General features: G+C 35.5%; 3 protein-coding genes and 1 pseudogene across 3 annotated transcripts; 2 read left to right on the top strand and 2 right to left on the bottom strand.

Moving 5' to 3' along the window:
• Window positions 1-8,692: 8,692 nt before the first annotated feature.
• LOC145557737 (putative indole-3-pyruvate monooxygenase YUCCA10 pseudogene) lies at window positions 8,693-9,861 on the bottom strand (annotated as a pseudogene).
• Window positions 9,862-17,225: 7,364 nt separating this feature from the next.
• LOC145557736 (uncharacterized protein At1g08160-like) lies at window positions 17,226-17,819 on the bottom strand. The gene has a single exon (XM_081618908.1). The coding sequence runs from the start codon at window positions 17,817-17,819 to the stop codon at window positions 17,226-17,228; it is 594 nt and encodes a 197-aa protein (XP_081475034.1).
• Window positions 17,820-20,778: 2,959 nt separating this feature from the next.
• Window positions 20,779-21,434, top strand: LOC145559888 (uncharacterized protein At1g08160-like). Its single transcript, XM_081621163.1, has one exon. The coding sequence runs from the start codon at window positions 20,844-20,846 to the stop codon at window positions 21,414-21,416; it is 573 nt and encodes a 190-aa protein (XP_081477289.1). The 5' UTR covers window positions 20,779-20,843; the 3' UTR covers window positions 21,417-21,434.
• Window positions 21,435-55,014: 33,580 nt separating this feature from the next.
• On the top strand, window positions 55,015-55,689 carry LOC145557735 (uncharacterized protein At1g08160-like). The gene has a single exon (XM_081618907.1). The coding sequence runs from the start codon at window positions 55,015-55,017 to the stop codon at window positions 55,576-55,578; it is 564 nt and encodes a 187-aa protein (XP_081475033.1). The 3' UTR covers window positions 55,579-55,689.
• Window positions 55,690-72,089: the final 16,400 nt, after the last annotated feature.

Raw genomic sequence — 72,089 nt, 5'->3', positions numbered from 1 at the left:
CATTTGGTTTCTTAACAAGGACCACATTGGCCACCCAGTCAGGAAAATTACAGGGCCGGATGAACCTGGCGTCTAGCAGCTTTTTGACTTCGGCAGCTGCCGCCTGACTTCTTTCCTCGCCGTGGTTTCTTTTCTTTTGCCGGATGGGCTTCTTTTTGGGGTCCACGGCAAGTTTGTGGACAGCGAGATCCGGGCTGACGCCTGACATCTCTTCCATTTCAAAGGCAAAAATTTCTTTGAATTCCTTCAGCAGAAGGTGCAAGCTTGCACCCAAAGTAGCATGAGCAACCGTCCCAACCTTCACAGTACGTTCTGGACGGCTTTCATCTAGAACGAGATCAATACTTTCACCAGCCGGTTGAGGGCGGAGCTCTTCTGACCGTTCACCGGTCGGTGATTGCTATTTTTTCTCTTTCTTCACCTCCACCAGCAGAGGTGCCTTTCTTTTCTTCCCAGCCGCTGGTGGGACAGGCGCAGGGTCGGCATCCTTGACATTGTCAAGGCCACAGTGTCTCTGACGGCTGAGAGATAACACTCTCGGGCCGTCTTCTGATCCCCATTCAGGGAACCCACAGTGCCGTCATCCCTCTCATACTTGATGAGCATGAGAGATGGGATGATTACTACCTTGGCTACGTTGAGGGTCGGCCGGCCAAGGATAATGTTGTAGGCGGTCAACTCCTCAATGACCAAGAATCTGACGACAATATGTCGTCCTTGGCCCTTCTCTCCCAGCCGGATGGGTAAGTCAATTCTTCCGGCTGGGTAGACCATCCCACCCCCGAAACCAACCAAGGGGTGGGTGACCGGATGCATGCTGTTGACGTTATATTTCAGCTTTTGCAAGCACCGGAGGCTGATGATGTCTGATGAGCTGCCGATGTCAATAAGGATTCTTCCAACCAGTTGGTTGGCAACCTTACATTCAATGACCACCGGGTCATCATGCGGACGGCGGACGCTTCCCCTATCCTTCTCAGTAATCAAAACGTATGGGAAGGAGGTGCTTGCAGACGTCTGCTCGTCATCATCCTTGTCCATCTTTCGAAGATGGCTCTTGGTGCCCCGGATGGTAGGGCCACCACAAGAGAACCCGCCTGCTATTGTGTAGACCGGCTCCTTATCGGTATCCGAGCTACTAGCAGGCTGGGGGGTAGTCTTGGAGGACATACCCTTGTTTTTCTTTTTTGTCCCGGCTGGGGACTTAGAAATGTAGGACTTCAACAGCCCTTTGTCAGCCAGACGGTCCAACGCCCGCTGAACACTGAAGCAGTCGTTGGTGTCATGGCCGACCTCCTCATGGAACTGACATAATTTATTTTTGTTCCGTGACTGGACAGAACTCTTCATAGGATTCGGCTTCTCAATGGACAGCCGGTCCTTTACCTCCATAAGGATGGAGTTGTAGTCTTTGTTAAACTCGTACTTGGGGACGTACGGTTTAAACTCTTTCTTTTTCTTCTGGGACGGCTGGTCAGAGTCAGTAACCGCCCAGAATTCTTTTCTTTTCTTGCTCTCTTCTTTGTTTTTGGCCGGCTAAGCAGACCGACTGTCTTTCTGCTTGTCGGACTTTTTAGAATCCGACTGGTTACCAGTCGAGCAGAGGTCGGTAGCTTGAATGTAGCTTTCCGCCTCCCTTAGGGCCGCCTGTAAGGTGAAAGTCCCTTTTCTGACTAGGTCGAATTTAAAAGTCGACCCGTCTCTCAGACCCTTGAAGAAGTCTGTGAAAGCTACCTTGTCAGACAGTCCTTGAATCTGAATTCTGATCAGATTGAACCGCCTGACATAGGAGTGCAGCCCTTCTCTCTCTCCCTGCTTAACAGTGCTCAAATCAAGGCTTGTTTTCTTAGCAGGTATGTTCATTGAGAAGTTGGAAGCAAACAGGAAGGCGAGCTTCCTGAAGCTATCGATGGACCCGGCTGGCAAATTGCCAAACCATTGTGGGGCAATGCCCTTCAATGTAGCCGGGAAGCACCGATACCAAGTGGCATCATCCAACCCCTGCAGATACATGAGGTTGGTGTAAGCCATAAGGTGGTATTCCGGGTTGGTGGTACCATCATAGGTACCAACCAACACATTCTTAACCTTGGCCGGCTGGGCCGCCTCGGTTATCTCCCGGGTGAACGCAGAAGGCTGTTCACCCAGGCGCAGCAGACGGAGCTGCCAGTCCAATGGCTGGACATTTGGATATGCCGCCTGACCTCCAAAAAAGGCCGGCTGCATGAAGTGAGGAGGATACTGTCCGTAAGCCTGAGTAGGCACATACGGTACAGCTCCAATCATGTGAGGGCCAGAATGGACGGTATTACCGCCTGTCTGGCTCTCATGCAAGGAGGGTGCACTCCCTGCAGAAATATTGTTGAAGCTGTCTAGAAAGTTCGAAGTTGAAGCCGACTCAGACAGCGATTGGTTTCTCTTCCGGTTAATGATCTCCCGGGCATCAAGAGTCGATTTTTTACTTCTAACCGGCTGCTGAGTCCGGCGAGGGTTATAGGTGTTCTTCCCAGGAAGGAGAATTTTTTACCAATCAATGGTCCCGGTTTCCTTCTCCTTTGGATGAGGAGTGGGCTGCCGGTCTCTGACTGATTTCCCCTTCTCTGGAGGAGTCTTCTTCGCCGACTGACCTTTACTTGGGCCAGCCCGACTTGAAACTTGTCATGAATCATATAAGTTCGTCTCGGGTGACAGGGGCTGATCCAGCTGTCGTTTGGGTTTCCCCTTCCGGCTGCCCAGTGGGTCTGCTCGGACCCGCCAGGGAGGCACCCCGCTCCAGAGTCACTCTGGGCCGGATGCGCTTGATTCTAAGAGAGCCGTCTTCGGCTGTAAAGGTTTCGACCTGAGGATCTTCATCCTCCTGGTCTGTAAAAACTTCTGGGTCATCGCCCAGACGGTTAGGGGGTGGTACAGACTCTTGAACCATCTTCGAGGTACTCTCCCCACAGACGGCGCCAAATGTTTTGGGTGTTTTTGTCCCTCGGGAGAGTTACGTCACGAAGTCTGATCCGGCCGAAATGTACCTGCAAAATAACGGAGACTCCGGGTGGTTGGAGCTCCGCCTCTAACGGTCAAGTTAGTAACTTGAAAAGGACTAAAGAGGACGAAAATTAAGGTGGTTATCTGCTCGGATTCCAAGCTCAGGTGTTTCTCTGATGTAAGAGAATGCAAGTGTAATGAATGGTAAAACGTGCCCTCAAAATGAGGGACATCTCCCTATTTATAGGGTCTTTGGAAATTGTGCCCCTGATTAGGTCACTGAACCCTAATCATTGGTGGGCTGCGCGCTTCGCGGCGTTCTCGGGATTTGGGCCTGAAGGCCGCCATTTTTCCCTTTATTTCTGGAATGACACGTGTCAAGCAGGGATTGGTCCACTCTGGACCATTCTGAGGTTGACACGTGTCATCCTCTGATTGGGCCACGTGGCAGGGTAAAATTACCCTAAACAGCTTCCTTCCTTTCTCTTTCTCTTCTCTTGGGAAGTAAGAAAAAGAGGTTGTTGCATTGCTGAAGTGGATCTAGAGGTTCTCGAAGACTTAAGACATTAGAGCTCGTGTTGCAGATCATATCTTCAGTAGGATAGGATTTGCTATAGCTAGAGAAGCGGGGGCCCAGATTGTATATCAGCTTCCCACTAATATTTTGTAGGTTGTATGACTTGATATATTTTAGAGATATAATAATTGTAATAATACTAATACTAATAAAAATAAAAATAATAATAATAATAATAATAATAATAATAATAATAATAATAATAATAATAATAATAATAATAATAATAATAACAATAACAACAACAACAACAACAACAACAACAACAATAATAATAATAATAATAATAATAATAATAATAATAATAATAATAATAATAATAATAATAATAATAATAATAATAATAATAATAATAATAATAATAATAATAATATTAATAATAATAATAATAATAAGTGTTGTCATAGTCCGACTGATTTTGTGCCATCCCTGGATGAAGGAGATGGTATTGTTCATTTTGTGCTTCACGGTTTCTCCAAGCCACAAGCTCTCTCTTCTTCGGCTCAGCTTGGACGCTTAGGTGGTTCGGTGCAAGATCAAAATTATGGTTTTGATGTGGCTCTTCTTGATTGTTTGTTCTCCAAGGGGTTTCGTACTATGAAGTCTATACCTCCCAAGTGTCGTTTGGGATTTTCTCGGGTTCTGAAAGGTGCCCTAGCCTTAATAAGGTGATCTCTAAGCCCGATGACATTTCTAGTTGGGTCTCTTTGTTGGTGTTACCTCTTCGCACCCTTAAAACCATTCGCCCGTGGAGAAACTCCGAGTCTAGGTCATTAGTAAAACATCAGCATCAAGAAGAGAGTAATTCCCACGCTATTAGGTCTTGGAGTGCATGCACCAGGTGGTATTTTGCAGCTTGTGAGGGATACTTTGGCAGAGGATTCTCCTACTTTATCAGTGGTTGGTGATGAGGACCTTGATTTGGAGGAGCGTAATATCAAGTAGTGTCGTAGGAAGATTTGTGATGGTCATTACACTTATGCAGTTCGAGTTCTTTCTTCTTCAGGCGTTGCTCCTTATAATGACGCCACTCTCGCGGATTTATAGTCTAAACACCCTACTTGTTCAGCTCCATCATTGCCTGATATACCTGTTGACGACCTTCATCTCATTTCTATCACTACAAGAAAACAGCTAAATTCCGATGGAAAAATTCCGTCGGAAACACCCTGTTTTCCGTCGGAAAGTGTCGTCGTGTTCGTAGGAAAATCGACCTTTTCCGACGGAAATTCCGACGGATTTCATGCTTCGGAAGAGGTTTTCGGGGTGTGAAAAAGTCCGTCGGAAATTTTCGACGGAAAATGAGTCTGTCGGAAATTCCGTCGGAAAATCCATTAAAAAAAAAAAAAAACCTCCCACCACCCCACACCACCAGCCCCCCCATCCTGACCCCACTGCACACCGACCCAACCAGAACCACACACCACCACCAACCCTATCCCATAAACACACACCACCACCGACACCACCAACGACCCTATCCCACCACCATACACCACCATCGACACCGCCACAACCAATAATAAGCCCAAAAAAATGAAAAGCCCCCCAAAAAATTGTAAATTAACCCAAAAAAAAAATAGCCCCAAAAACAAAAATTTACACAACAAAATAATAAAAATACCACACACACACTCAAAACCAGTAGATCTACATATTTAATCATAATTTCATGAAGCAAAACGATAATTAACCAACAAAAATTAAATCAAATATATAAATATACAATTATCCAATAAAATTTACAATCTATCATTACAATTACAACAAGATCTACAAAACAAGACCTTGAGGGTGGAAGGTGGGAAGCTTGTGATGGCGGTTGTTGGGTTAGTTGTTGATGCGCGATTGTTGTTGGTGTTGCGCCGCTGTTGTGGTTGTTGTTGGTGGTGGTTGATGAAGCTTGATGTTGCGGTTGTTGTAGCTGTTAGCTGTTGCGGTTGTTGGTGGTGGTTGTTGGTGTTGCACTGCTGTTGGTTGGAGGAGAGAGAAAGGGCGGTGAAGAGAGGAATAAAGGAGAAGGAGAAGAGGGAAGGAAAAGAGGGAGAACGAAGGAGGAAGGAGATGAGGGAAGTTAGGGAATGAAAGAGGAAGGAGAGAGAGAGCTGAAACAGATAAGAGAGAGAAAAAAGAGGCGGAAATATGAGAGAAATGGGGAAGGGGTTGATTTTAGGGTTTGGGATCATGAATTTAATTTTTTAAAATTTTTTTAAATTACGTTCCGACGGAAAATTCCGACGGACTGTAAATCCGTCGGAAACTGTAAATTCCGACGGAAAATTCCGTCGGAAAGCACATATATTCTGACGGAATGTTTTAATTCGTTGGAAATATCCGACGGAAAATAAATCCGTCGAAAATATCGATTTTTCCGACAGATTTTCAAGCTGTCGGAACTGATCCGTTGCTATTTGACCTGATTCTTGTAATGTAATTCAGCTGTTGTTTTGGATTAGATTAAGATTTTTCCATGTGGCACATCATGTGGTAGCTCGGTTTAAGTGCTTAGCACCTAATGGATTGCTTGAGTGGTGTTGCGTGGCAGTATCAGATGAGTTAGTTGACTCTATTTCCAGGGTGGTTAATCTTTTTCTAGCTAGAAAGTGTCTTGTGAAACTAGGAGAGTATATTTCTAGTGCTCCTCTTACACCACTTGTAAAGCCCGGTGGTAGTATTCGTCCTATAGCTGTGGGTACTATTTGTCGGCGTCTAGTTTCGAAGGTGGGTGTTGTTATGGTTGGCCAGTCTTTAGGAAGTTACTTTGATGGTCTTCAATTTGGCGTTGGGGTCTCTTCAGGTGGTGAGGCAAATCTTCATGCTTTGAATCGGTTGATTGAGGACCGTGGTTCTGATGTTGGTCTTTCAATGTTGTTGGTGGATTTTCAAAATGCCTTCAATCTTATTGATCGTACAGTCATGTTGCTTAAAGTTCGTCGTCGTTGTCCGGGCATTGCACGATGGGTTGAATTATGCTATTCTAATCCAGCCAGATTGTATGATGGGGACCAATCCTTATGGTCGTGTCAAGGGGTGCAGCAAGGTGATCCCCTTGGTCCTCTACTTTTTGCTTTGATTTTACTTCCCCTGGTTTGTAAAATCAGAGATGCTTTTGACTTATGTCTTCAAGCGTGGTATTTGGATGACGACACTATTATTGGTGATACTTTGGTTGTGGGGAAGGTTCTAGAGTTGATCATAGAGGAAGGGCCTCATTTTGGTTGCATCTCAATATGCGTGGAAAAAACTGAAGTTTTCTGGCCTTCAGAGGACCCTCGAAGCAGGCTTGTGGGTGTCTTTCCGCCTAATATTGCTCGACCTTCACATGATGTTAAGTTTCTTGGTGGTCCAGCTAGTTTTGATCCCAGTTTTTGAGGTGACCTTGTGATGCAGAGGGTCACTAAGACCATTGCTCTAATGGATAGGGTAGCTAAGCTCGATGATCCTCAGTATTAATTGTTGTTGCTTAGGGCATGTACCGGATTTTCTGAACTCTACTTTGCTTTGCGTACTTGTCCTTCTAATACTTTTGAGGAGGCTCGCCGCACTTTTGACGAGAATCTTCAATCTTCTTTGGAGTGTATTGTTACCGCTTCGGGGCATGGGTTTGGTGATTGGAAGTGGTGGCTTTCCACCTTACCATTTGCGTTTGGCGGATTGGGTGTTTATTCCGCAGGTGATGTTCTTCATTATGCCTTTCTTGCCTCTCGGTTATAGTCTGCTGGGTTGCAGACAAAGCTTCTACGGCATGCTAGCGTTGTTGGCCTTGGTCGAGCCTTAGCGGATGCGTTGCTTCTGTATAATGGAGTGGTTGAGTCAGACATTTTAAGTAAATCTTGTCAGGTCACTGCCCCTAAACTGATGAAGAAATTGGCAGATATATATTTCACAAAGGTTACCACATCTGCAGAATCCACCTTCTCTTTATCTCCTCGTCAAACAGCATTGTGGAAATCGCAACAAGGAGTTCACACCTCTACTTGGCTACGGTTTGTCCTTATTTCTGGGTTAGGTCAGACGATGAACGCGAAGACATATCGATGTGTGTTGTGCTACCGGATGGGTGTTCCATTGTTCTTTGTCTCGACGCCGTGCTTTACTTGTTCTGGGGTTTTTACTAAGGATATTTTTGGCGACCACGCGGTGTCATGTGCTGGTATTGTGGGTATTAAACATCGTCATATTGTTGTTTGGTATACCATTGTTGATATTTGCTACAGATTTGGAATTTCAGCTAGAAAGGAGGTTGACATAGGGTTGTTTGGAGGGAATGACGGGGCCCTCAGACCTACCGATGTTTTACTTTATTCATAGGATCATAGTCGTGATGTATTTGTCGACTTTACAGGGTCTTCACCTTTGACGCAGATAGGGCTAGCTGACTTTGTTCCTGGACGAGTTGTGACTGATGCGGCTCATCGGAAGCGGGTTAAGTATGAAGCTCGTTGTCAGGCAAATGGATATGGTTTCATTCCCTTCTCCATTTACTTTCTTGGGGAATTAGAGAAAGAGATTGTTGCGTTGCTGAAGCGGGTTCAGAGGTTCTCGACGACGCAAGACATTGGGGCTCGTGCGACAGCTCATATCTTCACCAGGGTAAGCTTTGCTATAGCTAGAGGAGTGGGAGCCCATATTGTATCTCGGCTTCCCACTAACTTATTGTAGGTTGTATGACTTTTGTTTTTGAGATATAATAATAATAATAATAATAATAATAATAATAATAATAATAATAATAATAATAATAATAATAATAATAATAATAATAATAATAATAATAATAATAATAATAATAATAATAATAATAATAATAATAATAATAATAATAATAATAATAATCTATACTATATTCTAAAGTAATCACCGGATGGGACACTTGGCATAATTTTGTGAAAAATTTTTCCTCCAAAATACGTTTTCTTTAAGAAAAAATCTATTAAAAAAATTAAAATTCTTTTAATAAATTTATTTTTATATAGTGGTAACACATAAGAATTTAAAGGATAGACATTAATGAGTTTAAATATCAAAAAAAAAAAAATGTTATTACATAAGTCATATTATTTCAATTTGACTATTATTAATAAATCTTACTTTATAAAACGTGCATTGCACGGGGCCAAAACTAGTAATAATAATAATTCAGAAACTTAATACAAAGTAACAAATTTCCTTAAAAATATTGTGAACAACAAAAATAATGTCCCCTGATTGAATTTTGGCTATAGTTCCTACATCAAGCACTAGGCTTCTTCCTTTGGTTGCCTTCAAGAAAAAGGGACCTTCATCTGGTCGATAAATTCCATACTTGACCAAATTTCCATAATTCAATTTTCTAGCAAATGTAATTACAACATCCGTCGTTGATAAAGCAAGTATTTTAACAAGTGCACGCCCACAAAGATCATTTCTCTTGGGAGTACATGAACCTACACATATTAACAAATTCTAATTGATCGAGTTTAATTCTTCCCACATAACCATACTTCATTTGTGTTACATATATAACGAGTTCAATAGTATATACAAGATGCTAAGAATTAAGAACTCTAACCGAATTTCTAATAACAATTGAGGTGTTCGCTCTTGCATTACATAAGTCATAACTAATTTCCATCCCAGAATTATCATATCCAACAACCAAAACATCCTTGTCTTGAAACTCACGACCACACTTATATTCACTAGAATGCATGACATCTCCCTTAAAATCATTCAATCTAGGGATATCATGTATGTAACTCTTGTCATTTTCATCACCTGTTGCAACAACCAAAAAACTAGCGACGAAAACTTTAGTTGCCTTTACTAAGATGTCCTTGGCTTCAACTATATATCCACTTTTCCGTAGCTTCATAAAAGGATGCAGATTCGACTGAGTGATAGTAACGTGGTCTAATATTGAAGTCTGAAACATAATCATCTATGTATTCTATGAAATCATTCTTACTCATGTATTCATTGGCTTGTGGAGCATAAGGCTTTAAGGGTAGCGAGCAAAATTCTTTTGTAAGATGAAGATGATATCGATCGTATGCACGTTTCTTCCAAAGAGAAGCACAACAATCTTCTTTTTCAAGAACAATTTAGGGGATCGATTTTTTGGCTAAACATGCAACTATGCCTAGTCCTACAGGTCTTTCCGCTACTTCTAGGAGTGAAGTAAAGAGAAAGAGAGAACGAGTTTAGAGAGTTCAACTAGTTGAGGGATCAGTTGAAGGGGACTCAAGTTCGTTGAGAAACTTGGGTTAGTGTCTTAGAGCACCCACAATGGTGGGAGCACCCTCCCCACAACTTTCTCTCTCCTCCATTTGAGCTACCTCACCATTGTAGGAGGTGACTCATGGGTAACCCATAGGTTGGGGATGCCCTCTCTGGCGGGTCACTTGATGCCTCGGCCCACGTGAAGTTGAATGTTGCGTTTCATTTTTTTTTGTCATTTATTGCTGAAAAACGGTACCGTTTGATTGTTTAAAAAAAAAATTCTGAAATTTCTAACGCGCGTAAGGGAGGACGCGGTCCGCCAGATTTTTGCCATGTGTCCACTTGCTTTTGTGTTGATTAAATTGAAGCCATTGATTTTATAGCTGTTTGAGCTTATATTTTCAAATGATTTTTATCTCTTAAAAAACTTTCAACGGTAATAAAAAAAAATGTGCTCTGAATTAAAAAAAAAAAAAATTTACTAACGGCTTTCTTATATTTTGCCTATAAAAAGAGACACTTAAATTTTTTTACCATCCCTCTACTAAGCCACAAAAGCTAAATTATATATTATCTAAACCCAAAAAAATAATAGTAGTCCTAATTATGGATCCTAATATTCCTAATAATCAAGGAAATAATTTCTACTCCCCACATAACCCAAATAATCCAAATTACCAAATTAGTTCCAATTCTCCAAATTTTCAAGCTAATCTCCACTTTGATCCAAATGGTCCTGTTAATCCAAATGTTCAAATAATGTTATATTATAACATTCCTAACCGACCAATTATAAATCTTAATCAGCAGTTTCCTAACCAGTTTCAACAACAGTTTCCTAACCAAAATTATGAAAACGGTACAGTTTCCTAACCAGTTTTTCGCCATTTATTGCTGAAAAACGGTACCGCTCGATTGTTTTAAAAAAAAAATTCTGAAATTTCTGACGCGCGTCAGGGAGGACGTGGTCCGCCAGATTTTCGCCATGTGTCCACTTACTTTTGTGTTGATTAAATTGAAGCCATTGATTTTATAGCTGTTGGAGCTTATATTTTCAAATGATTTTTATCTCTTAAAAAACTTTCAACGGTAATTAAAAAAAAAAAAAAAAAACTGCTCTGAATTTAAAAAAAAAATAAAAAATTTACCAACGGCTTTCTTATATTTTGCCTATAAAAAGAGACCAATTTTGCCTATGTTATTCACACTTAAATTTTTTACCATCCCTTACTAACCCACAAAAGCTAAGTTATATATTATTTAAACCCCAAAAAAATAATAGTAGTCCTAATTATGGATCCTAATATTCCTAATAATCAAAAAAATAATTTCTACTCTCCACATAACCCAAATAATCCAAATTACCAAATTAGTTCCAATTCTCCAAATTTTGAAGCTAATCTCCACTTTGATCCAAATGGTCTTGCTAATCCAAATGTTCAAAGAATGTTATATTATAACATTCCTAACCGACCAATTATAAATCTTAATCAGTAGTTTCCTAACCAGTTTCAACAACAGTTTCCTAACCAATTCTAACAACAATTCATGAATCAAATTCCCCAAAATTTTTCTTCTGGTTTAATGTTCCCAATGTCTCAACACGTTGGAAACCAAGTGGAGAATAGTCCAACAACTCCCGGGGGAGATGGAAGTAGCAACAAAACTCCTCCTGAAAGAAATGCCAATGATGATGAAAATGACGATGATGACGTTGATGGTGAAGATCCGCAAGATAGCAACACCACCTCGTCAAATGCAAAGTGGGGTGCACAAGAAGATGACGCACTTGTCTCAGCTTGGATAGAATGTGCGATTGAAGATCCGGAGACAGCAACATATCAGAGATTGGCTATGATGTGGAAATCCATATATGATTTTTATGAGCAAGCCAGGAAAGACAATTCTTCCACTATCCGCCGCAGAACCTTGAGAGCTATGAAAGGTCATTGGGGTAGAATAAAAAAAGATGTGAACCTATGGGTTGAGAGCTATGCTGAGGCACAACGTAGAAATGCAAGTGGCCTGGTACCAACACTTACAATGTCATGACTGAAGCTCAAGAAATGTAGAGTGCATCATGTAACGAAGCCCAGTTCACTTTAATAAGTATATGGGATGTGTTAAAAAATTTGATAAATGGAGGCCAACAAACAAGCAAGTGCCGAATACTAGTGAAAGTGACAGCTCCAAAAGATCAGAACCAGATACTCCAACGGAAGTAAGTCGGCGTGGACGTCCAGATGGGGTGAAAAAGGCAAAAAGAAAAGGTAAATCTGTAGCTAGTTCTGGAATTAGTAGTTTAGATTTGTTTACTCAAGCCCTATCAAAGATGAATGTGATGAAGGAGCAATACAAAAGCGTTGATGAGAAGCGGGCTGATGTAGCGCAACAAATGTTGGATTATCAAAAGGAGCGAGATGTTGAGAAAAAAAAGAGGAAAGAGGAGGAAAAGTGGTTCAAGTTATTTAGTTTTCTACTTGCAAAACCAAACCTCTCTGAGGACGACCAACAACTATTTCAGAAATTGAAAGAGGATTTCAGCCACCTTTTAGGCTAATTATTCATGTTGTTAGTTTAATGTTATTTTAAGTTAGTTTAAGCTTCTTCAACGTTTGCCTTAATTTATGTTGCTGTTCATTTGGTATGATTTAACAATTGTTTTCTGAGCATATGTAAAACTTGTTTTAATTAATGCTATTTAAATATAATTGAAGTTATTGACTTATTAATGAAGAAACTCTTTAATCTCATCTTCTAGAGATATGGGCACAAACATTGGTTTGCAGTTGGATGAAAATCTGCAAACCTAATCAGTAATCTCATGTTCTAGAGTTGTGTGCCTATATAATAATTCGTAATTGGATAGAAATCAAGATATATGATCAGAATGATCAGAACATCTCATTATCTAGAGTTGTGTGCCAATACATGCTTTGTTTTGTAATTGGATGGAAATCTGAAAAACCTTATCAAAAATCTCATCTTCTACTTTTTTGTGCCCATACATTATCTCATCTGTAATTGTTTTTAAATCATTTACAAATTTCTATATAAGTCCTATTCACTTTGTAGTTCAACATACAAACAAAAATACCCTTCCTCACAAAAACAGTCTCACACTAAACACTACTCTTACCATATATACCCAAAATTAAATTCTGATTCAAATTCATCTAGTTCATCAAGTTATGGTATTTTTTTATTATATGGTGAACGACTATGTTGAGTGGCACGAATGAATTACTCAGAGGCGTAAGGAAGAGGAATTAATTGAGGAAGCGATCAATTCAGCTGTTGTCCCCTTTGTCACCTCTACTTTTTAGGTCCCATTCACTCCTGGTCCTGAGAAGCAAAGGTGGTACGTACCAAGAGATCGTGAAGATGCTGATACACGGTTATATAACGACTACTTCAGTCCCAAACCACTTTATAATGACGATATGTTTCGTCGAAGATTTCGCATGCGTAAACACGTTTTCACGCGCATTTTTGATGAGCTAAGTGAAAGTAACGAAAACTTTTGACAAAGGGATGATGCCACTGGAAGACTTGGTGCTTCGGATTTTCAAAAATGCACTGCGGCAATGAAGATGTTGGCTTATGGTACAGCAACCGATGCAGTTGATGAATACCTCAAAATTGCGGCAAGTACAGCAAGAGATTGTCTCCAACACTTTGTTGAAGGGGTTATCTCTAAATTTGGACAAGAGTACCTGAGGAGGGAAACACCTTCATATGTAGAGCGGCTTATTCGTGAAAGTAATGTTCGTGGATTCCCCGGTATGTTGGGGAGCATTGACTGCATGCATTGGGAGTGGAAAAATTGTCCACGTGCATGGAAAGGAATGTACCAAGGAAGAAGTATAACGACCATAATTTTAGAAGTTGTTGCTTCCAAAGACTTGTGGATATGGCATGATTTTTTTGGCACACCTGGTTCACTAAATGATATAAATGTCCTCCAACGGTCGCCAATGTTCAATGATATTTGTGAAGGTCGAGCCCCAGAGGTGAGTTTTAATGTGAATGGAAATAGATACAATATGGGATACTACCTTACAGATGGTATACATCCAAAATGGGCAGCATTTATCCCAGCCATCAAGCTTTCACAAACTGCTAAGCAAAGATTATTTACGAGGAAGAAAGAAAGTTATCGCAAAGTTGTTGAGTGTGCCTTCGGAGTGTTACAAGCTCGATTCGCAATAATACGACAACCAGCTCTCGCATGGTCGACATAAATCCTATGGAAAATTATAATGGCATGTATTATCATGCATAATATGATTGTTGAAGATGAGCGAGAGAACTATTTGCATTACGATGCATCTGAATTTATCACTGATCAACCTCAAAATATAGCCGGATCTTCAAACCAATATATTAACCAACCATTCACTGTGAGAGAAGGACGACTACGTAATTTCAGTTTAGTGGGTTACATGGCAAACAGAAATAATGTCCGAGACAGGGAGACTCATGGGTCATTGAAAAAAGACTTGGTTGAGCACGTATGGAGTCGTTTTGGTAATGAATGACGATATCAAGTAGTCGGATAATTATTTTCTTATGTAATGTTTTTTTCATTGTTATGTTTTTCCGTGTTCTTTTCAGTTCCGTCTATGAATTAAATGTGATATTGTTATTTTACGAGTAATAATAGTTAAGTCTTCAATATATTTTTTTTTAATAATATTTAAATTAATCATGTCATTATTACGAATACTTTGATAATTATTACAAACAATAATTACGTAAACTAAATTAATGACAAATTCAAGAACTTATAGATGTCATTAGTTCGACTAATATGTTTATTAGAAGAATAATTAAACATAAACTCCATTGGTAGGAGAGACAAAAAATAGTGAGGTATTGATAAAAGTAGCAGAGAGAATGGTGGGGTTACTCACCATTGTAGGAAAAATAAAGGGACTGACTCAAGAGGGTGACTCAAGATTGTGGAATATGATGTGTGAAGGGGGAAAAGTAGGGAAGCGAAAATTGTGAGCCACCCCACCATTGTGGGTGCTCTTAGTTTGTAATAGGTTGTTTGCCCCAATATAATTAAAAGTTGAGTTTAAAATCCCTTGTGGTTGTGGTTTTTTTTTCTTGATTAGGGCCAAGAAGTTTTTCCATAGAAAAATCTCTATTTGCACTTTAAGTTTCTTTGAGTTTATTTTACATATTTCTGCAAAAATTACCCTACTTCTTCTACAATACAATTCATCCCCCTCTTGTATTGTTCATTCGAGTCATCACAACGATATTATTGCAAATTATATACAATATGTTTTTTTTTTTATACTATAAACATTCTATGATAGATTGATAACACAATATCTGCATGATTAAAGTAGTATAACCTCCATTCTGCATACCAAAAGCTTTTAGCAGTTAACATCTTTATTGAAGCTTAATTATTACCATTATTATCTTTATTTTACTCAATAATTTGCACTCGTCTCTCGTCTACTACAAAATTTATAACATTAAATACTGTCATCTGATCTTGTAATGCTTTTCCGCCTTGTAGTATGAATTGCTTGAACACATTATTTTTCTTTCTTTTTTTTTTAAAAAAAAAAAAAACAAAAAAAAAAAACAAAAAAAAAAAAAAAAGCGGTTATTGAGAGTAAATGTGTAACTAAATATTTTGAAGGATAAAATTGAAAACATACTATTCATAAGAGTAATTGAGGATAAATGTGTAGATAAACATTTTGAAGGGTAGAATTGGAAGCACACTATTCATAAGAGTTTTCTTGTACTTTTTATATGGTATGGATATGGATTTTTATAAGGTAGGGAAGTATGGATATTATTGCTCCATATTAAATGTCAAACTTTTTTCTAATATCAATAAGAAGTTTCAAATCATATATTTTTGGGTTTTTCTAAGCTATGCTCCCCAATTTCTTTGGTTTCTAAGTTGTACCCATACATTTTTAAAGTTATAAGTTGTGCCCTCCACCTCACGATATTTTATCAATAAATATACCCTTTAACAGCCATATTCGTTAGCGAAAGTTAAGTTATTTTATCAAAAAAGGTGTCGTGGCGTTATTAATTTGACACGTGTCCCGTTCTAATTGGTTTAACATTTTAAAAAAAATTTAAAAATAAGAAAATAAAATAATAAAAAAAAAGGTTATATTTAATGTCAAAGGTTATTGTTAATAAAAATTAGTAAGGTTGATGGCACAATTTAGACGTTTGAAAAAGCATGATCACAGCTTAGAAATCGAAAAAGTTTGGGGGCATAACTTAGAAAAACCTTTTTTTTTTTGTTTGGTAAATTAATTAAAGAAATATTTTTTTATAGCATCTATGTGTTGCTCTGGTTATAAATTAGTGGATTATATTTTGCATACCAAAAAAAAAAGGAAAAATGAAAATTAATAATCCCACATTTACTATTTCTGCTCAAAACAATCCCACCTTTTCGAAATTTGAAAACAATCCCACCTTTAACCCCAATCTTCTCAAAACAGTCCCATTTACTTATAACCTGTTTAACAGGTTAAATTTTATTTTTAATTTTTTTAATATTTTTCTTTAATCTCTCTCCTCCCACCTCACCACCATCTTTCATGGCAGCCCACCATAACCACCACAACATCACCACCTAACCCCCCTACTCTCACTACCCACGAGCCCACTACTAACCCCCACCTTCTTTCTCCTTCCTTTTCTTGCAACTGCACTTCTCTCACCACCGCCAACCACCTCCTCAACACCACCACAACTGCCGCTAAAACCATCCACTTACTCTCTATCTCTCCACCGTCAACACACCTAGAAACCTACTTTACCATTCGAACCCCACCGAAAGCCCAAGCCCGAACAAAAGAGAGTTCGATCAAAACTCCCTTATCCTATTCCAACCGGATAATGTCATAGATTTCGTCGACGGTGTCGAAGAAAGGTGAGTTCAAAATGCGGGGTAGGAGGATGTGGGGGCGGCCTTTGCCAATTGAGGATGCCAAGTTTTGGGTGGTGGCTACCACCAAGCGGTGTACATGGAAAGGGATGAATTTGACGGAGGATTTTGAACACCGGGATGGGGGCTGGTTTAGGTGGGATCAAGTAGAGGGAAGGGGAAAGGGTATTGTTGTATTTTTTTTATTGTTTGTTTTTTTTTAAAATAAGACTAATTAGAAGGTGACACATGGCTACTTACCTTCTAAAATAAGTCACCAATTTTACAAACCGGTTAAAAGACTATTTTGAGCAGATGAGAGTTAAAGGTGGGATTATTACTAGATTTCAAAAGGGTGAAAGATTGTTACTACATTTAAAAAAGGTGGGATTGTTTTGAGCATAAATGACAAAGGTGAGATTATTAGTTTTCATTTTTCCAAAGAAAAATAACATGACAATCCGAATACCAAAGAATCACTTATGTACAAATTACAAATACATCATTATATTCAAAACGATATAAAAAATTAAAATTATAATAATTCTAAGCATCGTCGTTGTATATAAGAACACTGCATCCTACTCGACGAAAATTGCCTCCATTATTATTACCACTATTACTATTATTAGTAATTCTAGGAGATGTAACATTAACAATGGCATGCTTACAATTAACCTCCAAACTATTGCCATTTAAAGAGGCCGTCAAAAATACATCAAAATCAAGGTATCCAACTCCGCTCTCGAATCGAAAATCAAACCTAGATGATTCTTTGAGCTTCACGTTAAGGGCCACGGCCTCGGACCTTAACATGATCACGTTCTTCTTCCTTTGCGTGAAATTGTCTAAGGCATCCTCGCCGAGTTTCTGCTTGTTTTTAAAAATCGAAACACGAACGCTAGTGTACTTAAGCTTGAGCTTGTGATTTGGGTTATTTGCCTTAATGATCACGTCGAAGAGGGAGGTGAGATGACCGTCCGATGAAAGATTGAAGCCGGTGATTGAGGCGTGTTCAAGGGTGAATTTCGGGTCCTTAGGTTTCACCACTGCTTCATAGATGATTATAGGTATGCCGATCACAATAAACAAGAGGATCAAGGTAACGATGGTGCATGATATTACATGTTTGCAAGACATTTATAAAGTTGGTTTATACAAGAACTTTTGTTTATGGTACTAAAAATAATGCGATTTCCTTAATTATTGATTATAGGATGCTGTTTATTGGAAGTCTTGAGGAAATTGTGACAGTAAACTACATACACAAAACAAAAAACAGGCATCTTTGTTTTTTAATTAGCATAGAGTGCAACATGCAACAAATTAAAGAACAATGATATGGATGAAAATCGATCACATATTTTGCTACCAAGTAAGTTGGTTTGTGCATGAAGTCTAACTATTTCGTAGACGGATTGTTTGAAAATTTATGGAAGGATTCAAAAGAAAGTTCAATGGATAAGCACAGAGAAATTAATCACAAAAATTGTAAAAAAATAATTGCAACATCATATGTGGAATATGTGACTTATGGCATTATATAATTCTAATTATGTACTATAATTGAATTGGTCATGCTAATGACTACTTTCTTACAAGACAAATGGTTGCAACTACTTTTGTCTAAATTATAATATAATAAGTCACTTTCATTATAATAAACAAATTAAACTTTCCCGTAAAAAAAAAAAAAAAAAAAAAAAAAAAAAAAAAAAAAACTTTAATTTGTGTTTTTTTTTTTTTTTTTTTTTTTTGACAGGTACTTTAATTTGTTAGTTACCTGTTCGTATGTATAACAAACAAGTATATTCATATACAGAAGATTGGCTGTTGAACGATGCTAAATACTTGTATTCAATTCAATACAATGATTTAATGGTATAGTACATTTGGAACTATATACTAATAAATACTTGTATTCAATTCAATACAATGATTTAATGGTATAGTACATTTGGAACTATATACATGAGATTTTCTAGCTAGTTTGTATAGAAACATTATTATAATGAGAAAGAACTATTTCTATGACTTGTTAATTGATGCCCCCAATTCTTCTTTTGCTGACCGCTTTATGTGGGTTGCTAATAGGCCAGACAAGAACGACCTTGGTCTATTCTGTGCTTTATGTTGGGCTGCTTTGTTTTGTAGAAATGAGAGGCTGCACAATGAACCTGTTAATGACCCTGTTATTGTGGCTGCAAATTTTACAAAAATGTTGTTTGATTTCAGGGTTTATGCGGGTAGAGTCTTCAAGCCTGCTGAGAATTTTGTGAGTAATGTGATGTCTGGAAACTGGCGTGTGCCTGCTGCTGGTGCAATCAAAATCAACTCTGATGCACATATGGCAGCAGGGAATAAAATTGGGTTGGGTGTGGTGTTAAGGGATGAGGCAGGGAGTGTTGTGGCTGCTTCTATTAAGTGGGTGAAGGCTCGATGGTCAGTAGAGCAAGCTGAAGTTGCAGCGGCAAGGATGGGAGTGCAGCTAGCAAGGGATTTACAATATGATCGTGTTGAGCTCGAGTGTGATGCAGCAACTGTGGTGAGCTACATTAACAGTGGGGAAAAGGGCTACTCTACTTTAATGCTATATTATGAGGATATTAAGAAGTTGAAAGAGTTCTTTATTTCTTTTCAATGTAAACATGTTCGTAGATCGGGTAATTCCCTAGCTCACTTAGTGGCTAGATTTGATGTCAATGAAACTTATCATGTATGGCTCGACAATTTTCCCCAAAGCTTCTTAACTTTGGCGGAAATTGATATGATTTAATAATATTGTTAAAAAAAAAAAAAAAAACTATTCAATGTTAGTTTGGTTACATTTTTTTATTTCAAAGAAAATCCTAATTACAAAAATGTGTACAAGTTACCTACATTATCTTATCTTCTATATTCTAGTTTCCTAAAATAATTCAGACTAAGGCAATCTATGGCTCTATCCCTTTAATTATATTATGTCTTTAGACTATACAATATGTATTATAGACTTCTAGTTAACAAACAAATTCTCCCTTTCATAAATTTCTTGAAGATTGATGATGGTCCATTCGCTATTAGCCTGGCGGATTTGGGGGTTGGGGAAGGGAAAGGGGGTGTTTTTGGGGGAAGGGAAAGGGGGTGTTTTTGGGGGAAGGGAGTGGAGGAAGGGAAGGTGGTTCGGGGTGGGGCTGGGATTTTTTTGGTGGGGAAGTGAAGGGGTTGGCCATCAGCGGTAATTCTGGTTGCTCCCGAATTTTTTCGGACCAATCACGGTTTGACACTTGTCCACGTAACCTAGTATAACAGGTTGTTAATCGGTCAACTGTTGGCCGATTGGGCTTGTTAAAATAAAACTCATCTTAAAGTTAAAATTATTAATAATTGAATATTGAGAGTATTTAAAAAAGATTGATTAATGTTGAGATTATTAAAACCAACTATCCTATAGTAAAGTGTATCTTGAAAATTAGAGAAGTCAAGTGGGATAAACAGAAAAGTAGTCTCGCCGTAAGATTGTATACTAAGGTTTAAAATCGTTATTTAACCATTTTAATGCCTTGTATACAAGATTTAGATTCATAATTAAAAAGTTGCATCAAAAGAGAGATACGGCAGTAACGCTCCAATCAAATAGGCAAATGTTTGTTGGTAGATCTTTAATTCATAAATTACAGATTAAGATGTTACATAAACACACCTAGCTATTTACAGATTAAGATGTTAATTAACATTGTGAGTTAATGAGAGATCGTCAAAACCCCAAATATTCGTGCCAAGTCACCAATAATATAACAAATTTTCAAAGACGAAATGAAAGTATTTAAAATCGTGTCAATCACATTGTTGACATAGTACATGCGAAAAGGGATCGAAGGATAGCACTATTGAATTGGTTACAATTAAATTATGTACTTCACGTACGGAATCAGTAAAACTTACGTTTAATTTTTTGTTAAAAAATAAAAATGTTATAGTTTTTGTTAGCACGTAGTTATGTCAGTCGACAGGCCTGTTCCTTCATTTGAGCTGCGTTGACATTTACTTTATTTACTCTTTCTTTTTATGCTTCATCTAATCACATGCTCTTGCTTAATAATCTTAATATGTACTTTACAATTGCATTGATCAATATTATTTTCAACCCAAAAAAAATTTACATCTCACAAATGATCACAAAAAATGGCTAGAAAAGTTTGTGTTATAATCATCATTGTGAATTTAATTCTTCTAGGAGGGGCAGCCGTTTTCATCGCTTGGTATTCCGATCACATGGTGTTTCCATCCTTCTCCGTCGAGCAAGGCGCCATCAACGAGTACAAATTCAACGCCACGAATCACCTCAATGCTAAGTTCATCTTCATTGTTCATTCACAAAACAATGATCCAAAATATGATATCACGTACAATAAAGTCGTGGTCTCGGTGTACCATTTAAATGGTTATAGCTTGACGTATGAGGCTGAGAACCCTTACACGGTGCACCACCGGAATAGCACATTCTTCACTGCTCATCCGGTGGCACACGACGTGGTGGTGTCCGATAAGGGTGTTGCATCGGAGATAAGGAACGAGACGATGGCCGGGCATTTGGACTTGGAGGTTAGGGTGAGGGTTGATGTGAAGTATGAAGTTAAAGGGTGGAAGAAAAAGGAGTATCTTTTGAAGGCTATTTGTTCTCCGGTTGTAGTCAATTTTACCACTTGGAAGACTTTTAACAAAACATATTGTAATGTTGATAGTTTTCAAACTTAGATTTAGTTTAAATTTTGATTATTATTATTATTGTTGCAAAAGTTGACAATTATTTTAATTTGTAAATTCCATTTGATATGAGGTGTAGTGTTGACTTTTTGTTTAGGACGGCAACATACATTAATTAATGAGATTTGGGTTATAATTATTTATTAAGGAGGGATATGATATGTATGTCATTGAATTGGAAGGTACCCTTCTTCATTATAATAAAGATTTATATTGGGAGTTCATTTTCGTACTCCAAAAAGCCACTTTGTGAAGATTGAGATATTATAACATTATTAGTGCAAGAGTTGACCATACAATGGAGTTCAAACATCACTTTGCTTGATTAGTTTATACTACGTGTGTATATATTAAAACATCAATTTGCTTGATTAGTTTATACTTCGTGTGTATAAAACATCTTGCTTATCAAAATGTTAGGTGCACTTGATAAAGCCAACAAACAGTCATTAGGGGAATAGGGGGCAAGTCATTCATATAAGATTTAGATGCATGATTTGTGACATGTATGTATAAAGAATTACTCCCTTCGTCGTTCCATATTAGTTTTTACGATTATTATTATCATGACACACAATTTTAGGTGATCATTATTTATTTAGTTATCAACTGTTATTCTATAGCCAAAATAGATGTAAAAAGAGATTATGAGATACGGAGTATTATTTATACGTAAAAACAATGTGAAATAAATGTGAGAGATAGTTGCATAAGAGAGATGCATTAAAATGATAAGGAGATATTTTTTATAAAGGAAATGTATGTAAACTAATATAGGACAAAGTAAAAACGAATGTGTAAATATTAAGTGTCCTATATTGATAGAAAATGAGAGATTTCAACAAATTTTTTTAGATAAAGAGAGTTAATAATACTTGAACACAGCTAAGAATTATTGTTTTTATTGTCATATGGTTTCAAAATTGCGGTTTGGTGCTATCTAGACCACACTTTGAACTTCCCTAGTTAAACACAGCTAAGGGTTACTATTCTTATTATCATATGGTTCCGAAATGGAATCTCTTTTCACTTTTGAAGTGGATTCTCGCTTGATAACTATTGCAGCCAAGCCCGTAATTAACATGGTATTAGAGTCAAACTCATACTTGGTACCTTTAATAATGGTTGTATTATACTTTGGGCTGTGAGGGAAGTGTGAAAATACACTCTAGAGCCACAAAATATCACATGTGACACTAGTAGAAAAAAGGTAATGAGAAACCCCAAATGGCAAGCGGTTATTGAATTCCGCGTCCAATAACACCCAAAAAAAATTAAAACAAGCAAATGGCAAGCGGATTTTGGGTGAACCGTTTGCCAAAATGTAAATGGCAAGCGGTTTGGACATTGAACGAACCGCTTACCATTTGCTAAAAAAACCTAAAAGCGGGGTTCTCTCTCCTATCTTCCTCCTCACGCCACCTCTTCTTCTCTCTCCTCTCTTATTTCTCACGCTCATTTTTCTCTCCTCTCTTCTTCCTCACGCTCTCTCTTCTTCTCTCTCTTCTCCCTTCATTTCATCCCCTCCATTCTCGATCTCCTTCATTTCTCTCTCCTCTCTTATTTCTCATGGCGAATTTGTGTATTTACACCATGAAACCCCTCTTTCTTTTCGAGATCCTCTTCCTTATCCCACAAAAATGGTGAGTCTTTTTTTCTCTTTTTCTTTTCTATCTCCTCTTTCTCATCCCACACAATAACCACCGTCCGCAACACCAACAACAACCACCGCCCGCAACACCAACTTCGACGAGCTTCGTTCTCGGTCTCACAAACTTCAGTTTTCATGGTTTTTCATGTCAAATTCTCTAGAGTTTTCATGGTCGAATTTGACCATTAAAACCCAAATTTCAAGGCAATTTCAAGGTTTTGGTGGAATTCAAGGTATGTTCCCTTTAGGATTGTTGATGCTCTGCTTGTACACAAGAAGTCGACTCCGGTTTTTTCTTTTTATTATTAGGAGTATGCCAGGTACTCACTACTACAATTTAATATTTGTGCCACAATTTATGCCACGGGATTTTTAAAATTGTGGCAATTTTACATCTTGCCACGGGATAATAGCTTTCACAATAATTTCTTTTGTTTTATAGATATATTTTGCCACGACAAAAAAATATTTGTGGCAAACATTCTATTTAGCCACGAAGCATTTTGTAGCAAGTATATTTTAGTCGGGATTCTTTTCATCATGGAGTACATTTGTACATACTAGTATGTGAAATTTTTTAAATTTAAAAACAATGACCTAAATTTTTTTAACAAAATTAAAACAACCGCCTTAAATAAAAAAATAGCTGCCTAAAATAAAAAGTTCCCACTAAATTATACCTACACTCTTACGATCCCTCTAGTCTGACAAAAAAAACAAAATAAAAGAAAAACCTAAAACATAAGCAGAAGATCCTTCAACCTTCAAAATTTCTTTTTCTACCTTAAGTTTTATTTTTTTTTCTTCACCTATTGAAGATATTGTTGGCCACCGCTCAATTATATTTAATCTTTCAATTGTTCAATCATTGATGCTGGGATTCCTTAATTGCGGTTAGGTATTCTAATATTGATTTTCTAGTTAACATATATATATATATATATATATATATATATATATATATATATATATATATATATATATATATATATATATATATATTTTATTGTAATCATAATTTTCCCAATTTTGCTTGTAGATTTCAATTGCTGCAATTCGGGTATTATTATTTATTCCGTGGAAAGGACTTAGACAAGGTATGTGTGTTTCTTGCAAATTTTTTCAATTTTCTTATTAGGGTTGTTGTAACGAATTGGAATTATTGGATGTTGCAAAAGAAAAATTAATCTTTGCTAAATTAGTTCGATTGTTAAGGTTATTGAGATTCATTATAAAGTATAGTGAGGCTTCCGATATTTGGTTAGATTATTATAGTTTTGCTGTGACTTTTCATTGGCATTCTAATAGTAGCGTTTTTTTAGCACTAGTATTATGCACTATAATAAGATAAAATAGCGTTGGTGTAGATGTGTAGTATGAAATCATAATTTTGATTTGCATATTAAAGCTAGTAATCCAATTTTTCCATGGGTGGGTACTTTTGGCGGCTAAACATATACGAAGTAATATAGTATTATATGTCTAACTGGACTAAATCTTATATCATATTTCTGGTGCTCAAATTAGATTACTCTAGTTTTGGCTGGATAGGATTCTGTATTCTTAGTTTTATTATAAAGAAACTTTTATTTTTATGTTAATACAAGTTTCAAGAAAAAAAAAACTATTAAATCATGAAACTAGTGTTTTTTTTTTCTTAAAAAAGAGTAGTTTTCAACGCATCAACAAGTGCAAAAATAGAACAAAATATATCATGTATACATAACTTTTTAGTAACAGATGTTAGGTGTAAATCTATTTAGAGTATTTGTTTTTAAACTCAATAACTTAAAACATGAGATGCTCAAGGTAAAGTTAACTTGTGTTAGATCAATATAATACTCTAGCGGGGCGTTTGGAATGTGGGAATGAGAGTTTGGGGATTAAAATGTGGGAATGAGATTGAGAATTGATTATTGAGAATATAGAAAAATATGACAATACTTTGTTTGGGTAGTGGATGAGAATAGATGGGGAATAAATAACAAAAATACAAAATTACCCTTATTAATCTTTCTCCTCCTTTATTTTCATGAATGACAAAAATGTCATTTTCTACTTATTCTCATTCCCACCCATTTATTACCTACCCTCCCTAGGTAATAAAATGGTGGGAATTTAACTCATTTATTCCCAATCCCATTCCCTTATTTAATCCCAATCCCATCTAACAAACAAGAGATTTTGTTTTATTTGGGATTAAAATTCTCATTCCCACCCTGAATTCCCATTTACCAACCTTATACTATGCTATGCTATCTTTGTTAATTCCAGGCAAAAGCGCACCAGGAAATAATATTGATGTATACTTACAACCTTTAGTTGAAGAGCTAAAGCAATTGTGGGAATTCAGGGCTAAGACTTATGATGCATCAAAAAATGAATATTTTCCTATGCATGCAGCTCTCTTATGGACCATCAACGATTTTCCAGCTTATGCTAACTTATCTGGGTGGTCTACTAAGGGCTATAAGGCTTGTCCCTGTTGTTTGAATGAAACCTCTTCAACTAGATTACCTAATTGTGGTAAGTGTTGTTATATGGATCATCGTTGCTTTTTACCTGCTGATCACAAATGGAGACACAATAAGTCTTTTAATGGTAAAGTTGAAACAAGGGGTCCACCAAAGAAATTATCAGGTAGTGAAATATTAGAGCAAGTTAAGGATCTTGAAGGTATGAAGTTTGGGAAAACCAGTAAGTTACCAAAGAGAAATGACAATTGGAAAAAGCAGAGTATATTTTTTAAATTGTCGTATTTGAATAACCTCTTGCTTCGTCATAATCTTGATGTTATGCATATCGAAAAAAATGTTTGTGATAATATTCTTGGCACTTTACTCGACATTGAAGGTAAAAGCAAAGACAATATTAAAGCTAGACATGATTTAAAACATGTAAAGATTATGGAGCATCTTGCTCCAAAATTGATTGACGAAAAATGGCATATGCCACCAGCACCTTATACATTATCCAAAGCTCAAAAATTAACAGTGTACAAATTTTTGGAGGATATTAAAGTTCCGGATGGGTATTCATCTAAATTTTCTAAGTGCATCAATCTTGAGAAGCGTAAAATATGGGGACTTAAAACGCATGATTGTCATGTGCTTTTAGAGGAATTGTTGCCGTTGGCAATTCGTGGAGTATCATCTTCTAAAGTGTACGAGGTGATTACTAAATTGAGTGCATTTTTTAAGAATTTGTGTTCCAAGACTTTAAAATTAGAGGACTTGAATGATCTTGAGGATCATATTGCAATCACCTTGTGTGAAATGGAAAAGATTTTTCTTCCCTCTTTTTTTGATGTAATGGTGCACTTATGTGTTCACCTAGTTGAGGAAGCTAAGATAGCAGGGCCAGTTCATTATCGATGGATGTATCCTATTGAAAGGTATTTATTTATTTTGAATGAATTGTGAAATTTCTTTGTTAACATGAAAATATATTCATAATTTATAGTGTTCTCTTACAGGTTATTACGAAAATTCAAATCATATGTTCGCAATAAAAAAAGACCGGAGGGATCCATTGCAGAAGGATATATAATAGAGGAGTGTATGTTCTTCTGTTCAAGATATTTAAATGATATGGAGACTAAATATAACATGTTAGAGAGGAATGCAGAAGAAGAAACTGATGCTTATAAGGGATTATCAATATTTGCATCATATGGCGTTCCCTTGGGAAAGGCTAAATCTAAATCTCTAACTACCGAAGAGTTGATACAAGCTCGAGAATATGTGCTTAAAAATTGCGACGAAACTGAGTCATAACCAAAGTATGAACTTTCTTATTTTCCTTAATTTATTTTATGTTATACAAAGTATTTAGATACTTGTATAACAATAGTTTTCCTTTTTTTAACAGTGAATATGCAGAAGCGGGATCTGATAAAAGTTTGGTAGAATGGTTTCAAGATCGGGTATGATAATACTTAAATAGATATATATTTTTTAATTCTAATTAACACTCAACTAACCCTCTCATATCGAACCAGGTTACAACATTGCCAGAAAGTGAGGATCAAGTTGTCAAAGATTTAAAAACTTTGGCTTTAGGGCCGTTTAGAGGTGTTCAGTGTTTTGGTGGATATTTGGCTAATGGATTCAGGTTTCATACTAAGGACATTGAAAAGAAGAGAAAAAATCAGAATTCTGGTGTTATGGTTAAAGGAATTGCAGAGTCAAAAAATATTGACTACTTTGGGGTGCTTAATGACATAATTATGCTGCAGTATTTAGATGGAAAGCGTGTGATCTTGTTTCGTTGTGATTGGTGGGATGTTCATAAGATTGGTAAAGGGGTTAAGATTGACAAAAGCGGTGTAGTTAGTGTTAACACTAAATGTAAGCTAATTACTGATGAGCCATTCGTGCTTATGTCTCAAGCCCAACAAGTATTTTTTGTTAGAGACGGATTTGATACAAGCTGGTTGGTTGTTATTAAGACCCATTCGCGACATCAATACAACGTCCCAGAAAATGAAAATGTCGATTTAGATGAGGATGCTTTACAACAAAGTGACTCAGGAGCTGTTCCTAATGTTTTCTTATCGGCTCATGACTTAGAGGACACTCCTTATCAATTTGATGACCAAAGAGATGATATTGATGACATAATCATTGATGCAACTGATCAAAATCAACCTAAAGTTGTCAATGATAATGAAATCGAAGATGATGAATTTGATTTTGATACAGACAATGACACTGATGGTGAAGAAGAATGTGATAATGATGGAGATGAGGACGATGATGATTATATTGCATGATTTTTGTTTCTTTAAATTAATTTTTTAAATTAATTTTCTTTCACTAATGTTATAGTTTGACATTTTAATACAATTTTTGTTGGATATATTATGCTTTATAAATCATGATCTAGAAAAGTTGCATGATATAGTAATTTATGATGTAAACTAATGATTATATGGTATATAGTTATTAACACTAGCTTTTAGTGCAGGTTTAATGATGGAGAAAGTTGGAATTAATACTTCTGACAAGAATAGTGGCTAACAAAATGAGTATGAATAACAAAGGTTAAAGAGGATTCAGGATAATAAGTATAGAATGCAATCCTTGGGTATCAAGCGCATTTCAGCATCCTTGACAAGTTCAGTGGAAAGCAAAAAAGAAAATAAGAAGATGAAGAAGAGCCAAAATGTGACTAAGATAGATAAGGACTATGTTCCAAACTTTGATGATGAGGATGACATGAATTTTCTAGATGATAATGAATATGAGAAAGAAGATGATATTGCAATGCCAAAGAAGGTACTTTCATAAACTAGCTAGTTATTCATTAATTTATATGGACATCAAGTTTTTGTTATCTGCTTAATAACATGTTTCAGGATAAGCGTTCTGCAACTAAAGGAAAGCTGAAAAAAAGTCAATTCATTCCACCAATGTCTGTGGCTAAGTTTTTTAATATGAATAAAAAGCAACAAGCAGCAATGGTAGGAGATAAAACTTTTAAATCACTTTCAAAAGCCATGAAAGTTGTGGAACAAGGTATGTGATATGAATATTTGAATTATCTAAATGTTTATAACTCAGAGTAACATAAAATTAAATATATGTCTTCCTTAATGCAGCCATTAGTAATAATCACGTACAATCAAATGCACATCAAAAAAATATTGGTCAAGATGAAGGTAAAAGCCATTGGTTCCTTTTAATGAACTATGAAATTAAAATAGAATTGTCCTTTCAATATAAGGGATTTGTGGCGTCATTGTATACTTTTAAAAAAAATTACTTTTTTATACTTGTACATTGCAGACATACAAGATATCGAAGGAATAATTGTAGAGGATTTGAATGAAAATGCTGATAATGAGGTTGAAATGAATAAAGGTAGTTTATATATAATAATTTTTTTTTGTTTACACGTTGCATTATATTTGGCTATTAGAATTACATTGTGCTAAAATTGGGATTTTATACAACGTTAAATAAGATATGAATGAGCATTTATTTGATGATGATGTTCAAATGAATCAAGGTAAGTGAAATTGTCATTCTTGAAGACTTCAGCAATAACTATACTGTAATACCTTTTCATCTTGTTTTATGAATGTTTTTGTAATTGCACATATGAAAGAGGATATGGAGATACACAATGATGAGGATTTTCAAGTAACAGGTGATGTATCTACTCATGTGGTTGATGATGAATTAAATGGAGATAGAAGGCTTATTGTAGTAGAAGGTGATATAATATACATTTTATTGTCTTTGTTGTTGTTTTTTTTTTCTTTTATTTTTATTTGGAAAAATGATTTTAATAATTACTATTTTCATAACTCTTAATGTTTAGGTCCTGTTAAGAGAAGACGAGGGCATGTATATTGCAGAAAGCTTACTATGTTGCCTCCTAGAGAAAAAATATATGTGAAATTTAATAAGGATGGCATTCCTGTTGGTAAAAATTCATCACTCTTTGCTTTTTTCTTGGGTGAACAAGTAAGAAATCGCGTCGTCATTCCTTTGCAAGTTAAAGATTGGGAAGACATTCAGCCTGATAAAAAGGAACATCTTTGGAGTTGTGTTTTGGTAAGAAGCTTTTTTCAAAGTGTTTTCTTTGTTCTACGTAATCCGATCTTTTTTTTTTTCTTATTTTTTACAGGAAAAATGTTCATTTGATGACCCTGAGATAAGAAAAGACAGTGTTCTTAAACATGCTAGAAAATTATATAGAGACAGTAGACATAAGTTGAAACGAAAATATTATGATGATCCAAATCTTAAAACAAAAGCTGAACGCTTGAAAAATAAGCCTGAAAAGCTACTTAAAGCGGACTGGAAGTACTTGGTTGAATTTTGGAGTGATGAAAAATTTCAGGTATTAAAAGTTCTTATATTATATGTATTCAAATTTATATTTGTAGTACATGAATTTTTTTTATTTACCATAGGCAAAGAGTATGAAAGCGGCTGAAAGTCGATCTCATCAAAAGATGCCTCACTATAATGGGACTAAAAGTTTTGCTCGCACGAAAGATGAATTTGTAAGTTACTGTAAATAGGAGTTTATTAAATTTTACCTCTTCTAAAGTGAATTAATAACAATGATTATTTGTGTTGTAGAAAGAAAAACATGGGAAGGAATGTTCACGAGTTGAGCTGTTAATTGAAACTCGTAAGAGGAAATCAAAGAAATCAGTTAATGATGTTGCCTTAGCTTATAATATGCATGCACTTGTAAGTATATTTCAATTTTGTTTTTAATTATATTTGTCACAAAATCTGAAAGCTTGTATGACTTAATTTAATTTCTTTGTATTGGTTTTTAGTCTGAAATGAAAAAGTTGAAAGAAGAAAGAGAACAAGGGCTTAATAACTTCACAGATGAACAAATATTTGTGAAGGTGCTAGGTGAAGACACTCATGGATATTTGCGTGCATACGGAGGAGGTAAAAGCATTACTGATTATTTTGGGGTTAAGCCATCTCGTATAAATCTAGCTCATGAGATGATAGAAGTAAAAAAGAATGCTGAGCAAGCAGTTCAAGAAGCACGAAAAGATTCCGAAGACGCAAGGAAAGAAGCAGAAAATGCTAGAAAAGATGCGGATCTTGCAAGGAAAGAAGCGGAAGCAACAAGGGATGAGGTAGACCAAAAAATAGCTGCTAATAACAAGTTATGGGAGAAAAGGCTTAAAAAGATACTACAAGGTTGTGGGATAAATGCTTCCAAAAGTGATGATTCAGAGAGTACTAGCTCGTCATCTTCAAGTAAGCAGGTAAACTTTCTTTGATACAACAATAAAATCTACTCTACTTACACTTTGGTAGATAATTTTGGATATGTTTTTTGTTAATGCTATTTTGGCTACGTAGTTGGTCAGCTATAGATTGATGTTTGTAGGAATTTGAACAATTAACTTCATTTTTTTTTTTTTGGAGAAATGCTACTGTTATATCATATGACTAGTTAATGATAAAAAAATTTCTTCTAAATACATTTTTTTTCTCATCTGTTGCAGGTAGCATGAATTAATTGGAGCTTTGAAAGTTGACACTAACCAGAGATCATGAAGTACAAGATGTATTGGAGTATTGTTTTTTTTATGAGTGGGATATTATAAAAACAAATTTATTTTAGGTTTTTAATTATGCACATTATTAAGGATTTTTTTACTAGTATTACTTTGACTTTGTGAAGACCTATTAAATTAATTCCATGTACTCAACATATATGCATCTTCTTTGGTATAAAATTTTATTATTCATATTGAAATAGTTAGCAAATTTATTTCATTAATATAGGCCAGCTTATAGTAGATGTTGCAACTACATGTGAAATATCTATTCTCATTATTTAGTAGCATGTAAAACACTACTTTCATCATCAAGAATTTGATAAAGATACGCATGTGGTTTAGTGAGTTAGTTAGCCACGGGTAACTCCTACTTGCCATGATTATACTTGTAGCTAGAGGACATATTTAGCCACGAGAAAACTCGTGGCAAAAAAAATCATTTATGCCACGATACCTTTTTTCCCGTGGCAATCACCTAGCCACGCACACTTGTGCCACGACTTTATTTTTAATGAATTCCCGTGGCTGAACAGCATTGCCACGGGAATTTCAAACTTGTGCCACAGTAATATCCATAGCACAAAAGTCAAATTGTAGTAGTGACTGCTTTTGGATGATCATAGGCCCTCAGATAATGATTGTGTCAGTGCATGATGACCCGCCGGCGAGACCTGGGAAGGCAACCCGATTGGGAGTCAGAGGATCCATAGTACCTGCAGCCTTCCAGACTTCATATTCATCATTTTTGAAAGCGAGGGGAAGGGATCTCTTTTCTGCAACGGAAAAAGAGGAGCAGATTTGACTCGGCACTCGAACTCTGCGATACCAGATTGGAAGCCCTATCCTCTCCTCGAGGCTGCACAGGGTGTTGCTCTGAACTTTGTTGCCCGAGGGATGGCAAGAAGATTGCGCGACTTCCGCCTCCTTCCCGCGGAACTGGATTGCCGAATAGACCTCGGGATCGGAGGTTTGAATGATTGTTACTCTGCGCTTGCTACAAGTAAACTAAACTTCCAAAGCTTACGTTTGCTACACGCCGTCAGCTGTCGTGGGTTAGCCTTCCTCCATTAGTACTTCCAAACCCAACTGACTTAGCCAAGAGAGCCGCATCGGCCCTATTTGTATATAAAAGTTTACGCCCATCCCCCTTTTTATTTCTCGGTAACAGGACTAGCAGACACAGCAGACGAGAAGCAGAAACCATTGATCTTCCGTCTTCTCCTCTTCTACGGTCTTATAGGCCTAGTCATCAACCTGGCAAGGAGCTACCTCACCAGGCCCCGAAAGAAACGCTTCGCCCGCTCCCTCCCCGTGTCCACTAGCGCTCTTGGACAGAGCGAAGAGAAGGCGAAAAAGCACCGTCAAAGCAGCATGAGCAGGCGGATTCAATCATATGATTGCATGATAACTCCCTAGCGAGGGCGGCCGGTGAAGAAGCGTAATCATCCATCCTTAACTGGATGCCTTACCCTCCCGTGGGGTTATGGGAGCGGGCCTACTTTTTACTTTTTTTTTACTATGGAGCCGGGCGGCAAGCACGCCAGGGCCTCTAGTAAAATAGTGGCGGAACTTTACGGTTTCGTCAGTTTGACTGGATCGGCAGGTGATCCGCCCTTTCTCCCCCTTACGTCAGTCGTCCTGATCCGCCAGAGGGTCTCACAAGGTCGTAGCTACACTACTCGGTTGTGCTCCCCCAGTGGGTTGGGGGTCGCGTCCTTCGAAAATCCGAATTCGAGGTTGGGGCGAATTCGGTTTTTTCTTCAGGTGTCGCTGCTATAATTTGTTACCCCCGTCACGTTGCTCGTTTTAGATGGCATATACAAGTCTCCGTGTTGTCCGCCACTATTTTACTAGAGGCCCTGGCGATTCCACACCCTAGCCTGTCCTCCACCAACCCGAGGCACCGTTTTTTAGGCGGCTTACATTTTTCCTGCTACTAAAGCTTCCGTTTAGGGACAAAGGGAAAAAGCCATGATGATCAGGAAAAGATAGTGTTGGTCACTACTATAGACCCCGTTTGCCTTTTTCTATCTTTTATTTTTTTTTTAAGTAATTTTTGGTAGATTTTTTTTTTAATTTTGTGGTGAGGTTTAGGTCGTGGTAACCCGGGGGATAAGGGATTTTTTTGTTTTTTTTTTTAATATTTTCTGGAAATTTGTGTTTGATTGACTTCGAATTTGTTTATATTAATTGATTTGTTGAAGATTTTTGTTGAATTTGATTGTGATTTATTTTTGGTGAAATTGATTTTCTAGGGCGAGAAGAAACGTAAATCTGAAGTTGATTTCAAGGAAGGCGGTCAAAGGCTGGTGGCAGTGCGGTGGTGCGTGGTGGGCTTGTGGCGTTGGTTGTGATGGTTACGGTGGTGAGCTGGTGGCGGTGGTGGCGGTGACTTTTTTCTACTACTGTTTATTAGTTTTTATTTTTTTTTTTGTGTTGAATTATAATGTAATATTATAACTAATTATGGAAATATATATTTTTGTACATATGTTTTATTTTTGTGTATCAATATCTGTGAAAAAAATTAAATTTTTTATTTTATTTTTGTAAGCCATAATGGGCAGCGGTTTGGCGTTAAAACCGTTGCCCTTTCACTACAAATGGCAAGCGGTTCTGAACCGATTGCTGTAGGCGTCGTTCGAAGTGCGCCTACATTAAAACATGTGTGAATATGCTTGGCACTCATAGGAAGTGGGAATTGACATAATACGATTAGGGACAAAGAAAGTAGGGGCACTCCGATGCTAGGGGTATTTTGGGAATATGGTCGATTTATTATTATTTTGCGCGTCTCGTCTTTTTATTATTTTTGACTCGACTTCCGACGATCGGTTTCGACGCTCCAAGCTCGAATTACCGACGTCTAAATATTTAACACTCGGGCGACGAATTAATTTGTTCCGAATTAATTCGTCGAGTCGGTTCGTATTTTTTTTGCTTGGGTGTGACCCGAAGGGTTCGGTCAAGATTAAGCTGTAATATTAATTATATTAATATTACTGATCGGAAGCGGCCTCAACCCAGGCATTCCGATCACTTGACCTTACTGAATATATTAGCTTTCTAATAATTCTGAACCCGCTATCAGAATAATACACTTGTTCGAAGGACACCATTCCTTTCAATCTCCCACTTGTCCTTCCGAACAAGTGTGTATTTAGTGTATATCCCCTTTCCTATGTCTCTTCATGTCTCTTCATGAACTACAGAGTAAGATTACTCGTCATCTCTGTTACGTCCAGAAGTGTTTCTCGAAATCCGAGTTTGACTGTCAATAAGCAGATGATTTATAAAATCCATCTGAGCACGGCCATGCATTTTCACAGTCTCGCTCTTCGAGAGGCCTTATAAACAACAAGACATGTTCCCTATTGTTAGTAGGGCGGGACATTTCCAGTCTTGTAATGTAGCTTCTCTTACTAAGAGGACCTAGCCTCCCGATATCTGTCGTTATAATCCCCAGTTACGGCAGACGTTTGGCGGATACCAAAGCGGACTAGTACTCAAACAAGAGACCTCCCACTAATCATGGTCAATGAAAAGAGTTCCGATAGTAATAATGAGAAAAATACTTATGACGATTTTAAATCTCTTAAAGTATTCTCATAGGTCGATCCAGTATGGTTCTAAACCAATACCTGTGCAAATGATTTATATCCTCATAGCACAAGAAACGGTGCTATAAATCATACTACACACTAATCTCTAATCTCTAATGGTCATTAATCGTCCACAAAAAATATGACCTTGATTAGGGATAATTTTCGATTAAAATATTTAATGTTCACTTAATAGGTGTTTCTTTATCCAAGCCATTGACTTGATACCCTATTTTGAATATTTATTAAAATCGAATGCACTCATTATTTAATTCTAAACCACAATTAAATAGAGACGGAGTGAATTAATTTGCATGAAAAATTTTAATTACTCCAAAAACTGAATGGTTCATCATAGTGCTTTACATTAACATTGTCCAAAATTTAATTAAAACACTATAATATGGAAATCAAAGCCAGTTCGCGACATGCTTGATTCCCATTGCCTCAATGTGTTTGTTGTGCTTTACTTGAGACAAGGGTTTAGTAAGTGGATCGGCTACATTGTCATCCGTTCCCACTTTGCAAATTCTGATTTCACCCTCTGTCTTCCATTCTCGAATCATGTGAAATCGCCTCTTGACATGTTTGACCTTCTGATGTTCTCGTGGCTCTCTAGCCTGAGCAATAGCTCCATTATTGTCACAATGGAGGTATATTGGACCCTTGATGGAGGGTACAACACCAAGGTCATCAATGAACTTGCGAATCCAAACTGCCTCCTTGGCTACCTCAGACGCTGCTAAGTACTCGGCTTCAGTTGTAGAATCAGCGGTTGTGCTTTGCTTTGCACTCTTCCAACTAAACGCTCCTCCATTGAGACAGAATATGTATCCGGATTGTGACTTGGAGTCGTCTCTGTCTGTCTAGAAGCTTGCGTCGGTATATCCCTCAACAACCAATTCATCTTTACTGCCATAGACCAGGAATTTATCCTTGTTCCTTTTCAGGTACTTCAGAATATTCTTGGCCGCAGTCCAATGCATCTCTCCTGGGTCTAATTAGTATCGGCTCGTAGCACTCAAGGCATACGATACATCCGGCCTAGTACATATCATGGCATACATGATCGATCCAATAAGCGAAGCATATGGAATACGACTCATCCTTTCTCGCTCATCAGGTGTCTTTGGACACTGCTTCTTACTTAAGGTTATGCCATGTGACATGGGTAGGTGCCCTCTCTTGGCTCCTTCCATTTGGAATCGAGCTAGTACCTTATCGATGTAAGTACTTTGACTCATTCCTATCATCCTCTTTGATCTATCCCTATAGATCTTGATGCCTAGTATGTACTGAGCCTCTCCCAAGTCTTTCATTGAAAAACATTTCCCGAGCCAAGCCTTTACAGACTCTAACAACGGAATGTTATTTCCAATGAGAAAAATGTCATCGACATATAAGACTAGGAAGGCAATGTCACTCCCACTGACCTTCTTGTAAACACAGGACTCATCTGGATTCTTGATAAAACCAAACTTACTGATGGCTTCATCAAATCGCAGATTCCAACTTCTGCTTGCTTGCTTTAATCCATAAATGGACTTCTTAAGCTTGCATACCTTCTTAGGATTGTTCTGGTCGACAAAACCTTCAGGCTGTGTCATGCACACAGTTTCTTCCAAAATTCCATTAAGGAAGGCGGTTTTGACGTCCATCTGCCATATTTCATAATTTTAATATGCAGCAATCGCTAGAAGAATTCGAACGGACTTAAGCATAGCTACTGGAGAAAAGGTTTCATCATAATCAACGCCGTGAATTTGCCTGTAACCTTTTGCTACCAGCCTTGTTTTGTAAATGAATACATTTCCATCTTTGTCGGTTTTCATATTGAAAATCCATTTACATCCGATAGGTGTGTAAGCTACGGGTAAATCAACCAAGTCCCATACTTGATTTTCAAACATGGAGTCCATTTCGGATTTCATGGCCTCTTGCCGTTTTGCTGAGTCGGGGCTCGTCATAGCTGGCTTGTAGGTTGCCGGCTCATCTCCATCCACTACGAGGATGTCCTGATCTTTGATTAATACAACACCGAGATATCTGTCAGGTTGAGATCTTGGCCGAGTTGACCTACGTAGGGTGATGGACTGAGCATTTGCATTGTCGGTTTGACTTTGCATATTTTGAATTTGACCAATGTCAACAGATGCTTCGTGAGCACTTTCATTGTCAACTTGTCCTTGTTGATCGTCCTCTCGAACTTCGTCGAGTTCGATTTTCCTCCCACTTGTCATTTTGGAGAGATGCTCCTTCTCCAAAAAGACACCATCACGAGCAACAAACACTTTGTTCTCGGATTTGTTGTAGAAGTAATACCCTTTGGTTTCTTTTGGATAACCCACAAAGTAAACATTGTCAGATTTCGGATGAAGTTTGTCAGAAATGAGTTTCTTGACATATGCTTCGCATCCCCAAATCTTGAGAAAAGACAACCTTGGAGGTTTATTTGTCCATAATTCATATGGAGTCTTTTCCACTGCCTTTGATGGAGCACGATTCAGTGTAAGTGCCGCAGTTAAAAGTGCATGTCCCAAGAAAGAGATTGGAAGTTCACTAAGACCCATAGTCGATCGGACCATGTCTAACAGGGTTCGATTCCTCCTTTCAGATACTCCATTCCATTGAGGAGTTCCCGGAGGTGTCAACTCTGAAAGTATTCCATGTTCTTTCAGATGGTCATCGAATTCTTGGCTCAAATATTCGCCACCTCGATCCGATCGAAGCGCTTTGATTTTCTTGCCGAGTTGGTTTTCAACTTCGTTCTGAAATTCCTTGAATTCATCAAACGATTCAGATTTAAGCGACATTAGATAGACATAACCATATCTACTATAGTCGTCCGTGAAGGTTATGAAATACCGATAACCACTCCTTGCGGGTGTACTCATTGGCCTACATACATCGGTGTGTATTAGTCCCAACAAGTCACTGGCCCTTTCTCCCAACTTGGAGAATGGTTGCTTTATCATCTTGCCTAATAAACATCCTTCGCAATTCTCAAAGGATTCTAAATCAAATGAGTCAAGAATACCTTCTTGAAGAAGCTTCTTGATGCGTTTGATGTTAATGTGGCCAAGACGACAATGCCACATGTAAGTTTGACTAGACGGTGTAGTCATAGCTTTCTTTGCAGGATTATTAACGTTATAAATTTCTTTTTCTAGAGATAACACATAAAGACCATTTTCTGAATGTGCCGTACCATATAAAACATTATCGAGATAAAATGAACATGATTGGTCCTTAACTCAAAATTCAAAACCTTTGGTGTCCAACGCCGAAATTGAAATGACGTTTTTGGTAATGTTGGGAACACAATAAACATTGTCAAGTTACAAAACTAGCCCCGTGGGCAAAGACAAACTAAGAGATCCAACGGATATAGCACCAATCCTTGCTCCATTTCCTACCCGGAGCTCGATCTCTCCCTTCGCTAGCCTCCTAGTGTTCCTTAGTGCCTGTGAATCGGAACAAAGGTGTGAGCCACATCCGGTGTCTAATACCCATGAAGCCGAGCTAGTGAAGTTAAAGTCTATAACGTAAATACCTGATGTAGAAGCAACGGTTCCGTTCTTCTTATCTTCCTTGAATTTGAGGCAGTCTCTCTTCCAATGTCCCTTCTTCTTACAATAGAAGCATTCGGAATCAGACTTAGAAGATGCTACCTTTTTCACCTTGTTGTCTTTGGTAGCTTTCGGCTTAGGCGGAAAGTTCTTCTTTCCTTTCCCCTTGAATCCCTTCTTCTTTTTGCCCGCCCTTTTGAATTGCTTTCCCTTATTAATCATTAGCATATCATGCCTTCCCTCATCCTTGAGCGTCTACTCAGCTTGCTTCAACATCCCATGAAGCTCTGTGAGGGTTTTCTCCATGCTATGCATGTTGTAGTTCATCTTGAACTGGTCATAGCCTCTATGAAGGGAATGGAGAATGATGTCAATAGCCATTTCAGTTGAATACCCCGCATCAAGCCTTCCCATGTTCTCAAATAATCCGATCATTTTGAGCACATGTGGGCTGACTGGCTCTCCTTTCTTGAGCTTAGTCTCAAGGATCTGCCTGTGGGTTTCAAACCTTTCAGTTCGAGCCTGTTCTTGAAACATATTCTGTAACTCAGAAATGATCTCATAGGCCAATTCCTTCTCGAAGAAGGTTTTCTGAAGTTCAGGAGACATAGTGGCTAGCATTACGCACTTGACATCCCGATCGGCTACTTGCCATCGGTTAAGGGATGCTTGAGTTACCTCCTCATTGGGAGCCTCGGGCATTTCCTCATCAAGGACATACTCTTTCTGTTCATGCATAAGAACGATGCGCAAATTCCTTTGCCAATCAAGGAAATTGGTACCACTCAACTTCTCCTTGTCGAGAATTGAGCGTAATGAAAACTGGTTGTTTGAGGTTGAAGACATGATTCTACAATTGAAAGAATTTTAATAAAAAACCATTCAAAATTACTTAAATAAGATTGAATTTTATTCATGCATATTTTCAATACTTATTTAACGTCTTATTTACACGTAAAATTGTCCCTATTTTGTGAAAATAAGGCGATTCCAAGATCCGAAGAAACAAAGAGTGGTTAAGCATGCTTTGGCTTGTCTTAACACTCAATCTTCTAGGGTAAGCATTGCCTTGCTAATGGCTCTAAGCCACTCTTGGTTAGACAATCGTCGTGCATCTTTGACGATGTATCTCTTTTGCCACGGTATGTGAGGACTCCTCACTCATACCGATGAGTTAAACCAAAACCAACGTGCACACCCGGTGTGCCTTATGAGCCTTGGATAAGTGATGGCACCTCGCTTTGGCGTAGCCTACCATCACCCTCGTTCGGTTGGTAAGTGTTGTTTTGGAAAGGCAAGTTTGACTCAATATTATTAGGGACCTAGGATTTCTATGTTGGTTGATTTAAGTGAACTTAACTAATCATCGCAAGATAAAGAAAACCTAAACATGCATCTAACGAATAATTCACATGTATATATAAGCATAAAATATAAAGCGAAATTATAGACGCATATTGGCAACTAGCATGACCCCTTGAATTCTTCAAATCTTCAAAAGGTCTTCATTTGCAATTCAAGGCTTTATCTTCCAAGATACGCCGTCTTCAAGACTTAACCAAACTATGCAAATACTAGTGTCTACGACTAGGAATAATCTAAATATTAAGGTACAAAAATACTTAACGGTGCGTAGACCGTATTTAGATTTACAAAAATACATAACGGCACGTAGTCCGTATTTTCTATCATAATCGGGTCCCACTAGTTGTCATTTCATAAAACCTGTGAGAGAGAATATATATTCCATTCATCCATTCACTATTTGTGAATGGCCCATGCAATTTACAATATCAAACAAGTAAAATGCATTTAAACAACGAGCGCACTAGTAACTAATCTAGGTGGTTGATCCGATTAACACGCCTAATTAAAACTAGTCAAAGTTGTTTAACCGATTATGTAATTGACGTCATTAATTAATTGAAGCTCCCACTAAATTCCGCATTTCCTTTAATTAATCCAATTAATTAAGTCGGTAGCACCCAAACTTGTCAAAATAAAATTTTGCCAATGCCGCTCAAAACCGAGGCCTACCCTCCCAAAATTTTAATTAAAATAAACAAAATTAATTAAAATATATAAAACGGCAAAATAAGCAATATTAAGCCAACCGCATTTCAAGTGGCTTTCGCTTTAAGCGTTTTTCCAAGGAAACTCGAATAATCACGGCTCATGCAAACCAAGCATACTACAGCTATTCACCTCACCGCACCAAGCACATGCACACACAAAAAAACTCCGCACACACGGCCCGCGGCAAGCAGCCATGGGCTGCTGCCACTGCCGCACGCACGCGCACGCACAGACATGGCTGCTGGTAAGTGGCTGCTGTGACCGTGTGTTGCTGCCGCGCGTGTGGCCGCACGCAAGGCAGGGCAGCCACCTTGGCAGCCACATGCGGGCTGCTATGCAGCCTGGCTAGCGAAGGGTGGTTTTTTGCCTCGTTTTGCGTGCCATGGCCTCAGGACTTGATCCCATTTCGCGAGACATAATTAATTAATTCTAAATTAATTTTAGAACTAACTCAATGAGCAAAAAAAAAAAAAATTTAAACAAGTCTAACTTAATAAAATTTCAAAGTGCAAATAACCAAAATAATTCCAAGAACCATTCTTAATTAAATTGGTTTAGCTTGGTGCAATAACAAAGTTGAGGCAATTTCTCATTTTTAATTTAATCAATTTAAATTAAACTTGAGAATTTGACAAAGTAAGGGGAAGTTGGAAAAATATGAACTTTAATGTTCAAATGAAAATTCCAACATCTAAATTTTGTGAATCCTTGAAAATTATATCTTCCAACATGAAGATAACCAAATTTCTATCACAAAAATTGAAACTTTATGTTTCCAATCAACTCTAAATGATTAAAACAACAAAGTTCAACACAAAATAACATGGAATTTACTGGTTTTTAAAGTTTCAATCACTTATCACAAATAAAGATTGAATCTTTAACACTTAGGAAGCCTCAAAACAAAAAATATCACACTTAAAAGCAATTAGTTTGCAATTATGTGAAAATAAATCAACCTTTAAGCATCAAATACTACCAAGTAAGTGTGCTTTAAGGGGACTTAAAAATGCAGAAAATAATGCAAACAATCAACCACATAATCAACATGCCATTAATTTTAAGGTTAGAAAAGACTTACAACTTTTCGTCAAAAACGAAAAATCCCTCGAAAAAGGCATTTCTGGTCAGAATTTGGCTAAAATCACAGTTCCTTCGGGGTAAAAACCTTTCCGGAACACCTTTTCCACCCAAAATTCACTATTTTTGGGCGAAAATCCGGGTTCTGGGCCAAATTCGACATTAAAAACGGGATTAAAAAAAATAAAACCGAACTACTAATCTAATTAGCAACTTAAACCAGAAAAATAAACCAAAATAAACCTTGAAAATATGATTATAAAAATAAACGAGCGGGGCTCCGATACCGCTGTTGGGGTTTGATACTCCATTGCCCAAGAAGAAAAGAACTTACACTCCTTTAGGAATGACTTATGATGCGGCCTTTGATCGCCTTTACAGTCAAGGCTTGATCACACCTATTGGGCTATTTCCAGAGCCAAAACCAGAAGAAAAGAGCGCCAAATGGAATCCCAATGCCCATTGCAAGTACCATCAAGGAAGGGGCCACACTACGGAGCAATGTTGGAATTTGAAGGACGTCATTCAAGACTTGGTGGATGCAAACAAACTTCCTGTCCCTCCAGGCAGCAAGAAGTAATGAACACAAGGCGCACAGCAGATCCTTCGTGCAAGATTTCATGATTTCTTTCTTTATCATTCATCTTCATTCCCCATTCATGTCTAGCATAGGTTTTCCATGTTTCATGTGTTTCGTTCACCTTTTCCATTAATAAAATGAGCAATTTTCCTTTACATCTCGATCATAGAATTTTTCATTCATTCATTCATTCTCAATTAAATAAAAAAAAAATCAATTACCGAACTAAACCCAAGGTACACCAATGACTTGAGGCACTTTTATTCCCCATTAACCATTCAATCACATATCTATTTTTTCACATCTTTCTTTTTTAGGAGAAAGTCGGTACCCTCCACTCATGACAAAAATTGACGGAAAATTTTTGCTTTTGCATCTTCGTTTGCTTGTGTCTGCACACACACATATACACACACACACACTCACAAGTCATACACATGTCATGTCACATCAAGTCAAACTTGGTCAAGTTAGTGGTCAAGTCAATCACATTATATATGAGTCCATTGGCAAATTTATTTTTGCAGGTTTTATCTACAGCCCATGTCCGGGGACAAACGGACCATTTACAGCCCACGTCCGGGGACAAGCGGACCATCTACAGCCCACGTCCGGGGACAAGCGGACCATCTACAGCCCACATCCGGGGACAAGCGGACCATCTACAGCCCACGTCCGGGGATAAGCGGACCACCATCATTTCATGACGCAAGGTTCTCGATACACAGAGACTTGCAATCTCATCATTTTTCGACTTTCCTCAAGCATGGAAAGTATTATCCAGTGGATTTTTCTTCAAGTATAGAAAACCGCCAAATCGGCTTTCCTCAATCATGGAAGGCATTATCGGTGGAAATCTTCAAGGATAGAATGACACCATATTCATCAGTCGTCTTTCCTCAGGCTTGGAAAGCGTTATCGGTGGATTTTTCTTCAAGTATAGAAAACCGCCAAGTCGGCTTTCCTCAAGCTTGGAAAGCGTTATCGGTGGATTTTTCTTCAAGTATAGAAAACCGCCAAGTCGGCTTTCCTCAAGCATGGAAAGCATCATCGGTGGATTTCTTCAAGCATAGATTGACACCAAATTCAAACGTCGACTTTCCTCAAGCATGGAAAGTATTATCCGGTAGGTTTCTTCAGGCTTAGAAAACTACCAAACTCCTCAGTCGGATTTTCTTAGGCATGGAAAACGTTTCAACAGACGTCATCCGGTGGATTCCTTCAAGCATAGGAAGCTACCAAGCTCATTTGCCACCAATACGCTGGTGTTAGATAAGCATTCTATCCCTTTACTCTTTTATCTGTAGAACTAACATTTTTCTGCAGGTATCGGCGTATACAGAATGATTTAGGATCTCAGAACGTCTTTAATCATTCTCCGTCCCTATCGGCTACCTTGACTATCGTTTCCGAAACTGACGTTTCTACAAACTCAGTCCAAGTGGGGTCTTCTGTAGACACCTAAAAATGTCTCCCCAAAACTAAACCCGTTGATGAACACCTTTCACCGCCATTATTGGTCGAGTTGAGTATTTAATCTTTGGAGTGCTTAAATCCATGTTCTATCCAATATATTTCATGAACCAATCCAATTTCTAGCTCATTTCCCTAAACCATAACCTATTTTCAACTTTTCGTGTCCACTAAGAGAAACTGATTTTATGGCTATAAAATTTTGATCCAATTATTATTTTGTTAGATAGGCCTTTAAATAAGCTTTCCAACCATATATCATAAGCCCAATTCCGAGCTATAACGAAAAAGATATGAGCAAAACACCAAACTCGGCCTAAAACCGACACCCTTCCACTTAAACGGTCATATCATAAAATATACATATTATTTTAACTTGATTATAATTGGGTTGGAAAGTATACGTGATAAGCTTTCCAACGACATATTATATGTCTTATTCCAAGTTACGGATCAAAAGTTATGATTATTTTAAAAACAGGTAAAAAAACTGAAATTACCGCGCAGCAGCATAAATGCCGCGACGCGGCAAAAGCTGACGTGTCACGGGGCTTATTCCCGTGACACGATGCCCATCTTTGTAATTCTGCACAATTTTCCCCCGTGTCACGATGCCCATTCCGTGACACGGGAATATTCCGTGTAATTTCCGCGTACTTTTTACATCGTGACACGGCATACTGCACTGTGCCACGGTGGACAATGTCGTGTCACGGCATTTCTTCCCGTGTCACGGTGCACATCCCGTGCCACGGGATTGCTCCGTTTTTTCTCCGCGTAATCCCTAAACGCGTTTTCACTTCCCGTAACCTAAATATTTCCCGTGTCACGCAAATTTGTACCGTGTCACGGGAAAATTTCCCGTCTGATGGTGGGATTTCCCGTGTCACGGTACACTTTGCCGTGTCGCGGGATACTTTTTTAGGGTTTTTATCATTTTAGGGTTCCGTGTGCTCCCTCAGCACATTTTCCCTATAAATAGGACCACCCTTTCTGCAGTTCGGGGCACCAATAATCATTCTCTCTCACCTTATACCAAAAATCATTCTCTTCTCCCTCTTTAACCTAATTTCTAGCCTCCTTATTCTTCCATTATAATTCCTCTAAGCACTCCAAGGAGTCTATACTTAACCCGAGGTTCCGTCCTTAAACCAAGGCGTGAAAGGTACAAATAACTGAGGGTTTGGACCAAATCAACTCTACTTTTTATTTTATTTAATTTCCATTTACTTTATATTTTTTTATTGAAGTTACTAACAGTTTATTCATGATGTAGCAATTTAAAGGAACGTGCTGAATGTAAGTAATTAATTAAATTAATTACTCTTATTTTATTTTATATTGCTAGTATCATGATTAGGTTATTTTATATTTGATTTGACTAACACTATTATTGTTAAATTGCTTCCAATATTGATGTTATTCTATTATTATTTTGATCACCATATTGCATGTTAAAGGGAATATGTAATTGAAAACCACGACTAATAAGATAATTTGGACAACCGGTTTAGGTTCCTTTTTAATCTTGTTGTTTAATCAAGTGATCACCAATATTTTAGAATAATATGTTGCATTAATATTCAACCAATTTAGCTTAATAATAGTTTGGAGCGAATTGAATTTTTGTTTGCATGCCTTTGAGATCGCAGGAATCACTTTTCACAATAAGAATCAAGTAGAGGCCAATACGGGCGAATGTGACTCCATGACTCACTTCGTACCATCATCCCCGATCCTCCTTTCGTGGTTCCGAACCATATGGAGTTAGTAATCTCATGGATTATGAATGGGGTGTAACCTTCACGGGTCAATCGTTGTTGCCTTCGTTGTCCCTTTATCGTGGTTGCCTTTTATGATCCGTGAACGGTTTACAAGTTCCTTAAAAACTTGTTGGCGGCTCCCTATTTTATTTGTCCCTAATTGTATTATGTCAATTCTCACTTCCTATGAGTGCCAAGCATATTCACCACATGATTTTAACGTAGGCGCACTTCGAGCGATGCCTACATGTATAATTGTCAAAGATCTTATGAAGTATTATTTAAGATGCATGCTTCAAGATAATATCCTTAACTTCATAATATTATTTGTCAATCAATATTATTCACGGATATTCAGCATATATTTAGTCCATATTAGTTGAATTTAAATTGCTTAATTGAAAGGGGGTATATGCTCCTATTTTGTAGAGTATATTTTGCTATACTTATTAGCACACGTACAACCATTGTATATGCTCTAGACTTTTTTTTTAATTCGAAATGAGGCTACAAATAACCAAGAAAAGGAAAAATCAAATAAGAACGAAAACTAAAAGAAAATAGAAATTTAACACCTAATTACGGAGGAATAAAAAAGCAGGAATAAAAAGCGTTGTATTGAGTTAGTGGACAAAGTTTAATCATTTTGAAATGAGGTGGCCAATTGATTATCAATTCATTGAGTTGAATTATATTTAGATACTTTACATTCAATTTAAGAATAATAAAGTTATTTTAAAGCACAAATTTTTATATGTGGCTGGTCACTTCGTTTGACTAGGACTACTCAATTTTTTCGGTTAGGGGACACTCGAGTTACGTGGTTTGGGGTTACTTAAGGGGTTTAGTCAGGAGTTATTTGAGGGGTTCGGTAAGGGGTTACTTAGTCATGGGTTATATAATTAAGGGGTTACTCAGTTAGGAGTTACTTTAGGGGTTACTCGAGGGTTTATCCGATCAAGGGTTACTTGAGGGGTTACTCGGTCAGAGATTACTCGAGGGTTTACTCGGTCAGGGGTTACTCGAGGGGTTCGATCAGGAGTTAATCGGTCAGGGTTACTTGAGGGGTTAGTCGGTCAGGATTAACTCGAGTAACCCCTGACCGAGTAGTTAACTCAAGTAAATCTAGTCACGCACACAGAGAAATCCCTATTTTAAAGTAGTGTGTCATTATTTTGAGAAGTGAAAAATGTACGATTAAAGTAAATTCATTAATACTCATTAAATTGTTTTATCTTAAAATTTTGTCAAAGGAATATAAGTATTAAGATTTGTAAGTCGTGCATCGCACGGGTGCTATGCATTATTATACTCTATACTATATATCAACCTTCTAAATTATAGCTTATTCTCCCTTAATTAAAAGGTCTCAATATCTTATGCAACTATTTTAAGCAAATAAAGCACAAAATAAAAAGAAATACAATTATTATAAAAATAATACACAACCTTTCATATGTGGCTCACTACACCACATTTTTTTTAAAAGAATGGTAGGGGTTACTCGGTCAGTCACGGGTTACTCACTTGGTCAGGGGATACTCGGTCAGTCATTAGCTACTTGGTCAGGGGATACTCGGTCAGTCATTAGCTACTTGGTCAAGGGTTACTCGGTCAGGGCTTACTTGGTCAAGGGTTATTCGGTCAGGTGTTTACTCAGTCAGGAGTTACATGGTCAAGTGTTACTCGTATGTTAGTTGGCCACATGGTATGGACATTCACACAAAAAAGTTGTTGTAGATAATATATAAGATTAGGAATAATATTATTGTAGTTGTATTTTACAAATATTCTAAAAATAAAAATTTTTGCTAAGAAGGGATGGGAAAGTTTTGAAGAAAAAATAAACAACACCATAAAATGACATGTGTCATTCCTGATGTCTGTTTAATATTATGTTATTGGTTTATTAAAATGTTACCTTTTTTTTAAAATAGATATTAGGTTAAATCTTATGCTTTGCATAAATGTTAAACAATTATAATGACAATAAAATAATATAGAAAAATATAATGAATCCAGTCAACAGGCATTAAAACGTATGAAATAAATTATAACAATGAAAACATGTGAAAGGAATTATTTAAATGTGTAATAATTATAATTTGCAAGTAGATAAAATTATACTATGTATTAATTAATTAGTAAGTGTAAATGAGCTCTTTATTATTAATTGAAGTATTTTTTACGGGATTAATAATTAGAGTTATAAACCATGCATCGTACGGGCACTATGCTAGTAATTATACTAAAACAGATGACACTCAAGCTACACCCTGACACATGTCACTCTGTTGTTAAAAAAATTTTCCAATTAATTTTTCACCTCTAAATATATCATCTAAATCAAATATTATATGAAATGAGATAATATAATATTATATACTCCTAATAAAGAATTATGAAAAGATTATGATATTGCATAATATAGAACAATCTTATAATCTATAAAATCGAAGATTATTAGTTAACTAAAAATGTACTTAAGAATATTAGTCTATTTGTCAAAAAAAAAAAAAAAAAAAAAAAAAAAAAAAAAAAAAGAATATTAGTCTACTAACTATTAGTCAACTTTTTTTTTCAAAAAATAAAAATAAAAACGGCCGGAAAAGGAAAGTGAAGCAAGTATTTAAAAACGAAGGGAGTATTAGATATTTTTAAAATTTATATGTTAAAACTACAAATATGGCAAGAAATAACATTTTCAATATGTTACTCCGTACAATCTGTTACAAATCATTTTTGGTATAGATAATTAATATCACCATGTTAAGTAATATGTAAAATATTCTCTTTTTTTTTATTTTTAGTCAACTAAAATATAATTAAGAATCTACATAAATGTAAAAATTGATCTTATGTAATATTTTTGCCAAATAATATAGTTCGTAACTAATGTTAATTTTATGTGATAAATTATTGTCAAAAATAAATAAATTAAAAAATCTCATCTTTGAAAAACTTTAATCATCCTCTGGTATTTTTGTTTTGATTTTCTTATCTAATGTGTACAAGCTGCAATAACTTATCTAATGAAATAGTTCAACTTTATTTTTTTCAAAAAAAAAAAAAAAAAAAAAAAAAAAAAAAAAAAAAAGATATCTAATTTCATTCGACAAACACTCAATAACATATTTCATAATTAAATCTCAATTCAGTACTTCCCTTCAAAAAATAAAAATAAAAAAATCTCAATTCAATATTATGAAATTTTAAAGAGAAAAAATTTACCTTAATTACCTAGAATTGGATCGAGTTTTTCATTGTGCAGGTAAAGGCAGATGAAATAACAATGGAAGTAAGGTACATTTAGGACATAAGCTTACTATACATAAGGCAAGAGTCAACTTATATTTGCACATATCTCGCAAAATCCACGTCTTTTAAAGAATGCACCAATTTGGGTAGCTTTTTTGATCTCCAGAAATCGAGAGGTAATAGGAATTGTTTATTAAGTAGTGTTACAATTTTTTTTAGGGAAAAAAATGATGCTAAAAAATGATTGTCAGTCTTATGGATGAATTTTTATAATAATATGATGCTAACTTTTTTTTTAATCTTAGGTGTAACTTTTAATCATTTTAGGACAACGGACTGAAAAATGAATCTACAATATCCATTATATACCCACTTTATTTTAAAGTTTGGAATGGAGCGTCCGATAGAATATAATTTTTTTTTTACACGTGTTTTATTGTGTTGATAAAAATAAAAGTAAATGAAGGGTAACATATGATATATTCATATATATGGATGAGAATCGGTCACTATGATCTAAAAGGTAAAGTATGTAATGATCATAAACCTTTGATTCTCGATTATTCCTAAACTTTTTTATTCGATCAACATCAAATTAAATTTATGACATGGTCGGGATAACGTGATAAGTTTGGTACACATTACAATTATGTATTGAGAAGGTAGATTTTTTATATCCTCAATTGGTGGAATGATATCCTCTATCCAAAAAGTATTATGATATTAAAAAAATAAGTTTATATGATAGTTTTTTTGAATTATAGTCTAATAATTTTTTTGAATAAAATTAGGAAAATTTGTCAAAAATAACACTACCTTTCACCGGTTTTCCAAGAATAGAACGACCTTTAGATTATTCCAAAATAAAACGACATTTGATACACATCTGCCAAAAATGAAACACAACCTGTTGGTAACCTGTTAAAAAGGTTAGTTACTATGACACGTGTCACAATGTCATTAGTCAATTTTTTAATTTTTTTTTTAAAAAAACCTTAAAATAAAAAAAAAAGTCTTTACAAAAAAAAAAAAAAAAAAAACTCCCTCCCTGGCAGCCAACCCTACCGCTAGGCCTCCTTGTAACCACCGGCGACCAGAGCCCCAACTCCGGCGTCGGCGGCACCCCTCCTAACCTAGACCCCGACCACCAGCTCCAACCACTGAACCACCTTCCTCCCGCCCTAAAACCCTCCTCATTCATCTCGAAAACGTTCCTCTCCCCACCGGTCGGCGTCAAACCACCTCCACTATGCCGGCGAACCAATTCCGCCCTTCAAGACGACCTTCTCCACCCCTTCCCCCCTCGAATCACCACCCGAAACATTAAACCCCAAATTCTTGTGGTGGTTTTTGGATGGCTCGGGAAGAGGGTAAAGGGCCGAAAATGGGTCGGTAAAGGGGAAGGGGTGCTGGAAATGGGGTCGAGAAGTGGAGGGGCCGAGAAAGGGTGGTTTCAAGTGGATGGTCTTGGTGGGGGTGGTGGGTGCCGGTGAAAGGGGGTGGGCAGAGGGCTGGGAAGGGGTTTTTTTTTATAGTTTTTTGTTTTTTTTTAAAGTTTTTTTAAAATCAAAAATAAAAATAAATAAATTGACCAATCAAATTAGAACATGTGTCCCAAGGTTACCTATAAAACAGGTTACCGGTTTTTTGTTTCATTTTTGGCAAATGCATGTAAAAGGTGGTGTTATTCTGGAATAATCAAAAGGTGGTGCTATTATAGGAAGACCGCCCAAAGGTGGTGTTATTTTTGACAAATTTTCCATAAAATTATAATGCAATTTGTACCTCTGAAATATTGGTATTTATCAAAAATAAAAACTAAACTAACAAGTTTATCCTAAAATTTTATCCAAATAGAATTCTAAACTAACTTTTTTAATCTTATGAATTCTATTTAAATCTATCCAACGTGGCGCGACGCTTGACGTTCTAACATTTCATCAAGTGTCGCTGCCTTGTGATCTAGCTAAAAGTTTAGCTTTATATATTAGTTATATGATGGTCCCTAAAAAAAAGTTTTTATAATAATGGACTTTTAGTTGATTCCCAACAGAAGTAAGACTAGAAATTTGGTATGGTTTATTATATTGGGCTTAGCTACAAATGAATTTTAGTTTTACTTTGGGCTTAGTAGGTTGGGTTGCCTTCTGAAATTATTTTCATAATATATTTTGCAATTAAATGATAATCACTGACCTTAAATTATAATATCAAAATCTATACTAATATATTAAACGGCATTTCTAATAACGTCGATGTGCCACGTAGTCTCTTTTGTTTTCTGTCATGTCATCTTTCTAATATTTTAAGACGCCACATCATCACTGAAACAATATTAGTCAATACGCCACATCACCCAAGAAACCAATATTATTCCATATAAAAACATATGGATAAGGAGAATCGAACCCTGAACCTCGTATAACTAAGTTGGCTATTTAACCTCTTAACAGACAAATATCAACTATGTTATTAAAATGTAAAGGAAATTATAAATGGGCAAACCACAAGGTTCAATCTAAAAAAACAAAAATACTCCGAGAATAACTCAATTTTGGTTTAATAATGACATATGGGCAGACCCATGGTTTCTGGTCAATGGTAAGTTGTGCAATATTTCGTTACGGGCTGATGGTGTAGGGGGCAGGAAGGTTGGTAAACTGATGAACGATGACAAAAGTGGCTGGGATGTGTCGAAGGTGATCAGTACAGTGTGGTGGGTGCGGAGTGGAGTGCAGCTATTCTTGCTACTCCGTTGCCTACTAACTCGTGTGTTGACAAGAGATATTGGGGGTGGACAAAATTTGGGGTGTACTCTTTGATATCGGGCTATTGGCTAGCCAAATTGGGGAGTGTGGAGGGACATAATGAGAGCATCAATGAGGATGTTTGGAATTCAGTTTGGAAGCTACGAGGCCCTCTAAAGTTGCAGCATTTTATGTGGAGTGCTGTGAAGGGAAATTTGGCAGTCAAAGCTAGACTTCGTCATCGCCATATTGTGAGCGATAGTTCGTGCCAGATTTGTGGGGTGGGGGATGAAACCATCATTCATACCCTGTTCAAGTGTGAAGCAATGAAAGAGATATGGGACCATATTGATCTAAAATCCAACCTGGTGGGGGCTCCTTCTGAATCTTTTTCTGATCTGTGAGAATGGTTATTACGCAAGTATACTGCTGAGGTTGTATGTGCTATGGCAGTGCTGATGTGGGCTACTTGGATATGCAGGAATTTGCTTGTTTTTTATGATGAGAGACCAAATCTCACTATGCTAGCTGGGTTTTTGTAGGCTGGTGCTAGACTACAATTCCTATGTACATAAGGTAATTGCGCGGCCTGTCAACTAGTGGAAAAAAGTAAATGGGAAGCCTAAATGGCAAGCGGTTATTGAATTCCATCCGCTTCCAAAAACACCAAAAATAATGGACAATGAAAAATGGTAAGCCCCCCCAAGTGCGAGCGGTTCAAAACTGGTTTCCATTTGGGGGTTTGAACCGCTTGCCATTTTGTTTAATTTACTAGTGGTTGGTCAGGCCAGCATTATTACCAGCAATGACTCTTGGCTTCCTCCTTCTTCTGGGTATGTGAAATTCAATACTGATGCCCACGTTCCGAGCTCAGGTGCTGCTGCTCTTGGTGTGGTGGGACGCGATACAGAGGGAGACTAATATGTGCGGCAACTAAAAAGGTGAATGGCTCTCAACCAGAGTACATTGAGGCTATGGCAGTATTGTATGCTTTGAGGCTAGCTAGAAGGCTCAGATACAGGAAAATTGGGGTTGAGAGTGATGCAGTAAATGTGGTTAAGCATGTGAATGCAAACTCTGGGGGTCTTTCTCCAATTTTTGTGATTTATAATGATATTAGGATTTATATAACTTGGTTTGGTAGTTGTATTGTTACTCATGTTAAACGATCATGTAATACCGTAGCCCATTTAGTTGCAAGGTGGGATACGGGTGCTCATTCGGAGTTTGTACGACTGGACTCGTTCCCCCAAAGTATTCTGACATTGGTGGGATTAGATTATTCTTTATAAAATGCTCTATTGTTTCCCTCAAAAAAATGACAATTTCAATTTTGAAAAACCTTTTTAAAAAATTACCTATTGCACGTTTACAGCAGTAGCAACCTGGGGCAACGCTCGGGCTACTCACTAGTTACTTAATTAAATTTCATCAAGAATGATATTATTCCAATGTAGTACAAGGAAAATTTAATTTATATTCGTTATTTACCGCCAATTTTTTTTTTCCTATAAAAAATAAGATAATTAATTTATTTAAAAAAAAAATCTACCGCCTTAACGACCCCAAAAAATAAAACAATAACAACTTCAAATAAATAAACTATTTTTTTCTTTGCTTTTTTAAATAAATCACAAAAGTCAAAGAAAATTAAAAATAACGAACAACCTAGACTCATAGTAGATTAGTGTTTACCTTTTAGATTTCCAAATCAATTAAAATGAAGTTTATTTTTGCAAATAGAACATCACCTAACTAAAAAAGTTTTATTTAGGAAAAATGGAAAAGAAAAATCCAGCATTTGCACTTTTTCCTTACAAAAATCCAACCTTCATTTTATTTCTCAAAAATCCAATCTTTATACCCCATCTTCTCCAACGGATCCATTACCTGTTGATGACCGGTTTTTCTAAGTTGTATGACACGTGTCAGCTACTAATAGGTTAATTATTTTTTTAATAATTAAAAAACAAAATTAATTAAAAGAAAATGAAAAAAAAAACAAAAAAAATTAAGAAACCCCTTTTCCACCACCACCACCTTCCCCTGCACCACCACGGCACCACCACCTTCCCCTGCCACCACTCCTTCTCCCCCTCCCTCCACTGCCACCACTCCCTCTCCCCTCCCTCCCCTGCGCGCCCACCGCCCACCGGAACCCAACACACACTACCACCACCTTCCCCTGCCACCAACATACACGCCCAACCACCAATAAAAACGCCCAGCCACCAACTCCACTGCCCCGCCACCAACACACACGCCCAGCCACCAAATCCACCGCCCAGCCACCAACTCCAAACCCAAACCCCACAAATCGCCCAGCCCCGCAACTCCAAATCAGAAAACCTCCCCTTAATTTCTGTCACTGCACCTCCCCTTTTTCGTCACGTCAACCACCGTCGAATCCCCTAACCCCCCGAAACCCTCCCTACCTGAACCTAGCCCCTAAAAACCTCCCTGACCTGCTTGAAACACAGCCCAATTTTCTGATTTCTTCGATATCGCTGGAGCCGAGTGTGAGGGTTGATCCATGGAGGAGGAGGTGAGAGAGAGATAGAGAGGGAGAATGAGAGTGAGGGAGGGGAGGAGAGGTGAAACGACAATGATGAGTGGTGGTGGTGTTGGCGGAGGTGGGGTTGGTGGTTTCAGTGTTTGAGGAGAGAGGAGAGGGAAAGAAGAGGAGTGAGAAGGGAAAATTAGAGAAAAAAAATCTTTTTTAACCTGTTTATCAGGTCACAGGTAAATGGATCTGTTGGAGAAGTTGGGGTATAAAGGTTGAATTTTTGAGGAATAAAATGAAGGTTGGATTTTTGTAGAGAAAAAGTGCAAAGGTTGGATCTTTCTTTTCCATTTTTCCTTTTATTTATATATTAACATTAGAAAATCTTCTATGTTACCTTGAATCTTCATTGGTGAATCTATTTTCCTACTTTAAAAAAATGGATTTTAACTCATTTTTTTTTGTGTTCCACCCGATTCACCTTTTGAGCTAATTCGGATTCGAGAATGGGTGATTAGAATCCAATCCCTTCCCAATTGTTTATGTGAGGATCGAAAATGAATACCCCCTACCAAGTGTATTCTTAATCACCACTACACATGCAACCAATTGGTATTTTAACTCAATTTTAAATTAATAATTTATCACTATTAAAATAGAGATACCCTATATTGTGTTTCATCTATAATAATATAAAGTTTTATAATTTTTCAGGTAATATCCAAGTGTTGCTAGGATAAAGGACTAGTTTTGCATCCAAACAAAATCTCAGAAAGTGTAACTGTCTTTTATTTAAAAAACAAAAATCAACAAATAGTAGTACTAGGTACTATCATTTAAGATTCAACAATGTATAAAGTCGGTTTAAATAGTTTCTAAATAAATGGGATTTATGCTCATCACCCATGTGAGTTTGAAGCTCTTATAGATCTTACCGTAATTATATGATCAAAAACAAAAGTAAATAAAATATTAAAGTACACTAATTTATTTATTTATTTTTTACAGGTCAAATAAAATATTACGAATGTTTAGTTTTCCTAAGCTAATTTTTAAATAAAAATTGTATAGCTAACGAACTTTCGTATGATTAATTCTATCTTCTTTTGTTTGCAATTTAGTTGACATTTTTCAAGAATCCCAATTTTCCACGCTTTTCATTCCCCTCTTTTCTCTCTATTCTCCTCCTTCTCTAATAAATTCGATTACGAAAATAATTACAACAAATATAAATATGGCCGCAAAAGCGACGATTATTTGCTTCGTAATCACATTTTTTATCCTAGGAGGTATAGCAGTATTGATCGCTTGGTTAGCGGACAAGATGAAATCTCCTACATTTTCCGTCGATCAAGCCGCAGTCAACGACTACAATTTCACCGCCGACAATCGCTTCAACGCTACGTTCACGGTTGTGGTACGATCCCACAACCGTGACTCTAAGTACAAGATTGACTACAACGTTGTTGTGGTCTCAGTGTACCACAATGGGTACACCCTAGCATATGATACACTGGGCCCGTATTCCCAACCTCATGGGGATGATATTTTGTTCACGGCCCAACCCAAGGCCCGAAATGTTATGATTTCGGACCCGGGCTTGGCTAGGGATATTAGGAATGAGACTCAAGCCGGACGATTTGAGCTAGAGGTTCGGGTTCGGGCTGCGGTTAGATACGAGGTTAAAAGGTGGAAGCATAAGAATTATACATTGAGGATTATTTGTATTCCTGTGTTAATTGGTTTGTCTTCTGGGAAGAGTTCTCAAAGTACAAAGTGTGATGTAGATCGCTATTGATTTTTTATCCCAAAAAAATAGGAAAAAGGGTAAAAACAAAAGGCTATTTGTTAGGAATTTTTTTTTTTATTTTGATTGGAATTATTTGGTTGAATAATTATTTATTTGATTGGGATTGTTATGAAATATAATAATGTATGTCCATTATGTAAACCATTGTAACCTCCTATGCATTATTACTTTCCTACGTAACCTCTTGTAACTCCTTTTAGCTTTATTGTTTCCCTTTGTAACTCTTCATTATTATGACTCTTCATTGCTTTTGGAGAGTTACTATTTCCTCAAGTGTATATATATAGGCATTGCCTAATGAAGAAATGAACTAAGATTAACATCTACATCTTCCACTTGTATTCTACTATTCTTTTTTCTCGCTATTTTATAACACGTTATCAGCACCATTACTCTACAAATACGATTTAAAAGAAAAATTATGATAGCAACCGTATTAAATCAATGGATGATTATGATCTCAACAAATCAATCGAGGTATGTATGTATGTTCTATTAGCAAGTTATATATTATTGTATAAAATTGATGGTGGGTAAATATATCAATGATGAGTGGCACGAATAATGTTATTGGCTGCATCCTTTTCTTCAATTACACTTTATCACATAGTTTATTTGGATCTTACCATTATTTTTAGTTTGATTTGTTTATTTGGTTCTTACCATTATTTTTAGTTTGATTTGTAAAATTATTGTATGTACTATGTAATTATAATTTTCTTTTCATTAGGTTTTCTTTATCCTGTACTCTCATTATGAAATAGTTTATTAAAGATTACTATGAGAGTCCATAGTCTAATCTTATTCATCAATATTATGTTTGCACCATGGTCAATAGTTTCAAGACAGTAAATTCATAAGATAAGGATATTTAAAGTTTGCACTATATATTCCTAAGGTAGATTATGTTAATAAAGCGTTAGAAAAAGATTGCCTTTGATTTACAATTGAATTTGCTTGACTTGTTATCTGTACATATCCTTTGAACGTCAAAGTGGCATATGTTTACTATATTTTAAGTCTTAATTTATTGCAATTATTTATTCTTGAATCCTAAACATTGGTAAGTTATCTCACTCCTACAATTTTATGTTTATTGTTTATCTAATTAAGATGTCATATGTTTCGGTTTTTAAGTTTTTTTTCGTTCATATTTGCGGTAAGTTATATTTGAACTGCGGATTATGATATATTTCTAGTTAATTATTAGCTTTCTTGTTTAATTTGGTTTTGGCACATATAAGAATATTTCATGGTTTATTGAGGTAACCGAAAGATATATATGTTCTCTATATTATTCCTAGAAAGCGTGACTCTTGAGTAAAAGTAGAGTACTTATTATATTAGATTGCTATATAATCATGTACTTCGTACAGCAGTAAGATTATATAAAATGAGTTGCATAATTTTTTTTTTTATAAGTTACTCCTACTTGTTTGAAGCATATATATTTTGTATTAGTTTGGTTTTTATGTCATATATATATTGTGCTACAATTGAACTTTGTTAAGATCCTACCTCTGTTATATCAAGATGATTTCATGATTATATATATTATATACCATATACATACCTCTTATTTTCGTTGGGTAGAAGATTGTTTCATTGAGTCATAGTGTATAATACCAAAAAGTGCTATTGCATTATGCAATTATTACAGAGAAAATAGTATGCGATTTTCTTATGGAGTAGCACAAGAAAGTAATGATTATGAATGTTAACATAGTTTCTAAAATTTATTGACGATAATATACATTGCTTTCATGAAATGAATTGCTATATCTTGTAGACATAACATTAATGAAATAATTTTAAGAAAGTTTATTTTAGATAACCGATATGGTATCTGTTGTTAAATGAACAAAATAGTGAAATATAAAAGTTTGTTCATAATTACAACCAATTATATATATACTCATTCCCAGAAGAGAATGTGAGATTATTAATTAGAAATGATAACAACCAAGCATGGTTGTATGAGCAATTCATTTGAAAGTCATGAGCAATTCAAATGTGATAAAAGGTTATCTAATTGATAATGATAGATTATTTATGATTTTAATAAATTGACTATGAGAGTCCGTATATGACTCATATAGCAAATTAACTTGATAAATCTATTTGTTATACATGCTTATAAGCAATTGTAATGATTCAATGATTGATACAATTGACGAACACGAGGAACGTGTAAGAGTTTCAATTATTTGAATTATTAAATCTAAGCACGCAAAATTTATGTATAAACCTTATTATAATAAATTTTATAATTTGTGTATATGAATACTTTGCTTGATACATGATATTGTCAAGATACTAAAAGACCTAAATGGTGCAAGGCATTTTAAAAGGTTGTTGAATTTTCGCTCCTAATATGTAAGGTTTAGGGGGAGATTACCTTATTTTAAGTAATCCTTGCACATGACCAATATTGTGTTATATTAATGGTTTATTTACCATGACACCATCCTGAAGATGGATATGAACAAATATCATTGTTTATATTAATAAGACATAGTTAAGAATAGTTATATCAATCAAGTAATGATTGGTCTATGATGTCAAGATTATATATAGGATGCTCCTGAAGAGTAAAATATGTTTGATCAATAAATTTGATATGTGTCAAGGTTGTTCATTGATATTCTAGAACCATCGAATAAAGTATAATTAGTTGATTGTATATGTCTTGTTGAAAAATCCATGTTCACATTCTTATATCACATCATATATATACATGGTCATGCATGAATAATTGTATAAAGTGATCACGTTGTTAGAATAATGAGAGATTATATTTGGGAAAATTATTGGATAATTAGGCCATCGGGGTTTAAAATACCTGATATGAAAAGTTGAAGTTTTATTTGAAGTGAAGAAATAATGTGCCGACTTTGTATATCTCATGTCACGTGTATAATATGAATTGAAAGGCAAGACGTAACAATTTGATTGAACAATATATGTATCATGTGATTTTTCATAGTTGGATTTGAAAAATAAAATCAAGAGATAAATATTTGATTTGAACGAGATATATGCAAACAAGTAATAACTAGGTGACCAGAAGTTCATCACAATATCCTATATGTAGTCAAGCGTTAAGTGTTTTGAAGCTTGACAAAATAACTTAGCTTGTATGTGTAAAAATTAAAAGAAACTAAAGACCACCATATGGTGGTATTATATACAAGTGTTTTATTATTTAATCTCTTGATCGGGGCTATCGCATGTCAGCACATAAGAAATAAAATAACAAAAAGAAACAACTGCACAATTTATGGCTTTCCCATTGATTATATTGAAATGATCTCCTGAAGAACAAATTAAAAAAAAATTTACTTGAAAGTTACATTATTCTCCGGAGGAGATAAAATTTGTTGTCTATGGTTCTCCTAAAGGATAAAATTTGTTGCATATGAAAGTATATTATAAGTGGGTCACAAATATTTAATGCCCCTATATATGATATATTTTACCAACTTAGGGGGGAGAAAAACTAGAATAAGTTGGCAAAATTGGGAAGTATTACTTGATCCCCATAATTGGTAATTTGAAAAGATTATTACATGCCAACTTTTATTTATACGTTATCAAGATATGTTGTACATAACTCTATGATTTGATTTGTATAAATCTTGCCAACGTTTACTTGAATATTTACACCTGAAGTGTAGATTATATGATCGGTTCCAATATTAATTTAGATATGATACATGGCAAGATAGTGCAGTTGATAAATTTGAAGAGCATAAGACATTGATGAAATAATATTGTATGGGATACTCTACAAGTGAAATAGATATCTGGATTACATGATATGCATGGCCTAAATTATGAGCAAAGTATATGGAAGAAGCATTTGGATGTAATCACTTATAAACTTGTGAATAGTACATAAAAGAATTTTTATGATACCGGTATACGATGAAACCGATATACTTTCGCATATGCACTTACTAATGGACTTGTGAAGGGGGATCTGAATTATACGTCCATTTTTATGTCGACATAATTATGAGAATGAGCTCATGGACCTGAAGTCCAACAATATATGGATTCTAAAATCCACATTGTACAATGTTTTGCAATTTTTTTTAGTCTTACATTCATATGCATGTTTAGGAAGGATATATACATCATTTGTCATATATTCATACATATCATTATATAATTTTGCTTTATTTATATAGCTTTACATTTCATATTGCATTAACACATTATTTATTATTGTTTTCTAATTATGAATTTTTATATAAATGAATATACATGCCAGTTATAGTATGAATAATTTGCAAGCTTTATAATAGTTTATAAAAAGAAGATTCAAAATCCATTGGGATAATGATGTTCTTATAGCATGTTATGAACCATGCATATGCTATTAAGAAGAGTTCTCGAAGAAATTATACATATATTTATATATCTATCTTTCAAATTTTACTTTGAAATATTGATGAGATTTTATAAAGAATAAAACTCTTAAAGCTTATTTTTGACTAAGTAGATAACATCTCAGCCTGAAGTTTGAGCATAGCTAAGTTGGCGTGAAAAGTCTTATTATTTCTGAATTTGCAAGACCAATTTAATATTCAATATAAAATGTGTACAACTGTACATAAGTGCAATGACATACTTATTTGTATAATTACATCTTGGTCCCGAAGAACCAACGGCGATGCAATGAGATCGATGCTTTACATTATCGATTCCAATTTGACGATGATATGAATGATATAGATATGATTTAAGAGGATAGTGTATCATCAAATATTCATAAATATCAAATATTGATAAACTTTTAACTACTAATGACCTCCAGAAGAAGGTACAAATCAAATACACACGTACATAAATATATACATATATAGATAAGAACCGTAACCTATGTTTATATGAGAAAATGTGTTTTTATCTAAAATGAAGTTATTATCAAGATATACGTATACGACATTTCAAGAAAAACATTGGCTCTTACATCATTACATTATTATACGTGTATTATTCTCATAAATTAGATGCAATAAAGACAATTGAACAATTCAAGTGAAGATTTGAAATTCAAGTTAAATTTTGGAATATCAACTGTCCGTGAAGATTTTGCTGCTACACAGAAGAAGTTGTGTCAATATTAATTATATTTGACTTATTGCATTGAAGATATGAAGTGATGTAAAATTCAAGGGGAGAAAATACGCGCTACCCTCTTTTTCCCTTAACTATGGTTTTGTCCCACTGGGTTTTCCTAGTAAGGTTTTTAACGAGGTAGCATCTCAAGCGTATTATGAAGAATGATGTACTCTTTTTCCTTCACTAGGTTTTTATCCCACATGGTTTTTCCTAGTAAGGTTTTGACGAGGCACAATATTCAATAATGGACATCCAAGGGGGAGTGTTATGAAATATAATAATGTATGTCCATTATGTAAACCATTGTAACCTCCTAGGCATTATTACTTTCCTAAGTAACCTCTTGTAACTCCTTTTAGCTTTATTGTTTCCCTTTGTAACTCTTCATTATTATGACTCTTCATTGCTTTTGGAGAGTTACTATTTCCTCAAGTGTATATATATAGGCATTGCCTAATGAAGAAATGAACTAAGATTAACATCTACATCTTCCACTTGTATTCTACTATTCTTTTTTCTCGCTATTTTATAACAGGGATTACATTATACTATTTGTTACCTTGTTACAAGGGTAGTTTGTATATTCTTTCAAAAGAATTAATAGAACATGGACTTTGTAAAATAGAGATATTTTCATCTAATCTTTGTTGTATGTACTTATTTTTTTCATGTGAATGGATAGAGAAAGGTGATGTTGACAAATTTTTGGACTTGATTTGTTTTTAACTAGTACGGAATATCAGCAGGGGGTGTTAAATACCGCCATTCAAAATGATCAAAACCGTCAACATTTAGTGTGAATTGACAACCATACCTTTAGTACTTCACCACTATCTTCCCTCTTGCCACCAATCACGAACACATTGACACCACCACCCCAATTGACGACTAACACCACCACCACCACAATGACCGGCGACGACGACCACCACCACAACCACCTTGACCAGCGACCCACCACATCCCCCTCAAAGATGACCTACCACCTTCCCTCTTTGGCGGAAAGGTGGTGGTTTATTTTTTTCTGACAACCGTACCAACCGGAGCTCAAAACCGATTACCGGGCACGATAACCGATTTTGGGCTCCGGTTACCATGGAATCGGTTAAGGTGCACGTTAACCGAAGCCCAAAACCGGTTACCGTGCGTGGTAACCGAACACAAAATCGGTTATCATGCACCTTAACCGATTATATGGTAACCGGAGCCCAAAACCGATTACCGTGTGCGGTAACCGATTTTGGGCTCTGGGGTCTGGTTACCGCACACCGTAACCGGTTTTGGGCTCCGGTTACCGCGATTGCCTGAAATAAAAATATATTTATATTAAACCACCACCTTCCCGCCGGCAAGGGAAGGTGGTGGGTCGTCATAGAGGAGGGTATGGTGGGTTGCCGATCAGGGTGGTGGTGGTCATCGCCGATCAGAAGGGGTTGTGGGTCGCCGGGAGGATAAGGGGTGGTGAAGTAATAAGGGTACAATTGACCATTCACACCGAATGTTGGCGGTGGTGATCATTTTTGTTGGCGGTGTTTAGCCATTCACATACCAGTATCCATGTACTATTACAAACAATCGATAATCAATAATCAATCAAAAATTATACACTATAAGACACATCAAAAATGACACGTGTTATTTTTTGGTGTGTTTATTATTATTTTTTTAAATATCTATTTAGGAAACAAATCTTAAACACAAATAAAATTTTAGAAAATATTTAATGAATCGTTCCACAATATATATTGATACCATAAAGTTAAGTAAAAACAAAATTCAAATTCTTAACATATTTTTGATGTATATAGTATTAATTCTACTTTACCATTAATAAAACAAGGATTTTTTTTAAAAAGATTTTTGTATATAATTATTTATGAAAAGCTTGCAAGAAAGATTTGAAAAAAAAATATTTTAAGCCGGTTGATTATTGTGAAAAAAAAAATTACTAGAAAAAAGAGAGAATAATAGTATGCAAAAAAGAAATCTATTTATGTTAAATATATTATATTCATTTGGTTAACAAGGAGAAAATGATATAAATTTATTGGTAAAATAATAATACATACGTAGTATAAATATACATACATACTTACATATTTCAAATAAGTATTTTGTTGATAACATACTATTTCATATTAAATTCATTTTACAAATGAATAACTTACCAAGGTTCTTATCAATTACATAATACTAAAAGCGAATCTGACATGACACTTGTCGTGTTCCGATTAAAAATTTTCCAGCCACTTTTTTCTTTCCATTTTTTTCTTTTTTGTACAAAATCTTCATTAATATTATTTTATATATCCTATGATATTTAACTTTCAATTTGGCAACTATATACGAAATATATTCTATATGCATATCTTTCATGTTTTTTATAATAGGTATTTTTCTATAATAAACAAACACATAATAAGGTAATATATTAGAATAATAAAATGTACTACTCCCGTACTTCGTATCATTCTACAACGTATTTTTTCTTTGAAAGTTTTTTTTGCTCTAACTAGGATTTGATACTTTAGCTATTATTATATATTTATTGATTTTTTTTTTATAATACAGAGTAATAACATTACAATTCAATAACTATAAACATAAATATGAAACAAAATTAAAAAATCATGATTATTAATTTTCATAAAAAATAGTCAATTAAATTTGTAAAACATTGTGTAAGTTATAGTATGCTATAAAATATTGTGCCGGTCAAAACATGCCGACAAAATAGGGACATATGGGTATATAATTACATTGCACAGGTGTAGGGAATATTTCAAGCGTTAATCCCTAGCTTGAACCCCACTGTGATCATACACTAAAGTATGGTGGCGTCCAAAGGGAAAGAAGATAGAGCAAAAGAGTTGACAACAAGTTTTTTAGGAACTTGTAAACCGTTCACAGGGTGAAGGTTACACCCCTTAACGATCCAAGAGATCGTCAACTCCATAAGGTCTTGAACCAAATAGGGTTCGGGGATGAAGGTACAAATCCAACCTAAAAGAAATTGAATCTGCCCTAATAATAGGCTTCTACTTTATTCTGATCGTATTCATGTGCGTTTTTTGACTAACATGCAATCAATAGGATTGCCCTAAACCTGTTTATCTATGTTGGTTGAATATTAATGCACAAACAAATCTATTATTGGCGATCACTTGAATTATAATCAAATTAACCCTAACAAGATTATTAATTATCTTATTAAGCGTGATTACAAGTACCAATTCCCTTTAAACATGCATAAAAGGTGTGATCAAGCAATAAATATAATCAAGCAACATAATAATAATCAATTATAATTATAATCATAATATTAATAATAACATTCATAATCATGTTAAAGCATAATAATAGCAAGATCCTAGGCATGATACTAACAAGATTAATAACAAACCCTAGCATGTCACTAAACAATAAAAATCAAAGTTTTAATCCTAACATGATACTAACATGAATATTAAGAAAAGAAAATAGGAAGCATCATAGAAATCATAATTGATATAAGCAAATCACCCTAAATATCATACTAAAGAAAGCATCCTAACATGATACTAGGAACATCCTAAACATGATACTAGGAATTAAAATAATAACCTAAGCATGATTTCTATATCAAAAATATCAATTAAACAATTAAAGCACTTACTTGGATGCCTCGTACCTCTTTCTAATAACAAAATACACACGTTAGTAACTTCAAGGAAAATAATAAACAAAAATTAAATTAAATAATTGAAAGAGAGATTTGGGACCAAACCCTCAGAAATTAAACCTTTCACGTCTAGGGCGAAGGCAACTTCGAATATGGCTAAGTGTATCTAGGTCTAATGAATGCGGAATTTTTATATTTGTGAAAAGCTAGTTTAGAAAATAGAGAGAGAGTAATCAAGAGAATCTTGATGAGAGTTGGTGAGAATTGGTAAGAACATGAATTGATGAGAATTGATGATTTAAAACGGAGTTTTAAGAAGGCTATTTATAGAGAAAATCAGCCAAAAAGATAGAAAATCGAAACAAAGTTCTGATGCGCATAAAACTTGATTATCTTCGACGCCGGCAATTAGTGCCAGACGCTAACATTAGCGCGCTAAGCGCTGAAGGTTAGCGCCAGGCGCCAAGCCTTAGCGCCAGACGCCAATAATCAGTTTTACGCGTTTTGTTTTTATCATATCTTTTGATCCGGAAGTCCAAATAAAGCATATAATATGTCGTTGGAAAGCTCTTGAAGTCTATTTTCCAAACCAATTAGAATCAGATTAAAATCTTTTGTAGATAAAAAGATATGACCGAAATAGTGAAAGGGTGTCATTTTTGGATAGAGTTTCATGTCTCATTCATATCTTTTTCGTTATAGCTCGGATTTAATATTATAATATATCATTGGAAAGATAATTTCAAGATCTATCCAATCATATAAAATTTTGATAAAGATTATGAGTCACGAAAATAAAATCTGAATATATTCCACTTCGTACAAAACAAGGATTCTCAAAAGGTAGTTTTAATCAATTTTAAACTCTTTAAAACATAATTATCAATCCTAACTCCATTAGGATTTAAAAGAACCTTCTAGAATATTCTAGAAGACTATAATCAATCCTAATAGTTTTAGGAATGATAATTAATAATAGGCCCTCCTCTAGATCATTGGGCCGCATATAAAAACCAAATCGGGCCCAGTTTAGTATTTTGGCCATAACTTCCTCATTATTCATCGGAATTGGCCTTATAATATATCGTTGGAAAGGTCTTTTCAAACCCTATCCAACTACACTACTATTGGACCCATATCATGGACCAACCAAACTGGATTGGCTGTTTTCTTAAAATAGGGTTTCAAAAACACAGAGAAGAGAAAAGAAATTAAAACTATCCGCAACACTAAACTTTCCACACTTTCACTTCATTCGATTATGATTCGACGTGAAAGGTACTCATCACTGGGTTTGGTTTTGGGGAGACACAAATGGGTGTCTACAACGGGTTATAATTATAAATTGCATTCTCATTTAAAACACTATAATCATTAAATTTTTGTGTTTTTTTTTTTGGAAAAATTGCTCCCATTAATCTGAACTTTGCCTCGTCCGCCAAAAATAATCCCTAGTTTGGATTATTATTTATCACTCCCAACTTTAAAGGGTATTAATTTCTATTGCACCCAAATTACTTGCAATCAGTTAATCAGGTAAACATTGCTGACTTGTGATTAATTGCACACGTGTCACAACCGAATTGGTTAAAAAAATGAAAAAAAATAATAATACAACCACCCAATACCGCAGCCTGCAACCACCTGCCAGCCATCCCCCTTCCCCCGGAGCACTGGCCTCCTAAAGCAGCAGCCCCATGCCCTCATCCATCTCTCTTCTCTCGCGCACCAAAGCAGGGGAGAGGAAAGGGGCGCCCGCGGTGGCAGAGGCCACGCCCGTGACGAATTCAAATTGGGGCTGATTCGAAGTTTGAATTTGCGGGTTGCTCTGTTCAAATTGCCGAACTTAAGGGCGGTTGCAGGTCATGGTGAAACTATGGGTTGCTAATTACGGCTGTTGCGCTCGATTTGTGGTGAAGGTGGCTGGGAGCAGAGGTGGTGCGGTGCCCGTAGAATGTGTTAGCTGCGATGGTGATTGATAATGATAGGTGCGACGGGAACAGGGGTTGTGGGCTGGTGTGAGTGGTGTTTGAGTGAGGGAGATACGAATTTGGGGGTGTGAGTTGCGGGTTGGTGTAAGAACAGGGGATTGTGGTGGCTGAGTTTTGCGTTGAAGGAGATGAAGAAGGGGCGAAAACGGCGGGGGCCGGAGAAGATTGGGTGGTTTTTCAGGGCGGGGGAATGGTGGGCGCCGTTTTCCGGCATCGGGGGAGGGGTTTTGGGGGTGGGCGATTTTCCGGCAGGGCAGGGGTGGGGGTGGGGTGTTTACCGGGATAGGGGTAGGTGGGGGGGCTGACTTTGTTTTTTTTTAAATTTTTGTTTTATTTATTTTTTTCTTTTTTTTAAATTTTTTTTGGACCTATAACGTGTTGACACGTGTCTGGTGACTTGCTATATCAAGTTAGATGGCCGGTTGGGTGCAATAAAAATTAATACCCACCCCCTAAAGTTGGGAGTGATCGATAATAATCCAAAGTAGGGATTATTTTTGGCGGATGAGACAAAGTTCAGATTAATGGGAGCAATTTTTCCTTTTTTTTTTAATGTTTAATAATCAATAACTTATGATAACAATATAATATTAATTCAAGTTTTTTTGTTTTTTTTTTTTCAAAAGAAATTCAAGTATTTGTTTCAATAATTAAAAATATAGTTTTTTTTTTTTTTTTGAAAAAAAAAAAAATTATTGTTGTATTAAATTATAATTCACTAATTCATAATTTGATTAAGTAAAAATTGTGCGTTGCACAGGGTTTAAGCTAGTATATATATAGGGGAGGGATCCGATGAGAATAGGTTCATATGTGAGAATTCATACTTATATGAGAACTGATCTATAATTTAGAACACGTGAGTAAAAATTTAGAACATACGAGACAAAATTTAAAACATGCGATTCAAATTTAAATTTAGAACATATGACTAATAATTTTGAACATGTGTGTGAGCAATAATTTAGAACATCTGATTCAAGAATTAGAACATGAGAGTAAAAATTTTAAAAAATTGCTTTATAAAATTTAGAACATATGATTAAAATTTAGAACATCTGATTTAAAATTTAGAACGTGTGAATAAAAAATTTAGAATACTTGGTATAAAGTATAGAAAATGGGAGTAAAAATATTGAACATATAAGTAAAAATATAGAACATGTGAGTCAAAATTGGAACATATGCTTTCGAATTTAGAACATATAACTAAAAATCTTAGAACACAAGCACGTTTTAAAATTTAGAACATATAAGTTAAAATTTCGGAATAAGTCATTCGAAATTTATAATAACCAACTTAACTAATTTATGGTTTAGAACATGTGAGTACTAATTTAGAACATCTGATTTAATTTAGAACACCTAGGGAAAAGTTTAGAACATTAGATTTAAAATATATATATATATATATATGAAGGAAATGTGTCCTCGACTTTAGTGCAATTACTTAATATAATTATGGATCGTATTATGGAGATAGTAATTCGTTTATTTGGGTCGTCTATACGTCTTGCTAGAGAATGCTATAGAACTTTGGTTTAGTAAGTAACAAACCCGAAGCCCGCCTAAACAGATCCTACAAGGTCACACATTAGGATTGGATCAATAAAGAAACCCGAAGCCCAAAGTGCGCCTTAGGGTGACCGGCCAAAAAGGGAAAGGGGAGAGAAAAACCTAACCTAATTAATAATAATATGATTATATATTAATTAGTTAGGGATAATAAAAATATAATGTATTCAGTTTTCTAAAAACAACGTAAGTTTTTCTCTCAATATTTTTCTCTCTAAAATTGGTTCTCAACTCCAAGAAAGGTGAAAGGTTTTTCCCGTCCAACTAGCATTGGTGGAGTGTTGATTCAATCCGGTGGACTAAATAGAGGAGTTACAATTGAGGCTCTTTATCTCCGGTAGAGAAGAAGATTGCTAAGAGGATTCACGCTTCAAAGGTTAATTCTAAACTATTATGTGATCTTTATTTGTATATGCATGAGATCCTATTTAGGTGCGTATGAATGTGATTCATGAAATTCCGCTTAGAGTACCTAAAACCCTACAGTGGTATCAGTTAGCCCCTTGCATATAATTTACTGGTCACAATAATATGATTATTTGGATGTGTGAATTAGGCTAATTTTAATTTGATTAAGGGAAGGAATTGAATTATGGATTAAAATAACCTTATTAGAATATGATTTTAATTGATTGGAATTGATTAAATTGTGAATTTAATTGCTCAATAGCCTCTAACCATATTTTTTTTTAAGAACCCTAAAGCCCCAAAATTTCGAATTTGATGGTTATGAAACCTAATTTTTTATTTTAATTGTTAAATTTATATAATATAATCTATTTTTCATATTTAAAATTGTTTAGATATGATTAATTAATTCATGTAATATTGGTTTTATATAAATTGGGAATTATTTTATATGAAAAGCCCTAAATTAATTAAAATGGAGATTTTGATTAATTTTTTCTAGAAATTATGCATAAAGGAATTTGTGTTTAATTATAATTAGATCACCAAAATTAATTTTGCAAAAGTTGTGAAATTAATTTAACTCAAACAACAACAAAAAAAAATAAAATAAATAAGTAAATAAATAAATAAAAGCTTGAAGGGGAGCAGCCACGGCTGGGTGGCAGAACCACCTCATGGTGGGCCACGGTGGCTGCTCCGGTGGTCGGAAATGGGGGAGGGGCGGCAGGGGAGTCGGTGTTGGGCAATAGGAGAGCTGAACCTGCAACTGTTGCACGGTTTCAGCTCTGCTCGAGCTGATTGGTGTGCTGGGCAGCTGCCTGGTGCGCCAGCCAGCGCTGCTGTGGCTGGGCGGTTTCCTGGCTGCGGCGGCCAGCTGCTGCGGTGGCTGGGCCCCGGCCTAGCTGCTGCAGCGGCTGTGACGTGGCTGGGACAAGCTCAGTCACGGCAGCTCTGTTTTTCATTTTTTAAAAAAAAATTGATAAAAATAAATAAAATAAAATAATTTCTGATTTATTTATTTTGGATAATATTGAAAAACTTTTTTTTAGGGGTATATTGAGCAATTCCAATTAAGGTTGTTTTTAATTGATTATAAGATAACTAGCATAGTGGTCGTGCGATGCACGATTTATAAATCAACTTATTGATTTTTTGAATAAGGTATTATTAATCCCGTAGGGAAAAAAACTAACATAATTGAATTAGTAATAAAGGGTTCATTTTTACTAACAAATTAATTTTGTCATTTGGATTTATTTTATTTTCTTTTTTATATAATGTTATTTGTTTATTTGAAAAATAAATGAATAATACTCACATAATTATAAGAGATATGAACTAAATCTTTCCTACCTCCCATTGATATAAACTAAAATTTTCTTAACATAAGCAGCTATACAATCGAATATTTGTTTTACTCGTTGTATTCACCAAATTTTAGACACAATAATAACTTACCTTATATTTGACCCACCACTATATACATTTTTCCTAAGCAAATCATTATGTCAAAAACAATTACGGAGTACATAATATCCATACAACTAATCAATAACTGATAGAATATACAACACAAATATATAGATATGGATTTGGTAAATTTTTATACGAATGAAAGATATTTATTAAGATTTTTAAGAATAAAAGACAAATTTCATCAACTACCCAATCATGTATGTAAATATATTTTTTTATGGATATGTATTCTTATACTATAATTATTTAAATTTTGAATATTAGCATTAAATTAGTAAGGAAATATGAAAAATTAATGGTTATAGAAAAATAATATTTTAAAAGTGTGCAAAATCTTTAATTATTTATATATGCGTAAATTTTTGGCATAATTATTGTTAGGAAAATATTGTTTAACTCTTTTTTAAGAAAAAGTTACATTAGATATATATTTTTAATCTAAGTTAATTTAATTTCAATAAATTGTATTCCCCTCAAAAAAAATTCAATAAATTGTATATTAACAATTCATAGACTCTACATTAATCTAAAATTAAATTATTAGATATATATATTTTTTTAATCAAAGTTAAATTAATTTATTCACCATGATTCTTTAAGAGGGGTATGGTCAAATATCATAGTGAATGTCATATTGAAGAACAATATATTAATCTTTCCATGATATAGATATATAATATGGCCTTGAAATGAAAAATATAAAGACATATATGTTATGACTATGGCTATTATTTATATAGATGATAATACAAAAAAAAAAAAAAAATTGTATCGTATTTTATTATTTGAATACTATGATTTGAATTGAATATTTTAAGAATATTTTATTATTAATGTATATTTTGAATATTTTATTTTTACCGTATCATGCTACCATTATATTTGTAGACTTTTTATTTATTTATTTGAGAAATAATATTTCTAGACTTTACTATAATAGATGTTCTTACCATTATGCTCGTATTATGTAATATGAAATACTTGTATAATTCTTTCCTTTGTTCATTATGTTACAATAATATTGCTAGACTTTACTATAATAGATGCTCTGACCATTTTCACGACCATTTATTATAGTAACTGATTACATTATGACTAATGAGCAAAGAAATATCACTCTATGCTAGTATGCTATTAATAAAGGCAATTCCCAAAAATAATCCTAACACTATTTTAGAAATAATATTGCTAGACTTTACTATAATAGTTTATGTAGTTATTTAAAATATTTTTTTAATATGGAAACATAAATGTATGATAAAAAATTTAAAAATTTAAAAAAGACAGCGAATCATAAAGAGACATTTGTCAGTCTCACATTGAGGGGCTTGTCTTTTAGTATAATATATAGATAGATTACATAATTTGATTTTTTATCTAATTAAAATTAGTTGGTTAGCTTATTTTTAGGATAAAATCTTTTAGGTGGTTAGGATTTCAGTTTATCAAATATGATTTATATTATAGGATTTCCTAATTAATTGATTTATCCACTTGACATAATTAAGAATATCTGATATTTTAATTATTGGCAAGTATAATATGTGATATTATTATGTGGCATTTTTATATATATATGATATATTATTGCTATAAATGACTAGTATGACCCTAGATTTAAATTATAAATACGATCTGCGTATCGTTATGTATTTTTGTAATTTAAATACGATCTGCGTATCGTTAAGTATTTTTGTAATTTTATTTAATTAGGAATTAGTTTAATTATTTAAATTCTTAATTAATCCAAAGAAGAGCCCAGATGAGAAGGCCCATGATGATATGAAGGTGGATGGAGATCCATGAAGAGTCCAAGGAGGTGCCCATTCAGGCTTAATTCTTAGGATTAGGGGCCATACTAGCTCATATTTAATTTTGCATTTTATTATTATTCTTAAAATGCTTATAAGTTTATTGTATGTATGTTATCAATGCGCTAGAGTTCACTAATTAATAACGACATAATAAACTTAGGTCCCGCAAATATTGAGGTTTGCTTTTCCAAATATAAAGTACTTATTAACCCTTAATTAATAGTTATAGGTCATACCTCCGCAGGGTATTGTTATTAATTTTGGGAGGCGAGGTGAAATTGCGAATTTTGCACACTTAATTTGGTTAACCTCAACAAAATCATCAAAAGCGTTTTGGATTTTGAAGCAAAGGGACAGTTAAGCATGAGATGTTTTTCTGTCTAACCAAGAATTACAAATGTTGTAATTAGTAAAGAGTTTACTTACCTTGAAAATGTAATT

This window comes from Chenopodium album, chromosome 9 (genome assembly GCF_948465745.1).
Source record: "Chenopodium album chromosome 9, dcCheAlbu1.1, whole genome shotgun sequence".
Taxonomy (NCBI): Eukaryota; Viridiplantae; Streptophyta; class Magnoliopsida; order Caryophyllales; family Amaranthaceae; genus Chenopodium; species Chenopodium album.
Note: the sequence above shows the minus strand (reverse complement) of the source record. Positions and strands in the feature narration are given on the sequence as shown.

What these genes read in the sequence shown, in the direction of transcription:
- LOC145557736 (XM_081618908.1), bottom strand. Translation starts at nt 17,819, where the DNA reads ATGTCTTGCAAACATGTAATATCATGCACCATCGTTACCTTGATCCTC.
- LOC145559888 (XM_081621163.1), top strand. Translation starts at nt 20,844, where the DNA reads ATGGCTAGAAAAGTTTGTGTTATAATCATCATTGTGAATTTAATTCTT.
- LOC145557735 (XM_081618907.1), top strand. Translation starts at nt 55,015, where the DNA reads ATGGCCGCAAAAGCGACGATTATTTGCTTCGTAATCACATTTTTTATC.